Below are 60,948 nucleotides of genomic sequence, written 5' to 3' on the forward strand. Positions count from 1 at the left end.
CGGGGCTTTCTGTGTATTTAAGGTAAATTTTGTCAAACTTGTCACCAGCCCCTGAAATCCATCTCTGCGTCTCATGGCGGTGGGCTGCACAGAGCCCCGGGTCGGGGAAAGTTAAGCTGGCTGGGGGGCCATTTTCCCTTTCCCCAAAGACAAACCCAAATCTCAGCCCTGTTTTGGTGGCTTGTAACTTTGATATGGCCCCCACGGTTTAGGGCTTTGACTGATGTTCAGCAAAGCACAGAGTTCCCCCCTTAAAAGCCCTGGGTTGGAGGGGGGGGTTATAAGGGCGTGGAAATCGGGCCCTTCGGGGAATTTTGGGGATGATTTTTTTCCAATCACCCCACTCGTTTCCCCATGCCCCTTGGAGAGGTAAATCCCAGCCCTCTGATTGTGCGGTGATTCCCCTGAGTATCAGCCCCCCTGAACCGTGGGTGCGGGGAAAACCCTATTGGATCAAAAAGGGCCCTATTCCCCGGTGAGGGGACCCCCCTTTTCCCCTGGTAAAAGGCTTTTGGTCATTTTCGATTTGAAAAAGGGAAGGTTTTTCTGTCGCATGTTCCAAAACCCAAACCCAAAGGCAAAGTTGGAGGGGCAGATTAAACAAAGGGAAGTCTGGGCTGTGCATTTTTGGCAAATTTTTCAGGGGGGAATGCTTCGGGGCGGGGGTGGGTTTGGGAAAAGCGTTTTGTGTACCTGGGTTAAAAATGAAGCATCTTTTTGCCGGCCCCTTTTCCAAAAGGCGGGGTGGCCTCTTCCTCTGTCCCAAAGCCCCTTTAAAACTCGTCAAAGTAGAACTAAGATGATAATCTTTTGCATAAAGGGCCATAGTTGGCTTTGTTTCCTTTAGTGCCCTTTTAAACCGGGAATTTGAAACGGAGGTGAGGGACTTTTTCCCAAAAAAGGTGAACCCCCCCCTGTTTTCCCAAAAAGTCAGGGGTTTAAGGGTTGTTGTTCTTTAACCAAAAAAAAAGGAAAAAAACACGGTGGTCTCCCTTAACACCCAAAGCGGGGAAAACATGTGCCAAGTCGGGCTGCCCCCTGCCCACCTTTCCGGGTTTAAAATCATAAAAGAAACCCGGGGGGAACCCCCTTATTTTTTTTTTAAAGGTTTTTTGGGCCATTGGGGGGAAGGACCTCGTTGGCGCCATTTCCTTTCATGGCCCGCGCTGCGGGAAAAAATAACGGATCTTTTTCGGCTTTAGGATGATACACCCCAAAAACGGGGCGGGGCCCAAACACCCTTGCCCGGGGCCGGCAAGGGGCGGGAAAAACCCTGCAGGGTTTTCCTTAAAGCTTTTCTCCAAAAAACCCCAAAAAAGCCCTCTCTCTGTGGTCTTTTTCCCAAAAATGAGCGCCGGATTGAGACAAGAGGGTCAAAAAGCCTTTTTTCTGTTTTTGGGCAGCCGCTGTTTTCGGCGACCAAAAAGGGTAAAGGAAAAACCCAAAAACTTTTGGAGCGGGTCCGGGTAAAACCCCAGTTCCTATCTTCAAAAACTAAAAGACCCTCCATGGTGGAGCGGTCGGGGGGTTCGTCAGGAGTACAGGGGAAAATTTTTGGCCCAAGTAACCCCCAAACAAGAATCGTTGGGTCGGGGGGGGGTTAATGTTGGATGTGGTGATTTTTTAGCATTTTGTAAAATATTCTTTTTACTCTTTTGGGTTGCTGCATGGCGAAGAGGACTCTACACCGTTCCTAAGATGGCGGTTTTAAAACCCCCGGGCCCGACTGGCTTGAGCACCCCCAAGGCACACTCCCCGGAACGCCCCCATCCTAGGCGACCCTTTTGGAGAAAACGGTGTTTTTTTTCCCGGGGCCCCTTAAATTGTTCTCGGACCTTGGGGGCCCCGAAAAGATGCCCTCCCCAGTAAAGGAAAAATTTTGGGGGGCCGGTCCCGGGGGAATTGTTGGCGTTTGCTTAAGGTGGGTGATGGTAGGCTGTTCCCGGTTTTTAGGAATCTCGTCACGATTGTTGGGATTTGGGGCACTCGAGGAGGGGGGCAGAGGGAAGCTTACTTTTCTTGTCCCCGGGCTAAACGGGGGTACCACGGGTTTCCCTTTCCCCCCCGGGCTCTTTTACCCCCGCACAGGTTTTGGGTTTGAAATATGGGTGGGGTTTTGGAAATCTTAAAATCCTCGAAGAACCCCGCCCGGGGGCCAGGGACTTTGGTTTTGGCCTTCCAGTATGGCGTACCTTCTCTTAGACCCCCCCCTGGGGCCGTTGGGGGAACAACTGCGAGGAGATTTTAGCGAATGCCTGGCACTCAATCCTTCCCACATATTGGGTCACGTTGACTGCCCCCCGGGATTCTTCTTGTCCTCCTCCCCGCCCGCCCCTCTGAAGGGGGGGAACGGTTTTGGTTTTCAGGGGGGGGAAAGGGGTTAAATTTGCTGGGTGAGAGCGGTGCTTTTCACCCTCGCAAAACCTTATCTCAGGGGTGCATCTTCGCAAGATCCTTTAGAGGAAAAAACAGCAAAAAACCGAGTTTTCTTTTTAAAAAAGTTTTGCGATCATTTATGCTTTTCCCTCAGGGAAACCCCCCTTGCATTTTTCCTCAGAGGGTTGGGGTTTTTTTTATCCCGGGGGGCAGTGTTTTTTTGGGACCATCTTCCGTATTTTGTCCACATTTGGCCTTTTGCATTTTCCTGAAAATGGTTTTGTGAACAAAACAGATTTTCTTGTGGCCTCCCCCAAATTTTTTCCTTTCTCTTACGGGGAGCTTGCAGAGGGTTTAAAGCTTGGGTCGTGCGGGGCCCTTTGCCTCTGGCAGGGAAGTTTACCAGCCGGGAAGGGGGGAAGCTAACCAAAGGGCCCTGTTTGTTTTTAAACCAAAAGAAAGCCCTTTTCGGTAAGTTGTATGGGATTTTCCCAAAGGGCGGGTTTAATTCCTTGGAGGGGCCCAAAGGGTATGAAGCCGAAAGGGTTTACCGTCCCCTTTGGGCGGCCTTTTTTAAAAAGCTCGGGAAAACAGGTCGCTGGATCCCTGAGTCTCTGGGAAATCCTTTTTTGGGGAAACTTTAAAAGTTTTAAGTTTTTTGAACAAACCCTTTTTTCCGAGGGCCCTCGGGAGCCAAAATTTTTTCATCGAGCCCCTCCTCCATGTGCAGTCCGTTTGGCCCCTTTTTTTTTGGGCTGTTTTTATTCTTCTTATTTGTTCGGCGGATTTTTTTCCCAGATCCCTTATTTAGGAGGTTCAATTTTTCTCCTAAGCACGGGTCAGATCGAAAATAGCGTTCGGGAAACGATTTTTCCCGGGCCCCAATGTTCACTGGCGGCCCTGGGATGTTTGGGGCCGGGATGTCCCAGGTGGCGCGGAAAAAATTTTTGATGGGGTTCGCCAGGGTTCCCGGAAAGGTCTAGCTAGCTCCCAAAGGGGCAGGCTGTGAGCGGGGGGTTTTGGGCCGGAGAGAGGGACCTGGTTTGAAGGTCTGTTGCAGCTTTTCCCCATAAAGGGTTGAAGATTTGGGCCCGGTTGAGGGGCCCTTGATTGAAGCTTTGCTTTGGCAGTCCCCACTGGTTTGAAGGGGCTGAGGATTTTGGGTGGCATAATGTTGCGGAAGCAGCATTTTGGGGTTTTTTATTTTGAATTGAGGGGGGGGGGTGTTGAAGGGTGACTTTTGGTGGTTGAGGGTGTGGAGGCTGATACGGTGAGCATATTTCTTTTCTTTTAAAAAGAGGGCCCCCTTTGCGGTAAAAGGCTGGCTTGTGTAAACACCTATTCCCGCCCACGTTGAATCTTTAAACCGATTGGGGGACGGGGCTGTTCCCCTCACTGGAACGCCCAAGCCCATATCTTGAAAACCAAGCCACGAGAGTTTTTGGGCTTTTGCTTTTTCACTTTTTTTTCCCTTTTTCATTTTTTAAAAGCACAAGATTAGCTTAAATTCTTTGCCTGCCCCCACTTTAAGTTTTTTTCCCCTTTTGGGTGCATTTTTGGCTCTAGTTTGTGGGCTTCGGCTTTTGTTTTTGCCATGAAAGGCCATGCTAATTTTTGGGGGCGGACGTTTTGTCCCAGTTTAAGGGACTGCTTTTTGAGGGCACAGTCTCGGCTGGTTATCTCCAACCTTTTTTTACTTTTTTAAAACTTTGTGATTTTTGTGACCATTGCGTTTTAATTTCAAGAAGGAAAAGCTGTAGCGTTACCCTTTGCCCCTTTTGGGTATTGAGCTGCTGCGTGGGAAGAAATCCTTGGTCCCTTTTGCTTTGTTCCCCCGTTTTTTCACTGTCAGGGGTTTTTTTCCATTCAGCTTAAAAAACCCCCAAAGAAACTCCCCAGGACACATTTTGACCCTTTTTCCATAAATTTTTTACTGGGAATTTTGTAAAAACCCCCCAAAAAACAATAAAATGGAAGGGTCTTTTATTTAAAAAAACTCAAATGCAAAAGTTTTTTGTAAAAATAGCCCCGGTTACGTACTTTGGGCTGTAGCCTATATAAAAAAATATAGCAAAATTATGCAGAAAAACAGTTAACAGAAAGAAAAAAGCAAACCCTCCCCTAGAAAAAAACATTTTGCTTTTTACCCTGCCCCCCAATAGGGTTCCAAATAAAATGAGAAATAACCTAAGTTACCCAATAAAAATTTTTTCCCCGACTTTTCCCTTTAGCAAAAAGGGGAAAGGAAAAAAAGCAACCCCCCTTCGAGGCAAAAAAAAAGGGTTGAGCCACCATTCCTGTGTGATTCCCCGAATGGAAATTTTTAAATTTCCTTTTTCCCCAACACCCAGGGTTACTTGTGGGCTAAGGTTTAAGGGGAAACAAAAAACTCAAACTGCTGAAACAAAAATATTTTTTAAAACATTTTTGAACAGGAAAGGTTTTAATGGGGTTTAGTTTGATGGTCTTGTCATTAGTAAAAAGTAAAGGGGTATGCCCAGCAAGGGCATCCCTTAAAGGCCCTGGAGCTCGGGAAAAAACTCTAGTGAAAAGACAATTTTCCCGCACTTAAAACCTCACACCGGTCTGCCCATTTTTTTTTGGGGGGCCACTTTTAAAAAATAAAATTTCCCAAAATCCCCAAAGTGAGGCCAAAAAAAATTTCAACTTCCCTTCATTTTTAACCAAGACATTTCCCCCCAAAGGTAAAAATTCTCATAAATAAATTACACTTGGTTAGTCCCCAGTTATGACACTCGATGTTTAGGGGGTTAAAGGGCCCAAAACCCACAAATGTTCCAGGGTTATTGAACCCCAACCCAAAATTTTCCCCAATACACTCCGCACAGAAAAGTCTTTTAAAATGGAAACACATACAATGAAAAAGGGCAGCAACATGAAAATTCCCGGGCGCCCTTTGCGTACGAATAGTTTAAATTTTTAAGCACGTGTCCCTTTCCCTTTAAAAACATGGACCCCCACCCTTGGTATATGTGAAGATGAAGTGTTCCCAAAAAAATTTGGTAAAATTTTGTTGTCTTTAAACTCCCAATATTTTGGGGTTATTTCAAAATTTGGAAACGTTACGGCCCCAATGACAAAACTAAATGCAAAATTTTAAGGAAAAGCAATACTCCCTTTTAAAAACCCGAACCCCACAGTTGTTGGGGCCGGGCACAGCAAACCTTTTTGGATCTGTTTTTCAGAAAAACTTTAAAGAAAAAACGGGCCCCTTTAGTTTTTTAGACCCCCAAATCCCTTTTATCACTGCCACTTTACCATAACAAAAAAATTTTGTTTTAAATTTGTTAATTCAAAATTGAGAGTCTAACGTAATCTCATGAAAAAGGGTTTTCCCTTTAAATTTCAGTAAACCTCCCCTAAAGGTACTTTGAGTTTTTTTAGATTTATTTCCAAAAATGGGGGATGTAAAAAAAACCCCAAAAAAAGATTTTTTAAACAATAATGTTCGGAATTTTTCTTTTTTAGGTTTAAATTCAGGTTTTTGAAAGGCTGTTTGCATATGCTACAAAAAACAGAAAAAACCACTGCGCTAAACGCCGAAATCCCTTTGCAACGGCCCAGGCAGGCTGAGACCCAAAGGATCCCTTTAAAATGTAAGAAAACCACACAATTTTATTGTCCTTCCACAGCTGTGCCCGGTGCATTTTTTTAGACATTATTCAGCAAAATAAAATTCTTAAAAAATGTAAAATTTTAAAAAACCCTTAAAAAAGGGTTTAAATTGGGGACTTTTTTAATTGAAACTGTGTAAAAATTTAAAAGGGAATAGAAAAAAAGGCATAGAAAAAACCGCCCCCTGGGAGAATAAATTTGTAAAATAACCACTCATTTTGGTCAAATTTTCAACAAACACATGAATAAATACATCATCCAGACCATGTTTTTTTTAAAGGGGGCCCGATAAAAGGTCCCAAACCCTTTTTAAACTTTTAAAAGAAGTTTTTTCCCAGAAATACACAAAAGGGACCCCAAATGCAGTCTAAAAAATGTTAAATTTCATTTCTAAAACGGAATGAGCTTAAAACCCTGGAACCAACTTGTCTTTATTAAAAAAAAAACCCTTCCTAAATTAAAACCTAAGCGAGCATTAGCGGGTTTGTGCTACTTTTTTAAAATGGGCAATGAGGGGTAAGAAAGGCCCCAAAAGGAATTTTTTCTGGAAAATTAATTTTACAAGGCTGAATCTTAGCGGGGGTTTTTTGGGCTGTACTTTTTTTTTACGTCACCCTTAAAAAATTTTTAACTTTTAATACCTGGGGATACGCAGCTGTAATAAGGTTTTACCTCAACTTTAACTTGATATTGCAGTACTGCTTAAAACAACACACTGGTTAGAAAAATAGCACCAAAAAAATCCATGTCACTCACTGGCAATTGGACAGCCAAACCTTGAACAGTACCATGAGTAATGGATCTTTTACAGATTAAGCCATGTAAGCCGGTCGATCGATAAGTTTGGATTGGTGCAGTCTTGGGAGCCGGCATGAATGGAGAAAAACACAGTGCATCTGTCTGTACTATTAAGGTCCAAGAGCAGGTGATCAGTCTTCCTTGCAGAGGCAGTCTGATAGTCTGAACTTTCTGCCTGGACATCTGAGCTCAGCTGAAGTCCTTCAGGCTCCCGATGGACACCCCCCTCCCTGCTGAGATGCATGTACATTCATTTTCTACTGTCTGCTGCAGAGCTGCTAGACCTGCTGGCTCATTGTGAGATATTCATGGCTGTAGTTTGCTGTCCAACACAGGTCAGTGTTTGACCAACTCAAAGAGCACTTCACTACATACATTTCTTCTTAGGGAAGGTGATCTCATTGAAGCAGGTTGCAATTACAAATACACTCTGTAATGATGCATTAGATCGGGCATCACCAAATGGCAGACTGCAGTCTAAACCCAGGGAGTTTACTAGATTGAGCAACTGCGTTAAAGAGATTGGAGAGAGATTATGGGTTGAGACAAACTCAAACAAGTTCAATGATTAATTAAATGTGTCATCTAATAATATCCTCAATTTGAGTCTTCAGTGCACATTGGTCACATTGCATAGTGCTTACATAGAAAACAATTGGGTACAGTTGTTTTAATAATGGCTACGGGTGTTTCAACAGCACTGATTTGGAATCAAGGAATTTGATGATCCTGTTTCCAAAGGAACATCTTTAGAGCAGATACATAGGCAAAGATTTAGAAATTGTGGTGAAAAGGTAAAAGAGAGCTACCACTTTAGATTTAGATTATTCAATGTATTTAACAAAAAAAGGGCAAAATGATGAATGCTCCTGCAACATTTTGAGAAGTCTTTACGCATTAGCCTCTTAAGCGTTGCTAATACAGCAGGTTCCAGTGGATAATTCTTAGCTTTCCAGGAGTCAATTTAAATGGTTCCCACAGTAAAAGTCGGTCCAAATTTACTCCAGAAATTTGGGTGTTATGCACCACTAATCTGCTCAGCTTCATCAGTGGGTGGCAGCAGGTGCAGAGCTCAAACTAATGAATATGCAAATCAACAGCGGATGTGAAAGAACTCAAACTGGGGGGCAAAGGTCAACCAGTAACAAAATCAAAACAAAATAATAGTATACAGCCCCATACACGTTATTCTTTAATTAGTCTCGCATTGCCTGACCTTCCTCCACAGCGCTGTCAGAGGGTCTGGCTAGTCCACACAGCATTCTGGGACGGGAGAAAAACGTGGTCTGGTTTCTTGGCATTACTTTAAACCAATCACCAATCCTTGGGAAGGAACTTGTTTTGGTGGAATGTGTACATTCAAAAGTTGTTTTTGTAGTGCAACAAAAAACTCAGATTGGACAGACAGTAGGGCTGCATGATTATGGCCAAACTGATAATCACGATTATTTTGATCAATATTGTGATCATGATTAATTATCACGATTATTTGTTGATTTTAACCAAAAGACATTTTATAGTCACATAGGGTATTTATAATTGCTTTCACATCCATATTGCGCTACATTACAGGCCAAAAGTTTGAACACACCTTCTCATTCAATGCGTTTCCTTTATTTTCATGACTATTTACATTGTAGATTATCACTGAAGGCATCAAAACTATGAATGAACACATGTGGAATTATGTACTTAACAAAAAAGTGTGAAATAACTGAAAACATGACTTATATCCTAGTTTCTTCAAAGTAGCCACCCTTTGCTTTTTTGATAGATCATAATGAGTCAGCCGTCTCTCTGTGAGTAGCATATACGTCCATAGAACTCCCTCTCTCCCTCTAGCTCTTTTAAACAGATATTTTTGAAAACAAGTGAAGGAGCTTTCTCAGAGATACATTTAAAAAAAAAAGGATATACTGTATATATATATATATATATATATCCTACGCAATTTATTTCAGATAGCTAATTTTCATTTACATGGGTTGCAGCTGTATGTAGTATATACAACATACAACTTCAAAATAAGAGGAATGTAGCATAATATGGATGTGAAAGCAGTTATGAACAGCCTATGTGACAATAAAATATGTTTTCGTTAAAATCAACAAATAATCGTGATTTCAATATTGAGCAAAAATAATCGTGATTGTCCTTTTAGCCATAATCGTGCAGCCCTATCTGAAACCCAGTCTACACAACAAAGGCAATAGCATCAAACTGTGTTCAGACAGTAATTCGAGCCTGCAATGAAGACAAGTAAAAGTAGACGTTTCAAGAGACGTTAAAGTTGCAGTGTCCCAACTGTAGGACGTGACGCCAGGTAAAACTAAACGTGTTTGAGTCACACTCTAGGTAGTCTTGTTTTGCTTTCTCGGGGAAGAAACTTACTTTGGTGGAACATTTGTACGTTCAAAAGTTGTTTTAGTCGTGCAAACAGAGAACTCAGATTGGACAGAGAGTCTAGCTAGCTGTCTGGATTTACCCTGCAGAGATCTGAGGAGCAGTTAACCCTAGTCCTCAGAAGTCCACCGGAGATTTAAATTCCAACACAAAGAAAGCAAAGGTGACCAACATCTGAGAGAAAAGAGGGATTCCAACGGAATTTCCGGCAGCACCCGAGCAATCCCCGAAGTAGAACGTTGTAGATGGACTACACTCTACACTACTGTGGTTGCCTGATTATGAAAGTATGGGCTAAGTTCAGCTAACAAATGCAGCAGTTATATTGAGTTTACCAGCAGTCTTTGAAGTGGGCACTCCCAATATGTAATTTTAATCCATTTGGATGTCCACTGTTTCAAACAGTGAAAGTGTCAAAAAAAAAATTTCATTCAGGGAAAAATACTGTGCCACAGCTTAAAGGCACAATTCTGAATTACATTGTTCATACTCTTTAAAGCTTTTCTGTGGGGTTTTCCAAAAGCAGGACATTAGAATTACGTTCAGTGGGTGCCTAAAATGCAAGATGATAAATACGTTGCTTAATACAATAAAAAAAATAATATCTTATTATATTGAAAAGTATTCAAATGTATTGTTTATATTCTTTTTTCCAAGTAGGCTTAATAGCAGGCATGGTACGGTAGTACCTAAAGAGAATGTAAACAGAGACCCTCGCAAAATGTAGCTTAAAGTTAAAATGTAAATAATGTAATCAAATTAATTCACATTTAAAAACATTATGACATGTTTTAAACCAAATAGTCACAAATTTCCACCACTTAGGTTTATCACTGGTTACAGAATGAAATTGTCATGGTGTTCAAGGGTGTTTCAGAATTTAGGGGGCTAATTTATAATAATACCTCCGAAAAGGGAATAGGATTCAAATATAGGAAAACATAGCAAGAAAATTACATGCACAACTGGACGCAAATTGGATGCTCCAAAACTGTGTGTACGTTTGAAATCAGATGGTCAAATATAGAAGAAACACACGCTCACTCTAACACACGCACACAAATAATTAGTGTAGTGTAGGCACAATCACAACTAACCCACATTGACAGCTTGACTCAAACTTAAGTATGCTCAAGTGTTTTTGTGTCTGTCCTTTTGTGCGATTTCTATCTCACTGATTAAGACGGTTTATGCCTTCCCCGTCTTATGGCTATAAGGAGAATGTACAACAGAAGTCTTTCGTTGCAGTTCCGCTTCGTTAGCCACAACATCTTCCTGTTTAGATTACAAAGCTGCACGCTGGAAGAAAATTATAAGTAGTAAAGAAGCCAGTTCAGTGGATGCATCATCTTGATTATTGAAAAAAATTCAAGGGGGCTATTCCTGAGCTCTCAATCAATCAGTCTATACAGTAGACATCTCTAAGGAGGAGACAAGCAGATCTGTACCCTGATGCTGGACTGTTGTTAAGACTGGTATGGGGGGGGCGGGTGAAATGAGATGAGAGAGCTGCAAAGCGGAGTAGAGGGAGGAGAGAGGCATCCACGTACAAACAAATACCTCTTTAGAATTCTACACAGCACTCCGCTGCAGCGTGTTTGGTTTCCAGGCAGCACTGCATTATTAAGCACCCATCCTCCCTGACTCCCACCCCTAGAGCACAGTGAGTAGGGTGGGGACAGATAGAGGGGGGGAGAGAGAGAGCAAGTAGGGGTGGGGTTCAAATAAATTGAACAAAGTTATATGTAAAGGTTGCTAATTAGCACACGCTACTGTTTGATGTGAACATGTATCAGAAAATCGTAAACTGCCTCTTATTCCTTACATTTGGTGGAGGATGCGTGCCTACATGTACATTGCACAGCCCCCAATATAATAACTGTAATTTCATTACTTTGAGGATCATGCTTCTTACTCTCAACAAATCCTATGGAAAGACCAAAGCCAACAATGTGTTGACACTCAGGATAAGCCTATTAATTCCTACTCCAACATTAATCTTTATGAACAAAACACAAATCTACAGTTTTGTATTTAAGAGGGCTAAACTATTTCCTGGAACAGCTGGCCACTGTAGCTTTTAGCAAACATTACTATAATATGAGTAAGTTGTGCATTTGTTGGGCACTAGTCATCTGCTGATTAATACATATTTGATGTGTAAGTGAGGATCTAAGCAGCAGGACCATGCAACAATATAAAATAAAGCCCATTGACCATGTCTTTTCTAACGAGAAAAACCCATCTGACTGCAACAGTGTGGCTCATGTATGCAATTTAAAAAGAGTGGTTTGCCATTTTGACATGGGAGTGGTATTGATCTTTTCATCTAAGTCTTGGCAAGAATGAGCATATTTATCAAAACATAAAAATATTCTACAACAATAGAGTTGTAATATTCTACAACAATAGCGGTCTATGGTGTAGGATAATCATATCAGATGTTTGGCTACACAGGCAATACATATTAACAGGACCAACTCATTGTTGGTTTTCATAAAATGCATTGACCAGACTTATTCTTTAACTTTTAAAAACAGTATTTGAACTTTTTCTTTAAGAGATGGTAATGTCAGAGTATTGACTGACAGCAATACAATTTATTCTAAACTGAGTAACTTATTTTAAACAATCCAGAAATAGAATACCTAATCAAAGGGTTTTAAAATAGAAATGGCAGTTTTTACAGCACAGCTATTTTTTCTGGCAACACTAGAACCCTAAGATCATTATCCGATGATATCTTCGCCAGTCTGCCAAAGATGAAATTCTTACCATGACAAACAGTCTCTCTCTGTCTTTCTCTCTGTGTCTAATTAACAAACCCAGACATGTTTTGAACACCAGGAACTGGCAGTCAGAGAGAGAGAGAGAGAGAGAGAGAGAAAGAGATAAAGATTCCAATTTCCCCAGTCACTGACATCATAAGGTACACATTGAGTCTCTTCACAGATTGGCATCAAGCACGTCTTGATGCTGCAGCCGCCAGTGGGAAAATGTTAAGAGTTAACCTTTGGAGGCCCAAATGCGGTTTTGTATTTGAAGCTAGCACATTTCTCTCAGCTCTTTTAATTCCACCTTTTCCGTGGGACTTTGTTTCCTTATTCAAGGTAATGGGGTTGGAGTAATGAATTCTTGCCGAGTACAAACTATGTCCCCCTTGTGACCTCCTGTCTGTAAATGAAATAGTCAGCAGAGCACCGGGCAGGAGGTCATTGTGGTGTACAGCCTCGGCACACTGCTCTGCAGGGAACGTTCAGGGAGATTCTCCCCTCCATCATCTCTAAATGGAACTCTGCAACCTTTGTTTTTTCCTTTACCAGTTTTAGAATCCAGCTTAATTTGTTCATTTTCTTTGCAATGAAATTGTGAGGCAATCCACAAGGATGTCGATACCTCTTCTCTTTTGTCTTTTAGTCTATATGATCATGCAAAAGAAAATACAGCGCAGTGGCGTTGAGTTCAGAGAGCGCTACTTGACCAATCAAGCGGTTAAGCCAACACTATTTCCCTCTAGTGGAATTACAAGCTGCGGGCAGAGGAAAGCAGCAGCAGTGAGTGGCTGTGTGACATCACCTTGTCAAAGCCGTCAGCCTGGAATAGCCTAAGGGGAATTTACAGGGTCCTTTAACCCTTAGTAACACAGACTTCCAAACCCTTTGGATTTGGACAGAATTATTGGGGTTTAAAGTTAAATACAGTCATCATTTGTGCCTTGAAAAGAGGCTGTACAATAGAATGTCTGTATGAATGATGTTCCTACATCTGTATGCAACTCTTTCACATAGGCAGGATACAGATTAAAGGTGAATCTGGAGCCAATCCAATCCTCAGAGCACAGATTATTCATTCAGAATCCATGGCTGAATTCAAGTCTGGAACTGTGGCTCATGGCAACGAGGAGTATTTTCAGGTATTTGTTTGGTAACTGGTTACTCTTGCCCTGCCTGTTGTGAGTGTGTAGTGTGTGTCTATGTGTGATTTTTATGTGACAAATGACAGTTTTGCAACTCTGCAATGCAGTGGCTGCACCACAGCTAATGAAAACAACCGTTTTACCCACTAGTTTAATGGCAGAGACACCAAGTCCTAATGATGGTTCCCAAAATGAGAGTCAAATACGAGTAAATTAGATAGTGTGAAGTGGGTTGACAGACAGGACAGGAACAGGATAGAGGTTGAAGTATATCTTTTCTAGAAACAATGTAACTTTATGTACCTTTTCATAGATAATTAAAGGTTTTATGTTATGCATACCGTGATAAGGAAAATGCACAATCAGTCTAGAATATCTATTCTATCTATCTATCTATCTATCTATCTATCGGTCTATAAAATAAATGATGCATGTCAAACTGCATGGTCTCATTTGGCATGAATTGGTCCAAATGACTTGTAACAAACCTGAGCAAAAAGTCTAGAAAATAAGCAAAATCAGTGGTTTCCGTTCAGTTAAGTGTAACATTTTGAAAAAGATCCTTCACTTTATTTGAGTCTGCATTCATCACTATAAACTACATTTTAGTCTGTATTTTTATTAGGGATAGACCGATTATCTTCCCTGACCGATAACCAGGCAGTCTTTTGGTAGTTTGCAGATTATCTGTATTTCCTTTGCCTGATTACTGATGAAGTTAATTAATTAAAAAGAACGCTACGTTGGCTCCACTACAACTCCGTGTCTGTCCCTCTGCTTTGGTTTCACTCACCATTGAGTCGGACTTAATATCCCACACTTTCTGACTCATGCTGTGTATTATGTTGAAAGTTTTTATTTTGTTAAATGCTTTAGGCAATTATTTAATAAAGTGTTGTGATGGAGTTTGTCACATTCCAAATACTTTAATTTAGAAAGAGGATTTTCATTTTCAATGTAAATGAAAAGGTGAGATGTAGACCAATGAATTGATTCACACGCAGACTTACAAAAAATTAAAGTGAACTTCTCCACAGTAAGATTTAAGCCCTGTTTACACGTACATGGTTATTTTTAAAAACAGAGATATTTCCCCTTGTTTGTGCCCTTCGATTACACGCAAATATAGAACTCGCCACTGAAAACAAGTCTTTTCCCAAAACAAAATTGAAATCTTCGTTTGCACGTTTTACATGCAAACTGAGGCAACAGAGGAAGTGAGAAAGAGGAAAGAGAGGAAGTAATTTGTTGCTGTGGTTGTTATTTTCGGGATTCTGATTGGCTAATGTAGCTTGAGCTTCTCATTACACTGCCACCTACAGGTTTGGCGCTCTTGACGGCATATATACACGGGTATGTGTAAACGAACATTTTTGTGAAAACTGACAGGTGTGCACGATGTTTTAATGCTGTCTTTCCCATGCGGCTTGGAGACAATAGGGAGGATAAAGGAATGCTTCTTAACTATCATCGTAGCGGTTTTCTCTCATCCACTTCTCTTCTTCTCCAAATAAACTGATAACAGTTTCCCCCAATGGTGATCTTTGTTTATAGTGACGGGAAGCAACAATGTAATAGTTTTATGCTTTCTTCATGCTTTCCATCCTCTCTATTCTGTCAGCTCACTGTTGAGTTTCTTCATGTTCGTCCTTCACCTTGGCAGGAACATTGCTGTAAACCTGTTTCTTTGAAAAAGTGTCTGGTAAAATTTCAAGTCGTGTGCAGACAAAGCAAACAATTCCAGGAAATGCTGTGCTGTGTTTGCTGCCACAGCTCACTTTGTTATTGCTGGGGTTTTTCAAAAGATATTTGGCAGTCCAATCCCAATAAAATGTTTTGCTTGACCAATTGAAGAGACAGCCTAGAAGCAATGGAAGTCACTCACAGGGAATTGAAACTTTGGAAGCCATGGATTTGAAGTTATGCAAAAAGTGGAAGTCTCAGACCGAATGCCCGGTCATTAGGAATGCTTCTGAGCAGAGTAACAAGTACCAATTGTCAATTTTACAGATAAGCTTGAAAAAAAGACTTACATGGATACCTATGTTATCAGTAACCTCAGAACCAACATCCCTATGACACCTTCCATCTGAATTCCACGGGAACATTTGGCGGCGATGTGTGGTGCTGCTGTCCAACGCTGTTCTCTTTGGGAAAAAATAACAAAAATGGTGAAAAAAACGTTTTAAAGAAAATTTGGATAGTGCAAAAAGGCAGGCATGCTTTTTCAGGGAAGCATTGTAAAGATTTACAAAAAATATGTTTACAGCATTTACTATCTAACTGGGACCTTTGGGGACCGATTGGGGGTTCGCTATGGACAAACGATTCTGATTCCAACTGCGATTCTTCCTTTTGATTCCAGTTCTTAATCATTCTCAAATCCGCTTCTTTGAGAAGTGGAGCTGAAACGGGTCACATCCTCATTTCCCAAATAAGAGGAAAGTTTTATTTTGATTCAATGGTGGGTTGCAATTTTAACGGGCTTTGTCAACATAAAATAAAGCCACAATAGAGCGCTGCTTACTGTGCTCCAAGGCTGCAACACAACAAGCCTGGCCCCTCCGGAAACCAAACTTGTGCATGTTAAATTTGGAACCCAAGATCAGATTTGAAACCAAATCTTCCAAATGATCAGTTCTTGATGCTAAACCCTAGTGAAATTGTATGTAATATTTTATGTTGTGTATTTCTTTGGCAGGGTGCAAATGTTCCACCAAAGGAAGTTCCTTCCCGAGACCCTTTTGCAGAGTCACGGTCTTTGGGACCGGAGCTTAGCGCTGCCCAAGACTATTGTGATTGGTTTAAAGAAATGCAAACAACGCAGAATGTTTATTTCTCTTATTCAGGAATGTTTCTTATTCAGGGGCCAGACCATACTCTGCAGCGCTGTGGAGGTAGGTCTGGCAATACGAGACATGCAGGTAAACAATTCCTGTTATTCTTGAGTCCTGCATTTAATTAGTGGGTCACAAAAATGGTGAAATGGTCACGTAAACATTTCACAAACTGCCATGACACTGGGCTGCTCTGGGGGATACAACAATGGGGAAATTAAATGCTACACGCGGGACGGTGACAACAACTGCCAGTGCACAATCCCCAGTTTCTGGGGGACACAACAACAGGGAAATGAAACGCCACACACCGGCGACAACAACGTGACAGACCACCACGCGCGGGACGCGATCCCCGGGCGTAAGGGCACAATTGACAGTTTCTGTGAAATGCAACAACGTGGAAATGAAACGCCACAACAACACGAACTCCAACACGCAGGACGTGATCCCTGGTCTCCGGGGTGAAAGTTCTGTGCTGTTTGGAAAGGAACTGCAACACATGGGACACGATCCCGGTCTCCGGGGTGTCTGATTTGACCCATCCACCGCCCTGACCAACCTCCCTGCTGGAATTTTCAATACTACTAGCCACCATAATTGTTCTGTGATCACGAAATAGGCTTCCCATTGAAATACGTTCCTTCAAAATTTTTAATCAACACACAAAAATAACAACATTAACGTGACCTGTACACGAATCAAAAGATTAAATAACGTGACCATTGCACAAACTGCCATGAGACTGGGCTGTTAGATCAACTGGAAAATGGAACTGGACAAAACAGAAGTCTATTTCCAAACTGGTTAAAGCTTTGGTGCGTACATTTTTGATATTGTTGAACAGCCATTACATTCAAGCACAATTCAATTACATGCTGCGCCATCGGAGTGTGAATGTGTGTGAGTGTTTATCTGATGAGCAGGTGGCACCTTGTACGGCGGTGTGAATGTGTGAATGTATCCTGTAGATGTAAAAGCGCTTTGAGTAGTCGTTAAGACTAGAAAAGCGCTATATAAATACAGCACATTTACATTGTGTCATCCGGTAACTTTCCTACTTTAAATTAGCTTTAAATATAGGGCAATTATTTCTTATCTTTGGGGGACCTAATATCTAAATAATACAAAGCTTTAGATGGAGTTACAGAGGGTTCAATTAATGGCCCTGTGTTATTCAATCTTTACTATTTTTTCTATAATTAAGAGATATAAAATCAGAATTGAACCCAACCCACTGCCAAAGACTCCGCTTACTGGGTGATCTAGAGGTCGCCCCAAAGTTTCTTTGTTTTTAATTTTTCTGGAAGTCTGAAAAAGAGACAAAAATGTCAAATTTGTGTCCGTTTTTGACCCGGGAGGACATCACAAAAATGTTGATCATATGACACATTAAAAAAACAGCTCTGGACTACTAAAGCTGACCGAGCTCACACACAAACTAGACAATACACAAGTTTTAGGTTGGCCCGTCATCTTAGAATTAGTCAATTAATGGAAGGCGATGTCTGCCTTTTTAACTGGTAAAACTGGTCTGTGGCAGTCCAGGTCAGCCCCAATACTGATCTTTCAAATCAGCTTGGGACATGGCTGCTTAAAATCCAGTTCTAAGAACCTGCCGCATCATTGAGTAAAACTGACTGTGTGCCCTTATCACAATTAAGTGTAAAATTCCATTTAGCATTGCAAGAAATGTACTGAAACTCAGGACTAGCAGAGAGTAGCAGCTGGGAATTTAAAAATGGATATTTCTGTTTTTAGGTTAGGCTACATGTATCCTGCAGCCTGCCTTTTGGCGGCAACACCGTGATCGTGTCTGTTTGAGTGTGATTTGAGAATAGCTAAAAGGCATTGTTCATCACAATGCATAAAGTCTGCATGCAGTAATTTTTATTTTTTTGCTTTATAAAATGGTGGGAGTTAAACTACTGCATTAAAGCAGCTGTTAAAACGTCCAATACATGATTCAATTTAACAGTCTAACCATTATATAATACTCTGACCTATAAATATTCTGTTTTATTGTTTTTGAACAGAAGCTAAACAATGTAGATTATGTATATGATTTTTGGTGATGTACTGTACATGTTTATCCAGCTTTACATGGAAATGTCGTTTTTTTACAACAAAGACCATGCTCTGTGTTTCACTATAGTGTAGAGGTCTGAACACACACACGCACAACAAGGTATATGACTGTTTTGTTTAGAAATATGACACAAAACGAAGGAAAAAGCCCGGTTGCAGTTATTTCAGTGGGTTTTAGTATACACACAGGTCATTTTTGTCGGGTTAGCTTCAATGAGGGGTTTTCTCCGGGTGTGTGACCTGAACAGACTGTGCTCAGGGAGGCAGGAAATGTGAGTCATGCTGGCAGTATGTATGTAAACACCTTTACCCCCAAGTCATAGTGAGATGTCACCTTCGCCTTCAGAGCCACATGGACCAGCTCTTGCACAGGGTAACATACTGTTTATTCTCCACTTACTAGAGAGATGAAAGACTGGGTTTCATTTTGTTTGTGAAACTCTTCACATCTTGTAAAGCCATTTCAGGTATATTCCATTTTTTCAAAAATGTTTGAATCAGTTATTAACTACTAAAGAGTAGAGAAGAAAACTAACAAAGCTCATTTATCATTAAGCATTGTAAGCAGCATTTTGTAAGGCATATTACTTTCACTTGTTATCTCACTCATTTACTACATTCATCTGATGACTGTTGTCAGCAGTTACTTTGGCAGGTTGTAGTTTTGTATTCAAAATATATGATATAATCATATGCATTGCCATATATCAAACTACCCTATCTGGCCACTTGCAACATTAATATACTGCATATTAATACAAAATACCTTCAACTCTGGAGAAGGCCATTTAGTTGTACTTTTACTTTTGACACTGAAGTACCCTTTATTTTTACTTCACAAGAAGAATTCAAAGACTGTTCCACAACTGATCCTCAGGGCATCTTGTCCTGAATATATAATATATATACTCCGTGCACATTGAAACACACTCATCCTCTGCTCAGTCCACTTCTTAATCAACCTCAGCCCCAAGATCAATAGCCTGCGAAGGACAATCCAATCAACCACTCATAATCACAGAACAATTAAAACATAATCCATTTATCCATCACCTTTAATAAGCATATTTGATTTTTGATGTGGTTCTCAGCATCCTGGCTATCCATAATTAGAATGCCTCTTTCAAGGGCGATGTAGCATAGGTGTCGACAGCCCAAACCAAAATTCCCAAATAAAGGACGCACCTTTCCTCCTCATTATGAACTCCGCTGCATACTGTTGACCTGTGACAGAATTAGCCTCATTGAGATGCCAAGCGTTATGTCACCTTCGAGGGAGTGAGCCTGTCAACCATGTTGGGGCTATCTGCTTTGATGTACTACTAAGTGAGAGCATCCTTAATGGACCTTGGTTTTCAAATATTGAGAAAAAAAATGAAATGTTGCTGCCTTCACTGAGCAAACCAAAAAAAAAGAAGGTTGTTTCACTCTATAGAATAAGCCAAAACCACAACCTTTTCAAATGCATTAAGTGAACTGTTAAAAATCACCTTGAAGACATTCAAATGCACAGTGATGGATGGACCGTTTTTGATGGTTCGGCAAAATTGACAGCTGTGGAGATAAATATGGCCTAAAGCCTGCCAAATGCTGTCATAACTACTTGGCCTTCTACTTGTCATTTAACTGTATACAATTATGCTGCTTAGGCAGGCATTATAAAACAATTTCCATACCACTAGACCTACAATTTCAGGAGTCATTGTATAGCGATATAATAAACATCAACCTCTTTTTTGACCTGAAGTACACCTGGAGTTTAGGTACCACACAGTGAATGCATCGCTTCAAGATGAAGAATTTTCAGAAAAGCCATACAAGTTCATTATAATGCAAAGTGAAAAAGTTAATTACAGTAAATACAATCCATCCTCCTTCAGCCCAGTAAAGTGTCTTACAATTGATCAACTTGAGCCGTTTCTTTTGGAGGATTGTGCCCAACTATTTTCGGAGATTTTTAGTAAACTAATCGATTGATAAAAGATTTTTGATAATCAAATAGTACTTTAAATAATTTTTTAACTATCAATGCTAAACTTTCTTTGATTCTAGGTTTTTGTTGAGGATTTGCTGTTTTTTTGTCTTATGTAATCGTAAACTTTATTTGGATTTTTACTGTTGGTTGGACAAAATACATCACCTTTGGCTACAGATTTTTACTATTTTACTATTTTTTAGAATGAACTAGGCTATAGGCTACTATAGCCTAGTTAATTCTAGCAAAAAGACTGAAAAGCCTGATCATGAATATTATCAGGATTACTAGAACATTCTCTCACTCACACACTCACTCACACACACCTGGTCCCTCTCTCCTTGCCAAAGTGGACTCAGATGCCTGGAAGAGCTGGGAGAATTTACGGCCCCCACCTCCTGCTCAACACACAACCATACACAGGCTATTGGACGTCCAAGCAAAGACTCTGCTGCCCTAAGTTGCACCCGTAAATCCTACCTTACACCCCCTACAAGCTCAGACACACACATTTAAAAGACACATACTGTACACCTTCCAGCTGAACCATGCATGTTGGAGCAAGTTCCAGACAGAACACGCTACACTGCTGTGATAGCATGGTGTATCTAATGGTGCTAAATTAACGCCATGAAGGTCAAAGAGGAAGCATAATCCGTTTTGGATACAGAATACTTTTTTGCCACTTGAGGGGTTCTGGCTGAAATTTTCAAACATTTTCTGCCTTGATGAACCAAGTAATACCCGGTACACAAGCCTTGATCCTAACCCTAGGCTGTGTATTTCACTCAGCAAATAGCTTCTACTGTTTAGAATTATTTTTCTGTCATATGTACAATACAACTAAGCCATTTTCTAGCCACACTTTCTTAGGACAGGAGCTAGTCTTACATGTTTTAACATTTTAGGCAGCTTGGTGTTCTTACTGTACAAACCACAAACAAGATGTTAGCTTGTCACAAGGCCTAACCTCCCCATCTAGCTTTGATGTAGCAGGGGGATACCGTTCTTTTTGATTTCACATAGTGATTTTGCTAGCACACTAAAGAACTTTCCATGACATACCTACAGCTACAGATATACTGAAGCGTTCTTAGCTACAGTAAGGCCTATGCAAAAATGGGACGGAAGATAAGCATGCAAATCCTATGTAAGTATATACTTACACACTGTATGTCCATTCGTAACAAATGGATCGTAAAGAATGTGTGTGTATGACGCCTGCTGCCATTTACAGCTCAACAGCTGGCTGATGGGCAACCACGGAGCTTCATCCCTGGAGCTGCTGCTACTGGAGCTGATAAAGAGCCACAGTAGTCACTATCTGCCAACCTATCTCTTCTTCACTACATATATTCCAGTTTACAGTTCTCCCTTAGCTCTGGCATTTTTATGTCAGAGAAGAGCCAAATGCTCCAAACAAAGCTAAATATGATGAGTAAGGCTGTGTGTGTGTGTTGGAAGTAGGGAGACATGCTCGGTCTTTAATTTCATCTAGAGCTTGACATTTTGGTCCAAAACTAATGCTAATGTTATGAATTGTCTATCAAATGGCATAAACACACCAAGCTTTTGAAATAGTATAAAGCTGACAAGAAACACGCCACATTTCTTAGATAGGCGTTTTTCGGAAGCTGCTTTAGGTGGCATTTTCCCCTAGTTGTCAAGAAGGCTGCCATTGTAAAGCCCACCCGAGTCTGTATCTGGCTAATGGTTGAGCAAGCTGGAATCAATTGGATTTTTGCTGTGGTTGTGGGCCACCTCTGGGGTTAGCTTGCCCACAGGCATGGCTATGCCTCCTCAGCTGTAAGGTTGGGCACTGGGCCCTCTCCATAAAGCAGAATGGTGGAGCACAATGTTAATCTGTCCTCTCTGTTGAGTCCCAGCTGTGGCCCTGCATCCCCACAAGGCCCTTTAATGTGGACGGGGAGTCAGCTTGGACCTCTGCTATTACCACAGCCATACAAACGCAGTCAGTCACTGTTCAAAAATGATGTTTGCTCTTGCTTTAATGAATCCAATTGTATACTAAGTACTTAGGTTTCTGTAGAACTCCATAGACAGGATTTGCACAAGACTAAACCAACATTTCAAGGACTTTAAGCATCCTCTCCATACAGATGAAAAATCTAATGCACTGTCTACAAGCTGGGATTTGTATTTCAGTTCTTTCAAAGTACGTACTTTTCTTTGTATACAAATAGTGAAGGCTTCAGATACATTTACATCACACTTGAAAAATCCTTCTGAATTCATTTAGTTCTGGTCCCATGGTCTGCAGATTAGATTTTATGGTGTTTCTTGTAATGAAGTTTAGTCTGACACACAGTTTTATTCTTTGGTTTAAAAAGGTAGTCATATTTTTTAGGTCTATATGCTGAGTCAGCCATTTTAGATAGTTAGCTTTATTAGGGTTCACCATCATCTTCATCATCATCATTATCGTCAGTTGTCTGCCGCACCGGCTCAAATTCCCATGAGCTGGAATGAGCTAGAACCTGAAACTTGGGGGAATAACTGGAAATGGTGTGCATGTGCATCAATAGAAATATAAACTCAATCGGCCACATGTTCACGCTGTAATGAAGGCTTCAAAATGCAAACTTTGAAAGGCCACGCCCCCACATCGTAAGTCCGATTGAATTGAAATTTCTCACACAGGTGCAGCTTTATGTTCTCTACAAAAAGCCTTAAGGATCATAAAGGTCCGCCTAGAAAACGGTTCCGCCATTTTATTTATTTTTTATTTTTTTTAAACACAATTTGAGATCTTCTCATAGACCGTAGCTCTGATTGCCACCAGATTTTCAGTGAATCATCAATGGATCAAGCTTATTACAAGTTGTAGAAAGCATATCCATATCTCAATTACTTTTAAAATTATTGACCAATGAACTTTAAAAGGGGCGTGGCTCTGGACATAAATGAACACAAATCAGCAATCGTAAGGCCAATCATCACAAAACTCACACGGTATGTTCAGATGAGTCCCCCAAATATACCCAGACAGTTTTATATCCATACGCCACTAGGGGGCGCTAAAAGTGCAATCACATAAATCACATGTTCAATCATCACAAATCACTCAGGATATGTCCTCATAAGTACCTGAACCACACCCTGAAAGTTTCATTCAAATTGAACACCAGGGGGCGCTATAAATGCAAACAAACTGCAGGTGATATAGCACAAATCAAGCTATAAATGACTAAATGTTTGTCCAATCAACACAAAACTTCCAGGGAATGTCCACATAATGACCTCACACATACACTGCAAGTCTCATTCAAATTGACCACAAGGGGGCGCTTTAAATGCAGAATAACTGGACGTGGAGTGACACACATTGAGATTTGAGCTCGGAATCGGAGTTTGCAGCTTTCTTAGCAATTTTTTTTTGTGTTGGTCATCTTCTTTTCTCAAATTGCTGTGAGCTGGACTGAGCTACTTATAACACTGAATTGAAAATGAACGTTTTTGACAAATCAGTGGTAGGCATTTTAAACAAAATGCACTGTTTGTCCAATCGTTACAAAGCTTGCAGGATATGTTTTTAATAGCGATGTTGGAAAATGTGTGAAATTACTTTGAAGTCGCTATTGAGAAAAAAAGGTTTGAACCCGTGAATCGTTGCTTGCGGCTATATTTTCCGTTTTAAAGTGTGTATTCTACAGAGAGAGTTAAAGAAAGGTTTGTACCGCTAACATAAAAAAAAGCTGAATCTCAAAGTAATTTAAAAGTATCAAGACACATTCAAGATGACATAGCTTGACAGCTGACTTCAATAGCAGAAATTAAATCATTGTGCATGTACTCTGTTCTCTCACAGGGAGGTCATGACTGAAAGTCGGGCTTGAACCTTTGCCCTCCGTTTGAATAATTGCCACTTATTTTAGAATGCCACCCTCCTGCTCCCAAAAAGAGGTTCTTACCAGGAAGACAATGAGTAAAAGAAGAAAAAATGGTTCATGCCATATTTTGTTGTTATAATATATTTGCACAATAAATCAACCTCCCGTTTGTGGAATGCAATGTACAAAATATCAATAAAAGCAATACAGAACAAACAAATTCAAGTCCTGCACTTCATAACTATTATTTTTCTCCAAATTAACATACATACAATATTGAGTTCAGTATGCGGCCTCACTTACAGGATCCTGTGAATTTATATGTAGGGAGCCTGGGGAAAATTGCTCATTGTTATCTTTAGTGATCCATAAGGTCTCTGAGCTGCAGCATGGTCTGAGGCTTGGTTGCTAATCGTAAATTTACAGAAATCTACTTAGAGAAAGGCAAATATCAACAAGTCCTGCACTGGCTTCTCTATTTTCTCATTAGGCAGATAGACGAAGATAGCTAGCACTGGGAAAGGTGGAGGCAGGAACAGATTAGTCTCCCTTCACAAACAACCACATATCCTTGACTTTTAATTAAAAATGCCATCACAATTAGACAAGGTAGTTTAAAGGACTGCCGAAATAAAAAAAATAAAAAAAATAGAGTTCAGGCAGTGCTATAAAAGCAATCCGGAGCAGTTCCAAGAGAATAAAGCTTTTCACTTTTCTCACTGAGAATGTTTTTTTTCTTTTTCTTTTTTTAAATGGAAACTTAAAATCGGCTTATAGGTTTTTTGCAAAAGCACTGCAGAAAGAGCAAAAGAGGAGCCAGAGAGGAGAAAACAGAACTCAAAGGCATCACAGTGGTTACAAAGGACGTAGAAGATTGAGGTCAGGGGAGGAGGAAAACTATTCTGTCGCCACAATAAATGAGAACAATTAATCAACAGTTAATGTGAATAACACTATTTATCCATCTAAACAATTTGGTTTCACCAGGTCACATTACCGAAGTAATGAATCTGTGCAACGCTGACATTTGAAACACTTTAGAGAAGTGCAACAGCCTGTAGGAGCCCACATAGAGACATCAGCAAAACGTAAATAACAGCAGGGCTCTAATTGACGCATACTGTACTTTTCTGCATCCGAGTCAACCACACACATGAACGTCCTGAAATAGCAGTAGCATGTATTGTGAAAACAGAAACTAGGTCTACTAGTATGGCCTACTTAGGGTTATTTTCTGGTTGTGTGGCCTTATTTAATAGTACTATGAATATAACAGCTCAACACTGATTGCCCAAAATGAGTCATCTCGTAGGAAAATATTCCAATATTCTTGTACGTTATTAAAGGAAAAAACAGGAACAACTCAGGTTGTTGTTTCACTGCCAACCACCTGATAGTGTAAGTCTTGCTGTGGTTTTATCAGCTTTCCTTGCAAACCTTTTCGTCTTTGTCCAAACCATTTGATTAATTCTTGTTTTTTAAATGTTCTTTTTCACTAGGCTTATATCATTTTATTGCATTAAGCTCTTCCTTGTATTATTCTCAGTGAATGTGTTGTACCGGCATGTGAACAAATAGGAACACAGTCACACTCTTATCCCGGTTTTTCTGCTTTTTGCATTAGAAATAACAAATCGGTCTTGGTGATTTAGTATTCCCCTAGGTAATTGGTTTTTTTGGAGTGGTGACCATGTGGAGATGAAAAACAATCAGCACAGCTCTTAACAGATGCTGTAATTACCTTAGACTCGCACAAGCGCTTTTGCACAACAGAGTAATAGATGCACCCTCTGTGATCTACCACTTGCAGAGTAGGAAGGGCAGACTCCACTTGAGGGCTTCATCTTGACAGGCAATGTAATGCGCCATCTAACCATACTGTGAAGCTATAGCAGACACAAGGCTTGGAAACAATGAATTGGAATGCCTTTAAACTATGATATACTGAAGGCACCAAAACTATGAATGAACACATATGGAATTATGTACTTAACATAAAATAGTGAAATAACTCTTAATTAGGTCTTATATTTTAGATTCCTCAAAGTAGCCACCCTTTGCTTTTTTGATAGCGTTGCAAACCCTTGGTGTTCTCTCAATGAGCTTCATGAGGTAGTCACCTGAAATGGTTTTCACTTCAAAGGTGTGTTTTTTCAGGGTTAATTAGTGGAGTTTCTTGCCTTATTAATGGGGTTAGGACCATCAGTTGTGTGTAAAGAAGTCCGGTTGATACACAGCTGAAGACCCTATTGGACAACTGTTAGAATTCATATTATGGCAAGAACCAATCAACTAAGTAAAGAGAAACGAGTGGCCATCATTACTTTAAGAAATGAAGATCAGTTGGTCCGGAACATTGCAAAAACTTTGAATGTGTCCCCAAGTGCAGTCACAAAAACCATCAGGCACTACAACGAAACTGGCTCACATGAGGACCGCCCCAGGAATGGAAGACCAAGAGTCACCTCTGCTGCTGAGGATAAGTTCATCCTAGTCACCAGCCTCAGAAATTGCAAGTTAACAGCAGCTCAGATTAGAGACCAGATGAATACCACACAGAGCTCTAGCAGCAGACACATCTGTAGAGCAACTGTTAAGAGGAGACTGCTCGAATCAGGCCTTAATGGTCAAATAGCAGGAAACACTGCTAAGGAGAGGAAACAAGCAGAAGAGATTTGTTTGGGCCAAGAAACACAAGGAAAGGGCATTAGACCAGTGGAAATCTGTGCTTTGGTCTGATGAGTCCAAATTTGAGATCTTTGGTTCCAACCACCGGGTCTTTGTGCGACGGAGAAAAGGTGACCAAATGGATTCTACATGCCTGGTTCCCACCGTGAAGCATGGAGGAGGAGGTGCGATGGTGTGGGGGTGCTTTTCTGGCGACACTGTTGGGGACCAGCATGGCTACCACATCATCCCATCTGGTTTGTGTTTAGTTGGACCATCATTAATATTTCAACAGGACAACGACCCCAAAACACACCTCCAGGCTGTGTAAGGGCTATTTGACCAAGAAAGAGAGTGATGGAGTGCTGCGCCAGATGACCTGGCCTCCACAGTCACCGGACCTGAACCCAATCGAGATGGTTTGGGGTGAGCTGGAACGCAGAGTGAAGGCAAAAGGGCCAACAAGTGCTAAGCATCTCTGGGAACTCCTTCAAGACTGTTGGAAACCATTTCAGGTGACTACCTCTTGAAGCTTATTAAGAGAATGCCAAGAGTGTTTAAAGCAGTAATCCGAGCAAAGGGTGGCTACTTTGAAGAAACTATAAGACAAGTTTTCAGTTATTTCACAGTTTTTTGTTAAGTACATAATTCCATATGTGTTCATTCATAGTTTTGATGCCTTCAGTGAGAATAGTCATGAAAATAAAGAAAACGCAATGAATGAGAAGGTGTGTCCAAACTTTTGGCCTATACTGTATATAGAAAAAAACATTTTTTAAAACCACTATTTTTTGTTAAGGCATGCACGTTTTGTGATTTTGCTCCATAGTTAGAGAAATCAGGAATCTGCAGCAGTTACATTGTGGATAGTCTTTGCTACTTGCTGACTTTCTTGCTAGATTTAGCAACATTTCTGAGCCTCTTAGTGAGTTATAAATACATTCAGATATATTTCTATTGTACTTCATTCCCTTGCATGCAGTCCACAGATCCTATGTCTTTTTAATGAAAGGTTGAGTTTTAAGGACCTTCCAGATGGTTCCCTCTACAAGGCTAAAGTTATTTACATGTACAGTTTATGTAAATGGAGTTACCAGTGGAATAGTCGAGTCTCAAATACCATTTGAGCATGACAAAATTTAACAAATATCCCTTATTAAAGTACACATACAAAAAAAACAATTAATTGCGAGGACACACAACTAGGACACTCATGCAATAGATAGATAGATAAATTTGTTTTGTTTAAGACTGAGCAGTAATATAACCTGCAGTTTTGTAATGAAATTAAATCAAATGAAATGTTTGACGACTGCAAGTTTTCGTGGCTTGTAAACCCTTGTTGGCTTGTTGGGCACTTTGTGCGTATGACTCATTTTTTTCAATCAATTATAATACATTTCATAGACAAAACCAAAACAGTGACCTTAATGAAGTTACAATTTCTTGCAGGCCTTAGCTAGGTGTACCTAATAATCTGGCAACTGAGTGTAAGCTTCACAAAAGGTAATATTTAGTCAATTGCTCTTGTATTGTGTGGCATTATACAGTTTGTATTGTAGTGGTCTTGCTATGTGTATATTTCCATCCACAAAGTAGCCTACTTATTATGCAAACATCTCAATGTGAGGTGATGATTACAGAAAGGAGAACAATAGTATATACACAATATATGAATCTAAATTTTCAATGAAAAGTAAGAAAGTGGGCCAAAATGAATGTCTGGCTTGTGTACACTTTGAGCGAATTACTGTCAGCTAGATGATGCTATGATGTACTTCTGTGAAAACAAAAAGGTGTAACCTGTGGACAACAGCAAGCTGTTAAAATTACCTAAATTAGTACTAATAATAGAATGATTCAAACACTCTCCATCATTTGTTTTCAAACTGCAGACAATATGTTCTCTTGCTCAGCTTGATCTGCACATGGGGATTCATCATTTTGCACAGCAATGTCGATGATTAAAAGGCTAAATTGCTTAAAAGGGTCTTGAAAAAAAAGCAAAGGAGAACTTTTAAGGTAGATGTTAATGTTTGAATATCATAAGGCTAATGTGGTGCCATGCTGAGAGAACTTCTTCCTTCCCTTCAGCCGATTAGGCACTCCTGAATTCATAAGCGCAAAATGACCTCTGACTACTAGTCGTGCAAACATTTCTATGGCTTAGTCATGCAAACATTATTATACTATCTGGAGGTAGCAGTAGTTCCTCTACTCCAACCACCAACAGCAAACCACAACGTGATGTGACTCGAGACAAAGACGGTAATAGATAGGACTGCGAGCAGAAATTTTAAGCAGGGGGTTGTTTGGAATATCATGAATAATGGAAGCCAGGATTGGGCTTGCATATACAGAATATGTATATCTCATTATGGATAGACGCAACACTGATTCACTTTATTCTGGGTCTGTTTCCTTAGGGCTCCATGTTCTTTCCTATCTAACGAGTATATCAGTGCAGTAAGTACAACAGGAACAAGACTTTTCTACCAACTGAGCACCAAAAGCCCTGTAATAGCCGCAGTAAAGGCATCCTAAAGTCTTTTGCATGAATCTTAGATGATTTAATTGTCCAAGGTCGTTTGACACTATGCAAACTACGGAATCAAAAAATACTGTGTTGTGTGTATATATACATATACACACATATATACATATATATATATATATATATATATATATATATATATATATATATATATATATATATATATGGACCTGAATGAACCTTTGTCTCAAAAGAATGTAAATGGACCGTTTTTAAATAGCGCTTTTCTACTCAAAGCACTTTTACATAGTACAGGAACCATTCACACACTGTGGCCGAGGCTGCCGTACATGCAGTGACGTGCGGTGATGTCAGTAAGAGGGTAGGCACTGAGTTATGAAAGCCAGATTACCTAATTTATTGTTTAGGCTAATAATCAAAATGTTACGCACAAGCGCGGCACACACGTGCGGTCGATAGCAAGACATTTCCAATTAATCTATCAATCAAAATCAATCTAATGTAATTATATAACACTTTACAGCAACCAGCAGGCTACGGTGCTTAACAGAATGAGTATAATGACATAATCCAATAGAAAGAGAGAACATAGAAACAGTAAAATCAGAAAAGGTCTCAAAGAAACAGAAGAATGAAACTGTCCCACCACAGCTACGGATTAAAAGCCTGATTCAACAGATATGTCTTGAGTTTGGACCTAAAAAGAGCCACATCTGTAACAGTCCGAATATCAGGAGGTAACTTGTTCCAGACTCTCGGGGGACCAACCGCAAAAGCCTGACCCCCCCACCGTTTATACCTGGACCTTAGGACTTCTAAAACCAGCTGATTTGAAGACCGCAACGACAGTGTGTTCCCGCAAAGTTAAGATTTCAGACAAATACTCTGGGTGACATATTTTCTCTCTCTCTCTCACTCACTCACTCAGACACTCTCACACACACACACTCTCACACACTCTCCACACACACACACACACACACACACACACACACACACAACACACACACACACACACACACACACACACACACACACACACACACACACACACACACACACAACACACACACGTCAATGTCCAGCATCAGAATGCAAGTTATGAATCCATCTTTGTTCTAATTATTGCACAGCGACCAATTATGTTTGTCAGTCCCAGTCAGCAACAATGAAAACACACACTGCTCAACTGAATATGAAGGCAGATGGCTAGCAGCATTAGTTCAATCACACTAACTAAGCCCAAAATAGTTTCTTACTCACCAATCGGTAGATTTGTACATAAAATCCATCCGACGCTTTCTCGTGAAGACGTCGATCACAGCGTTGTAAAACTCGTCTTTACGGCGCTTTAGTTTGCAAAGTCTCTCGGGGCAGCATCGGGGCAACTCAGGGTTCAGTGTCTTGCCCAAGGACACTTCGACATGGGACTGCAGGGCCAGGGATCAAACCACCAACCTTCCGATTGACAGGCAATCGCTTTACCACTGAGCAACAGCCACCCCAAAGGAGATGGAAAAAGCTTTTCTCTAAGAACTTACAGCTGTATCCATCAAACCCGTTTTAAAGTAGGGATGCAGCGGTTAACCGATTTCCCTATTAACCACGTTTTAAAACGTCACGGTTAATTAATCGTAAAGGCTTTGCTACACCCCCGGTGTTAACTAACTAAAGGTTATGTGTAGCAGTGTGTGCAGTTCTTATTAAACCTCCTTGACAACAGACACGTGGTGAAACTTACTGCTGTAATTTTTTTACGTTACATAAAGTTAGCAAACACCAGAGAAACATAAAGCAGAGCCAGCCCCAGACCTCTGGACAGCTGCAACTTTGTTTATTAAAAATTTTGTTAAGTGTTTGTTAGCCTGTTATCGTTAGCTAACGTCAGCCTGTTAAAAGTTAGCGGTACCGTTACAGTCAGGAGCAGATGTATGCATTTACAGTGAGTGTACTGATGATACCGTTACGTTCATACGAGGAAAAACTCTGCAAATAATCATGAGACTGACATTACCACTTCACGTTAGTTATTTACTCCTCTTCATCCCCTATGATACATAAGCATGCTGCGCATCTCCCTGTGACAGGTGCATTTTGTCTAGCATCGCCGCCAACTTTTAGAAACGCCAGTTAGCAGGGCCTCTTCTAGCCCAAAAAGGGCCATCTTCTTCCTAATGACCTAAATTGGCCTTTGTTTGTGGTGTGGCTAATTCACCTCTGGTCTGACCTTCTTAGATGAATTTAAATTAAAAGGTTGATGATTGATCATAAAAAGGCAGCAATAAATAATATTGAAATGTCGAGGTCATGTAATTTCATACATTAGCAGTAGAGATGCACCGGTTGACCGGCCAATTTTCACGTCATCGGCCATGTCAGCCTGGCATTTTATTTTTTTAATGCTGGTCAAATTCAGTCAGGCGGCGCATGATTTACAATGCGCAATATCAACACCACACGTGCACAAGCAGGGTTTCTGCTATATGCATGTAGCAGCGGCACACTGCCGCGCCATCAGCCGTTTATGAAATGTCATAAAGTCGTAATTATACACTCCGCAGAGCCATCTACTCTACTGATCTCAGGCAGCCACTATCTCACTCTCCCCTCTGAGGAGGAAAAACTGGAACATGAAAACCGCACTCACGCGGGTCCCCTGAAATATAACAGCTACAGTTTATCGCAAAATAGTGTCGGACACACTGACTTTGATGAAGTTAGTGTTTATCAGACCCCAGATAAGACAAAAAGCTAATGTTAGCGAACGCTGCGGGTCCCTCTGCCTCTGGCGCCCCGCTGGCTGCTGTAGGAGATGTTGTATTAGGAAAAAAAAAATTATAAAATAGTAAATAAGGAGACGCTGTATTCCTCCGACAAACTGTATTAACTTTACTGTTTAAAACGCTTTCCAGGTTAGTGGCGATAGATACCGCTAAAACCAACATTAAAAACGTAGTAATCTTCCCTAAGCATTTTGTTTTGTTGCTAAACTGTGTGTAAAATGAGAAGTGACGTTAAATCTTCCGTTTCAGGTAACGCACCTAGGGTACCGTTTATTTGCTGGATTGTTCCGAGGTAACCCGGCGGTAGCTTACGTTAGCAGATAAGCCTGGTGGCAGCAACGGTATTGTTCATATTTATGCATAGTGATAAATAAAGCAAACTTGCCAAAAAAATTCCTCTACATGCTGTTTTCAGGTCAGATTACTGTTGACATTAAAACAGGCCTGTGTGTGTGTTTTGATAAATATCTTTATGCTGCAAGGCTATATTTTATTTGTATTTATATTTTATTTTATTCCCATTACATCTTTTCATAAAAAAGGCCTACAGAAGTTTAGTTTGCTAAATATATACTTTTTTTTTTTTCTTTTTTTTTTAGTTGTGAAAAGAAGGAAATGGTTCTTCCATAACATTGCACTTTAGATGTGTGGGAATTTCCCACACCAGGAGTAATTTATATAGTTTTATTTTATAGTGATCGATTATTCAAAAAATGTTCTATGCAAAATATAAAATTTTCTATTAAAGAAAAGATAGAAATATTTGTGTGTGCTGTGAATTGGGAAGAAAACATCTAATCGGAATCGGCTAAAATTGATATTAACTGGTCAAACTCAATGAAAATTGGAAATCGGCATAAAAATTGTAATCAGTGCATCTCTAATTAGCAGTGAAATTAATTAATGCATAACAATTGTGAAAACGTGGCTATTTTTCAGACTATAATACCAACAAGTGCTGTCAGTTAAACGCGTTATTAATGGCATTAACACCAACCCATTTTAACGGCGCCAATATTTATTGCAAGACTAAGGTTATTTTTGGCCTAGCAAACTTTGTAGTTTTTCCACATGCTGTCGCAACAACTAGTAACGATAGAAAAACTACAACATCACACCGGATCTAGCTAGACCGGAAACAAAACAACAGGCACGCCACACACACTTGTTTGGGCTTGTGAGCCGGCCAAAGAGTAGAAACGTTACATTTTGAGTGGACGGCGAGCGTGAAACGCCAAAATGGATGCCAATAAGTTTCTGAATGGAAAGTTCACATTTTAGAAGTTGCCAAATGTTCCGTTGACAAGACCAAAGTGATCTGTGTGTTTTGTCATCGTGAACTGAACTATCATCGTAGCACGTCCAGTCTGAAATACCACTTGATGGCCAAGCACACAGCTGATGCGAATTATCCGCCCCCTCCTCCTCAAAGTATTTTTTCACACTTTTATTGATGGTGTTACATTGTGTGAGAGATTATTTGCTCCAAGTGTGAATAACTGCTCCAAGTGAGAATCTTACATTTGAAATGTAACACTACAAATGAACAGAATGTTGTTTCAGTAAAAAAAAAAACATTTGCACAAAGCAAGCCGATCCACTTTTCCATGTTGATAAGAGCATTAAAATAAGAAAAAACAATGGGAGAGCAAGAAATCAAGGGACATTTAGAAGAGATAAAAACGTGTGATTAATTGTGAATAATTGCGAGTTAACTATGACATTAATGAGATTAAACACAATTAAATATTGTAATCGTTTTACAGCGCTAATATCAACTAAATGTATAATTGTTGCATCCCTTTCATCCATTTCAAAGCGACAATGGGTGAGTCACTCCTTTAGTGGTGGCACTCCTACATTCCTCTTGCTTAATACTGCAAATTCTCCTGCTGCTTTCTATATAGTCTATACTTGGTAAGGCTGCAAAATTAATCAAATCATAATCCCGATCACCATTTTGTATTCCCACGATCAAATTTGCATGATCGAGCGATTTTTTTAAATGCGTCATTTCATAGTTCAACGTTTTCGGGTTTTTGTGCAAAGCCAATATACCTCTCTGTTAACCACTGTCTGATCATGAGCCAATCAGAGTTGTTCCTTGCCCCGCGTATCTTAGTTTCTAGATTAAGACAGTCAGAGAGGACAGAGTAACGTGAGGAAAATTCAACAGATAGCAGTCGGTCATACATCGGTCTCAAGGTTTACCAGTAAACGCAACATTTTGTCCCGTCTGTGTTGTTTTTCAGACAACAGCAGTGAGCAGTGCTAGTTGGTGCTAGTTAGTGTCTGTTAGCTCACAGGACTCTAGGGCACAAGTAATATTTTCCCTCTAGGTCGCACCAGTGCACCTAATGTCCTTGCATCCGCTGCAATGTTGTTTATATGGATACATAAGCCCGGAGGCTTACTCCAACCTAAGTCAAGTTCCTCGTATGTGTCTTCATACCAGGCAAATAAAGCTAATTCTGATTCTGACATGGTTTAATTTTGCGTTACATGACCCATTTCTCCTGTAAAGCCGTGCCTGTGTTGGATCTCTCCTCTACTCTCTCCTCTTACCCTCCGCGCAGCCCCGCTACACAGCGCCGGTCCACACCTCTGATATTTGTCTACAGTTTTAATTGTTACTAAAACAGCTGTGTATATTGTTAAGCAGGAGAGGCAAACCTGTATTTCCGCTTGTAAACTATCCGCTATCGCAGCGGCCACGGCAAAGAACACAGAAGAAGTTATTGAATGCAACTAACTTCAGTTTGTAGAGTAATAGCGTGTGAGACGGAGCCTGCTCGACCTGGGCCAGAAATGTGACCCATGGCCAGAATATTATAGTTCATATAAATGCAGCGCAGTGACGATACAGACATTTCATACTCACAACGTGTGTAACTTCACTGCCCCGCCATTCGACCCGTGCTGGACCCATTCATAATGAATCTGCCGTCTTTCTGTGAGTACGTCCATCGCACTCCCTCTCTCTCCCTAGCTCTTTTAATCCGTTATTGTTGAAAACAAGTGAAGGAGCTTTCTCAGAGATACATTAAAATAAAATAAAAAATCCCAGGCTATTTATTTTAGATAGCTAATTTTTTTTTTTACATGTATTGCAGCTGTATGTCTATACAACATACAACTTTAAAATAAGAAGAATGTAGCATAATATAGATGTAAAAGCAGTTATAAATAGCCTATGTGACAATAAAATATGTTTTGGTTAAAATCAAATAATCGTGATAAGTAATCGTGATCACAATATTGATCAGACAAATCGGGATTATCATTTTGGCCATAATCATGCAGCCCTAATAATTGGGATCAAAGTACATTTCTATGTTATAGAAATAAAGGAGATTTGTAAATAGCACATATATATTTTTAAACTAATACAGAACTCTTTGCACAAAAGCTAAAGACCTAATTAGATTTTTTATATCAAAATAAAATGTATATGAATATGAAAATATGAAATATAATGGTCATACAATCACGTTTGCACTTGACTATGTGGCTATTCTGTAGATTCAGTGTTGCTGCCAACACCCTGAAACCACTAGATGCTGTTTACCAGAGTGCTTTTCGATTCAGTATTCCGGGTTGTTATTGTACCACTGTAAATATACTGTACACAGCACGTACTGTACCTCTCCCTGGTTAGCTGTAAGAAACTGTCAGAAGTTGAGGTGCTGGTGTTGTGCATCCTTTAATCACAGGCACATCATGGTGACAGAGCCTTGTGTAGTTTAATAAAGCCCCGGGAACAAAAGACATTCTCCTCTAAACTATCTTGCTCACGTAGCGTTTGCGAGCAGGGCTTAGGAGAACTGGTTATTACCATCTCATTGAAGAGGGACCCCTCAACAGCTTGTAAAGTTGCTTGGCATCATGTCCCTACTTCACTGTATGCTGACAGCCCAACCATCAAAAACAGACACCTTTTCTTTTCTAGGCTGTTTCAATTATTCACTCTGTCCTCTGAGTGTCAGTGCTGTGTGTGTCTATGCTGACACCACCTCTGCCTATCTTTTTTTTTTTTCCCCTTTCTTATTTTCTTCATTGTTCTCGTCTCACTTTCTGCCGGAGATCGGCAACTACCACACTCCAGGAAAAGAGAAAGAAAGGAAAAAATGAAAGAGGATGAAAGAGCTGTACATTAGGGTCCCAGAAAAAAGGCCCTTAAACAAATCTTATCACAGCAGAGAGCCCAAATGAGATACCTAACCGAAGGGAATAATTATCTTTCAAATGAGGCTAATCTACAGCTATCAAATAAAAACAAACTTCACTGTGAGTGTAAGGAAATGCAATTATTTAAATGGGATAGAAATGCAAATGTGGGGTCTTATGTGGAGGAAACAAGGAGCCAGGAGCTAGCGTCCTTCAAAAACCAGACTCCCTACTGGCTCATAATTTTCTGTAATGGATGTCAATGTCCTCGTGGACAAATGTGCCATATTTTAAAGCCAGTAGAATTCTGGTGAGTCAGCTGGCCTCTAATCAGGGATAATGTCTCTAATTGTGTTTATAAATGCCCTCATGCAGCACAAATACATTTTCATTAAATGTAAATCTAATAATTTATGCCAGGGTATTAGATTTATGAAATCTATATAAAATATAATTTTTCCCATTAATAAAAAAAATCTAAGGCACTGAAATGCATGAATTAATGAATTTTGAAGTGCTGTGGGCATTTAAAGAATACTGGTTGGCTTTGTAAAATAAAGCAGAAAAATAATATTATATTATATATTCTGATGTTGCCTTGAGCCTGACTGATACTGGGTTGTTATGCCAATACTGAAGAGTTTAAGAATTTGAAAATGTACATTTTTAACATGAATAATATACAAGGTAGTAACCGAGACATAGTGAGTGGAACATAGTCCTGTGACAGCTGAACAGGTCTAAGGGTCTACAGCTACGGTGGCGGCTCCATGAGGCTGTACTTGGACACTGTGATGCTTTGAGTTTAATGCTAACAAAGACAATACTTGCATGCTGATGTTTACAAGGTTTACAATGATCACCATCCTAGTTTACTGCGTTAGCATGCTTATATTTGCTAATGAGCAGTATGTACAGCTAAGGCTACTACAATTGCTTTAGTTTAGCAGGCATCAGGACACAAACCAAAGTAGGGCTGCACGATATTGGAAAAAAATGACATTTGGATATTTTGTTTTCCTGCAATATTAAAAAAAAAAAAAAAAAACATTTTTACAAGATGACATGAATCGCTCTATTTGCAAATAAACCATTCTTATTCTGATGTGATTTCGTAGGGGAGTATATCTACATGAAAAATAGAAATGAAAAAGGAACTTTTCTACTGGGAACCAGTCTTTCTTAAACTTGCTTTACTAACACAAAAGCAATTTGCGCTGTGACTGCTCTTCTGAAGTGATTTTGGAGAGGGAAATTAGGTAGAAATAAGCTGGTTGACTAGCATGACACCATATTCATATAATACTATCAATCAAGGCTCAAGTCAAGGATATTAATAATGCATGCATGCTCTAAATTTCAGGTTTTGGTTGACTAGCGGTGCCTTCTTTTGTTTGATTAATTGATTTACAATGATTGTGAATGGTGGTTTTCTGTGCATGCAGAGCCTGCATGTAACACACTAGCAACAAACTGTGTATCCAAGAACATTTACAGTTGTGTTCGAAAAAATAGCAATCCAACATCACTAACCTTATAAATCATATGTTTTTGGTAGAAGTGATCTTTCTCCATGAAAAATAATTTACTAGTAAGTGTTGTAGAGTCATAAAAAACCAACAGTCATGACATGCATGCTGCTCATTCGGTGTAATTGAATCTGTAATTGAAAGGGCCATGTTCAAAATAATAGCAGTGTTGTGTTCAATTAGTGAGGTGATTGATTCTGTGAAGAAAAAGGTGTCCATTATGGCCCATATTTAAGGAAGGAAGCAAATGTTGTGCATGCTGGTTATAGTGCATTTCACACTGAAATACTCAGCAACATGGGTCGTTCCAGACATTGCTCTGAGGAACAGCGGACTTCGATTAAAAAGTTGATTGGAGAGGGGAAAACATAAAGAAGTGCAGAAAATTATAGGCTGCCCAGCCAAAATGATTTCAAATGCTTTGAAATGGCATCTAAAGCCTGAACGACGTGGGAAAAAAAATGGTCAACTACCATTTGAAGGGCTCGAAGAATAGCCAAAATGGCAAAGGCTCAACAAATGATCAGCTCCAGGAAAATCAAAGATGACTTAAAGTTACCTGTGAGTACCGTTATGTTTAGAAGAAGGCTTTGTGAAGCAAAAACTACCCCCCCCCCACCCCCGCAAGTCCACTGCTGAAAAAGCACTGTAGTGAACAGGTTGAAATTTGGTAAAAGACACATTGATTGGCCAAGGGAGAATGCGCACGACTTCGCGACTGATGAAAGCAAATTTCTTTTTGATCATGGGGCCGCATGCGAGACATGTAAGCAGTGTCCTTTCCGGACAGTCTTTAAATTCATATGTGCACAATTATTTGGCATGCCAGGCATAGCGATTACTTCAACTGTCAGTTTTCAGCTCTGTTGCGTACTTTAACATTTTTTGTGGAGCTGGTAAGGCAAACTGGCTAAAAGATGTGAGGGAGGGCATTTTGTACCGCTTATCCTTATATCACAGCCAGGAGCCCAGGCTTGGGTCACCGTTGTGAGGTACATCATATCTTTCGTGATAAACTTGAGTCATTTCCATGTTCCATTATTAAGTACGCTCATGTGGAGTTACGCTTTCAAACATTTCGGTCAGTGATTCCTGTCGGGTGCTATTTCACTTACTTGAGACAGTGGTGTTTGGTACTTTAACCATGGAACTATCGTACATGGCTTTGTGCCGTTTTTAAAGTGGTGATACAAGGTAGTGGTGTTGCCCCGTGAGGTAGCAACGTTAGCAAGGCAGGTTAATACCTGATGCGGTGCAGATGCTTTACTCTCAGGTGTCACATGACCAGAGTGGTAGAGAATAAAGCAGCCTGACTGCAGCCTTGTGGTTAAAATCTTAAAATATTGCAAATGCAATTAATCGTTCATCCCATATAATTGATATACTTTGTACGGATCTAAACATCTAGGCCGGCAGATGTGTTGAGTGGACAAGCCAAAAATGAGCTGAGCTATTAAATCTTTGTCATGAAAGTAGTTAACCTCATGGAAAAATTCCAACAGAAAGCCTAAACAAATGAGATAGATAGAGAGATAGATAGATAGATAGATAGATAGATAGATAGATAGATAGATAGATAGATAGATAGATAGATAGATAGATAGATAGATTCTTCTGCAATGTGTTATCCATTCCATGCACACCTGGCCAAGTGCTGCATCGGCACTTTTAATTAATTTCCATTGGTTGCAAGGTTGCTCTAATTGGGTTACAAAGATCCTTGATTACCTACCCGTGCCACGCCAGGATCGCCTTACTGTACATTATTGTGTTCCAACAGCAGTGTCTGAATGACAGGAGGCAGTAGATGAGTTCAGGAGCTGGAGCACACACATCCAACGTGCTCTGTCAGCATGGTAACACATTAAGCTCACATCCCAACAACTCTGAGGATTTTCTCCTTATACGTTTGAACTCTTCCTTCTCTTTGATGAGCCACGTTGTTTCTCTCATTTGACATTCCTCACAAGCATCAACATAAATACTCAATACACATATTTCCTTTAAAGATAAAAAAAAAAAAAAGAAATCCTGAAAGTCGATCTTTAAATATAGTTTCTTGGCTCTCTTCAGTACATAAATAATTGATCACAGAAAAGCTCCAGGGGGAGTTGTGTTCATAGATATGTTGACTTTACACCAATTTGTTGATTCCTGACATATCTTCCAATCTCTGTGTTTACTAGGGTTGGCCAATAATACGGGATACCGCGGGGTCTTATAAATAGCAACGGTATCAGTTTCAATATCGCCATTAAGGAGAATACCGGCAATTTTTACATTGATCTAGTTCGTAATGAATATGCGTGAACTTTTGAATGAAAAAAAACAGAATCAGTGCAGGCAACACAGAGTAGCTGCAACAATGTTTATGAGCTTCCACTGAGCTTTTTTTGAGAGCCTTTGAGCCTCTTAACAGACATAAAATGCAATTAAAATGTCTGTGCAACATGAACAGGGCCCTTATGTGACAACAAGATGCGTCTTCAACTCAGACATTGTTTAAATTCACCTACCGGTGGCTGCTAGCTTGTAGCTGCTAGCTACTAGCTACTAGCTCCTAGCTGCCGTCCGGTTTGTGTGTTCAGCCAGGCTGGATGGCAAGTCGTGCACCAAGTGACCTGGTCTTGAAGAAGAACACGACTTCTGCAGTTTGACAGCATTTGGGGATCCCACCTAATGAGAAGGGAGAGGGGTTTCAGTATTAGTGTTTGGTATTCTGTTTCTGAACAGTGTACACAAGCCAACAGTTTGATGATGCCGTGTGAGACTTACGTCATCATTTTTAATTAGTCCCGGTAATACCATTTACTTTGATAAAATAGAGAGGAGGTTTGACCGTTTCAAAATTTTGGATACCGCCCACTCTAATCAATATAACGTTCAACATAAAAATCAATACCGTTTCTATGACTGTGAAAGCAGCACAAATCAAGAGCACATGTGCTGCTGTCAAAACTTCACAAATCATCAGTTGTGTGTTCTACAGAGAGGGGGAAAATTTGAGGTTTTCAGCAATACTGACAAAGATTTTGCTGAGCAATCCAATGAATAAATATGCCCAAAAGTTTTGACTAACATGTCTGAAAGAAGTTGCAAAGTAATGTTGTCAGGATGTTTTCCCAGAATAATGACACATTTTTATTTTTTTAAATTAGTTGGAGCTCATCAACAAAACAGCTGACAGCAGCAGGGGGGAAAGAAGGGGGGCAGATTAGGTTTGAAGCATGCTAAAATGAAAGGGAGCTGATAAATCCATTTAAGATACAGAACAGTAGAGCAACCTTGGGCATGGCTGCCCTCACTGCACATTACTATTTGAATGTTAGCGTATAAAATAGTCCCCTCCTCAGACGCCCATCTGCACAATTTTTTTTCCTTTCTCAGTTGTAAGTAAAGGATGCCTGGCTGCAATTTGTTTCTGTCAGGGTGATTAATGGCTCTCAATGATATAACTGCTTATATGGGAAGGTGCATCTCTACAGCAGCCAATCGATAAATCTGTGATCCTCCAACCACCCACCCTCATTGCGCCCATAGATTTAGAGGCCATATGAGGAGCTTTGAATCCCCATAGAGTGAGTCTTATGCAGATTAATAAACACATTCCTTAAATGTGCTTGAGCTTTGTCTAATAATACCTTAGGCACTTAACCCTCCAGGCTGACAGCCTGTGAGATATTGCTTGTGTGAAGCCTGTGGCTGTTTTTCAAACCACCTACTTGCACACTTCAAACACTTAGTTTTAAGTATATGATGTAGATAACGCAAAAAAGGCAGTGCACTGGAAGTACCCGGATGACCCCCTAAAAACGGTCAGAAAGTTCAGTGGGGAATGATGGACGCTGTCACTCCCCGATGTAAGTCGAGTGGTGATGTGGGTTGCGCATGGTCAAACATGTCATACAGAAATTTGTGAAATCCATGAAATAATGAACTTTTGTCATTACAAAAAAAAAAAAATGGGAATCATTTCAGAAACGTTGTAGCTATCTATGGATTGTTTGATTGCTAACGTTACCTCAAAACGCCATTAGCTACAGGCTGTGTTATGTTTGATTGCTAACTTGTAGCCAGCAGTAAGAACTTGGTTAAGTAGGTCAGTTTTTTCTGTATTGACATTACAGAAGACTCTAGTTAGCTTGTATGCTACTTTTCACAAAGTGACGCATGCGCAACTCACATCTTCCCTCATCACAAAGTGACACATGCGTGACTCAAATCTGCACTCAACGTACATCGGGGAGTGACAGACATGGCCTTGGATGTGCCTCACAAAGGCAAAAGACCTTTTTCATGGCAGACATGTTGACATGTCATTGTAAGAAAAGCACAGGTGTATTTAAAACCATTAATGATGGCTGCATTCCACTTAGGAGACGCCCTGGTATTGTGCATGCTGACTCACTGAAACAGCTTACTGGGACTTTTGATGGAATTGAGCCATTGTTATCTAGGTTATCAATTCCAGCTGTGCTTTTCCTACTATGTCAAGTCAAAATGTCTGCTGTGAAAAAGGTCCACTACCATATTGGCTTCATCTCATCCTTTTAATGCATATATAGACCTATATATACACACGCTCAGTACCTGTACTGTGTGTGTGTGTGTGTGTGTGTGTGTGTGTGTGTGTGTGTGTGTGTGTGTAATTCAGGCCTGTGTGTAATCACAACCGAGTGCAAATTGTTATTTCCCCTTGTGGGATTATTAAAGTATACATTAAAACAGCAACATGTTCCTCAGACCATGGACACTAGCATTTTGGTGGTTCTTTAGCATGTGAACCACACAAAAATAAAACAAGCTCAGCCACTACGTAATGCATTAACAATAAATACCAATGCAAATACTGCCCGTGGGTAGACAGCTGCAGCATATGAGCAAAAACTAGCAAATCAACAGATGCCATTTAGACATGACCACCAGGCACCAGCCCAGATATGTGGAAGAGCAGCTCCAGCAGAGGTTGCTCTCACAACGTTAGCTTTGTTAGCTTGCATTGCTAAGTACAACTGTGGCTAGCCAGGTCTTTCAACGGCATGTTTGAACAAGCGGCATACTTTACTTACTTTGTTGAAGTGAAGCAGAGTTGCTTGGCATTTCCAACGGGAAAAGTCGGCTTTACCCAAGTTGCCGACACCGTGAGAAGAGAGCTTCTCTTCCGGCTTGAAGTGCACCTTTGGCCGCCGACGGGTGCCATCACAAAAGGCCACCAAAACAGGAACAGGCGAAAACAAACACTTTTATTCCTCCACAAACCCGTACAGATGCGATATTTTCAGACTATGTACAGGCTGCAAGTTCACATTAGTGAAAGGCTACTAGCAGCAAAACAGTGGCACAGCAAAGCAAAAAAGAACTGTCCGCTGACTGGACAAAGGGTGCGTTGGATAAATGTTGCCAGATGGAAAGATTGTGGTCAGATGTCACATAGACAGTAGGCTACTATAAAATAATGCACAAATCAAATAAGGACATTTTTAGCCATCTTTTGTAAATAATTACATTTCCCTTTACTAAATCATGTTATAATAAAATAATTTTAGTTTTAGAAAAAAGGACAATATTATGAGAATAAAGTAGCCTAATAATATTTTGAGTAAAATATTGTTATATCCAGGAACATAATGCTGCATTCATGTGATGTAAAAATAATCGGAAAAGAAATGTTTCCAACTGGGAAAATCCACTTGAAAAAATACATGCATCCGGCCTGCAGCACTGGAACAATCCCATAAGTGGAACGTCAAGGATATAGACAAAGTAGGCTATATTTAACTCTAACTTTTGTGTTGTTTGTCTGTGTTACCTTATTAAGTCGGTGTTACCTTATTACTGTAGGCTATGTAGTAGCCTATTTAATTTGGAAATATGAAAGACATTATGTTATAAATACAATAACAGTATATGTCTAACAGTATTTCTCAGCTCCAAACAACTCTTTGTATTTCTCAGTATGTCTATGTTCAGAAGACTGTGTCCTCCGGTGACTTTCCCACGCAGAAGCTAAGGTGAAGATAAATACCTTTTCTAAAAAGTCCATGTTTTTTTAATCCACTATGTCCTCCTTGGCTACTAGCAACTGCGTGGAGGAGGGGAGGGTGCATGTGTGCGATCTTGTAAGGCTTGTATCATGTGGACGCGGCAACAGTTTTGTTGTCATGAGGGAAGCAGAAACTCTGCACTAGCTTTAAAGCTCGTGACATGAGCACACCGAAGTTCAAAAAACCACTTCCCAACTGGGGAAATAGGACTTTCTGAGGAGCACATGACCGTGGCAAAACAACCAAAAATTGTGTAGGCCTATATCATGACAAAAAGTCATTTGATTTTTGTTATAATAAGCCCTTTTGGGCTTTAATCGTTTTCTGATGCCAAGTTGCGTTACTACATGCCCTTTTTTATTTTTAATCTCGAGTGACTTTACATAAAACGGTGCATTCTGCTTCAATAATGGCAGCCCCAGGAAGTTCAAATGACTTGGTGAGAAGAATTTAGTGTGAAATGGGATGTGATGCTGCACAGAGGTGTTCCAGTCCCACAGGCTGTGTTGTAAAGCACGACTGGACTCCACTGACTCCTGCCCCGCCTCCCAACAACCTCCTTCTACCTCTGTCTTTCTTTCTTTCCTTCTCTCACTTCCTTTCTTTATCCCCACCTGGAGACAACCTCCATTTTCCCTTAACACATCCATTTTCCTTTGGCTGTTGCACCCTATGAATAAAACTCTGAATCATGCTGAGAATTTGCTCCTCTTAATTATTGCATCATAATAAATGAAGTCTGAGCTCTAACTCTCCAGAGTAGCTCATGCTGATCTCCACCAGAGAGGCCAGTGCCTTACCAGAGGCATTGCTGCTCACCCACATCAGTCTCATCAAGCGCTGTGGTTTCGCTTCACTTACAGCTCCCTATATAAAAGAGCTTAATAGAGACTGATTCATTGATATTCCAGCCAAACTGCCCAGGGATTTGGCACCAGCAGAGGAAAGAGACAGAGAAAACAAAGTGATCGAGAATGAGTGGGAGGGAAGAGACTGAGAAAGTTACACCGTGCCTATTTGCAGACACACACCAAGATGCCAGGCATGATCCCTTTATTCTCACGCTTGTCTCCCACATTCTTTTTCCCCTTATCTTTTTTTCTGACTCAAACATGATGAACAGGGGAGAGATGAGCAGCTGGCCTGGTCTCGGCGGGGGCAAACACATTTGACTAAATCAAATCAGGTCGGTCAAAGGGGAAGCCAGGCTGCCTCCCTGTGGTGCGGCGGATGGTATCAACACTGTCCATTTGACCAGGATGCTCCAGATGAAAATGTTGCACATCCCCCTCTTCCAAACTGAAACACTCATTCTTCTGTGCTTTGTTTTAAAACATCCACGCATTCCAAAAGGAAACCCTAATGAATCAGTTTTGATTTGATTAGATCAACTAACTACCTTTACTCTTCAAATTCTATTAGAGATGTAGTTATAATGGTCAATGTCTATTTACACAGCTGCACATGAATGCTCACCATTTTTATCAGGCAGAGGATTTTATCAAGACATGATTGTATGGCTCCTCATCTTCTTCTCTAGGGAGGAGATGACATCGTACAGGCCTTCAATTTGCACAGATCCCCCTCCTTGCTGTGTGATGTCAGCTGCCGCTCTATTTCAGAAGCTAACACTTTGATATGCAACACCTCATTGAGCCAAAGCACCAAATGAAGCCATTATACAGTGTTCAGCTCAGTAATAGATTTATTAGAGGGCTGGAGCTAACTTTTATAAAAGGTTTTCCGGGGAAGGGAATTTTTAATCTGCATGCAGCCACTCAAAAAAGGCCCATAAAATTTAGTTGCATGCGGGAATGTGAAATGACATCTGGGAGAGTCCTCTGTTCTTCAAACCCTGGGTGAGGTTGTGGTGGACCTTCTACTTCTAGATATCATGGAATCGGGCTCCATTTGTCTTATCAAAATCCCTCCCTTAATATCAACAAAAAAAAAGGCTTTACCCAAAAAATTTACCTTTTACTTTTATTTTATTTTTTTTTTTCCCCCTTTTTTCCCGGGGCAGGGAAACATCAGGTAGCCCGGTTACAATTTGACAGAGCCGAATAATTATATAATTTATATATATATACAGTCCTGACAAAAGTTTGGCTTTTTTAAAATGACCGAATGCCGCTAAATATTTTCTAAAACAAGATTATTTTCAAAAATGGTCATTTAACCCAAAAGCTTTTTTAATAATGTTTCGTGCAAAAAAAAACGTCAAAAATTTTTTAAAAAACTTGGTAAACCATTGAGTCAATTTTGCAAAGAATAGGGGGTTAAAAAAAAAAACCCCCGACACAGACCCTTTACTAAAATTTTGTTATCAAGGGTGAAGACGCCATGCGATGTGGCAGACACCTCAATGTGTCTCCGTCAGACAGAGGTTAAAAAAACATTTAAGACCCTGGAGATGTTTTGACAACCCAGGCAGCAGACCCGCAAGCAACGCCGAGAGGACTTTTTTTGGTCAAAAATCCCCAAGGCCGTCCATTTTCCAAAGCAGCAGAGTCCCCCAGACCCGGGGCCCCGAAGTCCCTGCGCAACCCAAAATTTTTGGTTCGTCCCCCAAAAGGCCTCCCTGCGAATCTGCCCAAACCCCCCTAAACAAAAGACAATTTAAAAACTGGGGGATTTGCCAGGCCCACAGCCTGCTAAAAGGATGGACGCTGGAGAAGTGGAAGAAAGTGGATTTTTCATATGAATCTTCTGTTGAATTACACCACAGTTGCCGCAAATATTGCAGGAGACCTACTGGAGCCCACATGGATCCAAGATTCACCCAGAAAACAGTGAAGTTTGGTGGCGGAAAAATCATGGTCTGGGGTAACATCCAGTATGGGGTGTGCGAGAGATCTGCAGGGTGGAAGGCAACATCAATAGTCTCAAATACCAAGAAATCTTAGCTACATCTTATATTCCCAACCATAAAAGAGGCCAAATTCTCCAGCAGGATGGTGCTCCATCACATACTTCCATCTCCACTTCAAAGTTCCTCAAGGCGAAGAAGATCAAGATGCTCCAGGATTAGCCGGCCCAGTCACCAGACATGAACATCATTGAGCATATGTGGGGTAGGATGAAAGAGGAAGCATGGAAGACCAAACCAAAGAATATTGATGAACTCTGGGAGGCATGCAAGACTGCTTTCCTAGCTACAGTGGTGTGAAAAAGTGTTTGCCCCCTTCCTCATTTCCTGTTCCTTTGCATGTGTGTCACACTTCAGTGTTTCGGAACATCAAACCAATTTAAACCAGGGGTTCTCAACCTTTTGCAAGCTGGGCCCCCCCAAAGCTGGTTCATTGTAGTTGGGGCCCTAGTGCCCAACGCCCCACACACCAGATAGATAGATAGGCTATTATTTTTAGGCCACATTATTATTATTAATATATATCAACATCAGTAGCGGTAGGTATGCCTATTATCATTACTAGGCTATTTTTATAATGGCAGTAGTACCAGACTTCTAATGTGAGCTTGCAGATATTATATTATTAGTAGTAGTATTATTATTAGTATTATTAGTATTATATATGAGTAGTATTAGGCCTATCATCATACTAGGCTATTGCTATATATTTATATGAGGTTACATGCTTTATTGTTGTTATTATGTTATTATTATTATCATTATTATTATCATCATCATCATCATCATCATCAGTAGGCCTATATCATTACTAGGCTATTGCTAATTTGGGAATTGGCACCAGACCTCTGATATTAATTTATGCTTTATTATTGTTATATCACTAGGTCTAATAGTAGGCATCATCTGTATTTTTTAAAGAAGCTTGCAGGTTGGTGATATTAATGTGAGACCTGAGCCTGCTTTGCCTTGCAAAGATCTTCAATTTTTGGATCAATGTGGGGTAAAACATAGCCTAAAATTTAAACCTCGTTTTGGGGCACGATTCCGGAAAATTTAAATTTTTTTTTTTTTTTTTAAAGTTTTTTTTGGGTTTTTTTTTTCCCCCTTTTTTAGAAAAGAGTGAAGTGATGGGGGAAAAAAGGGGGAGAGGGGAAGGGGGGGCCCGGGAGAAGGCGAGGAGCAACCCTTTGGTACATGGGCACCCGGCTCTACCCAGACTATTGGGGTTGCCGGTATTTTTTTTGAGTGAAAGATTTTGAGAATCCTGCCTCAAACAAATGTGTTGACGCGAAAGGAAGGAGAATCTTAAAGGCGATGAAACAGGGGCCCGCTTTATTCTGAATAAATAAAGCCAAAAAGGACAAAAAAGAGGGCGGGAGTTTAAAGAGTTTCCTTCATTTTAAATGTCCCCTTTTAACCCAATAAGCTGTTCCTGCATACCCATTGATAGCTTTTGCGGTCCCCCCCCCAAAAAGGGTCTAAACCCCAACGCAAAAGATCGAAAATCCTCTTTAAAGTACGTGCAAATTTTGGGAATTTGGTTTAAAATATTTTAAATCCCCAAATCGGTAGTTTTGGCCCTAGAATCCATCCCGGGGCTTTCTGGGAGAAGGCGCGATCACAGCTTTTTTAAAAATCGTTTTTACGGCGCTTTATTTGGCATCGTCTCTGACTGGCGGGGTTCCGACGGGATTTTTGGTCCGTTTCAGGGGGGAAAAAGGGTGCGAAGCGGAAAGTTCCCGGGTTTATATATAAATTGAGGGTTTTTCCTGTTTGGGGTTAAAAAGCCGGGGAGGTTTTTCAGATCCGGCCCCGGTGTGGTCCAGGCCGTCACGGGGTTAGCCCCGGCCCAAACATGCCACATCTCTTTTTAAAGGTAACTAAAATTGGGGAATTTTCTCCCAAAGATGAGTGGGCCCAAAATTCCTCCGGGGGGTGAAAAACCCTCATTGCAGGGTTATCGAAAAACGGGGGTTGAGTTGGGTGTAAGGGGGGCCCCAAACCCAGTTATTAGGTTTGGGGGGCCATCATTTTTTCAAAAGGGCCATGATTTTTTGGGGTTTTTTTTTCCCCTTTAATAAAAAAACCCCCTTTAAATTTAAAAATTGCATTGGTTTTATTGGGTTTTGGCCTAAATTTTTTTAAAAGGGGTTTATTTTCCGAAAAAAATTAAAGGTGGGACAAAATGAAAAGGAACAGGAAAGGGGGAAAGGGGTTTTTTTTTTTGACCCCAACTGATTCCTGGGGACTTAATAAATACTTTGTAGATCCTTCCCAAAACCCGCATGGAATCAGTCCTTCAAGCCAGGGAAAAGTCATACAAGTAAAAAATTTTTGAATTCACAGCCCCCTTTTAAATTTTGCGGTATTTTAGTTTGGTAGTAAATTTTTTTCAATTTCTGTATAGGCGAAAAAAAACCTTTGCCTTCCCAAAAAAAAGGGGAAACCTTCGTCTTTTTTAAATGATAAATCTTTTTTTTAGGAAATTTAATTTTTTTCAGTGCTTTGAAAATCATTGGGGGGGGTTTAGTTTTTCATAGGAGTATTTTTTTAAAACCAATGGAAATTAAAAGTCGGGTTTAAGGGGCCGGTTTTTCACAAGATGATAAGGGACAAGACTTTGGGGGGACTGTATAAATTTTAATATATTAAATATTTTAAAATTTTATTTTTGAATGCCCAAATCTAGGGGGGAAAACCCATGAAGCTACTTTGCTTGAAAAACAGGCATGTTTTATTGGATCACTTTTTAGCAGCGGCAGTCCGATAAAATAATTTTGGTCAAAAGAATTTCCATTTTAAAAAGTTTTTAAATTGTTTTCATTTAAGGAGGTCTCCCATCTCTTCACGTCCCCCCAATCCCTCTTGAAGTTCTTAAAAAAAGATGAAAATTGAGTAAAAATGGAAAAAGTTTCGGGCCGGCATATTTTGTTTACCGAAATTTGAAGATAAAGCACTCTGACCATTCAGTTCATTTATCCCAGCCCCCGGCGAAAAACATTGTTGAAAGGGGGGATAATGCTTTCCCCCAAACGCTCATGCCCGTCGCAAAATAAAAATCACGCACTCTTTTTTCATTATCTGTGTTTAGATGGGTGGGTCGGTCGGGCTGTTGTTTTTTCACTCTTTTCAAACACGGCCCCAAAACCCAAAAATTTGCCCATAACTTACAATATTGCATTTGCAAGAGAATTGCTTTTCAGAAATTTTAAAAATGTTGAACCTGGGGGGTTAAGATAAAAAGGCAATCCCCTTTTTGATTTGTAGTTGCCCCCAAAGGGTTTAAAATTTTAAAAATTTAAATTTTTGACGGGTTTTTAAAAATAAAGGGGTTAAAGGGTAAGGGGTTTTAAGGTCCCCCAAAATGTAATTTTAAAAATAGCAGAAAAAAAAAATTTGGTCTATATCTTTTACGGGGAAATAACCATTCCCCAAAATCCCTCCCCAAAAAGTGTTTGCCAAAATCAGGGTTAGAAACCCTCAAAACAAACCCAGCTATTTATAAAATTTAAAAGGAAAAAAAGCCCCTCATATCCTCAAATTTTTGTCTCATAAAAAAAGAAAAAACATTGGAAAATACCTACATTTAAAGGGAAAAATTCCTTTTCTCCCCTTTCCCAAAAACCGTCCACTTTCGGAGGGGAAGGGGGGTTTTGGGGGAAACTCCCCCACAGCTTTCCGGGAAATGGGTAAAAAAACGTGTTTTGGTTTTTTTTATTTTTTTAAACTTGCGCACCCCCAGGGAGGGAAACCCCAAAATAGAAGTGCAAGTGAAAAATCGACTGGAAGATATTTTTAACCCAAACTGTCTCAAAAAACCATGCGCCCCCTGAAAAAGCAGTTCCCAAAAAGTTTTGCATAAACCCCCCCCAGATTTTAAAAATTTCCAACACAAAGAAAGCTTTAAAAAATACAAAAATACATGAACCCGGAAAATTTTCCCTGGGGGCCCCCCCGACAAACCCTGTAAGGAAACTCCCAAGGATTTTGGCCCCCAAAAGTTATTAAACCCAAACTCAAAATTTTGTTTTGGGTCTTTTTCTGTTTTCCCTTTAAAATTTTTTTTTACCTTATGCCCCTGTAGGCTAGGAGTTTTTTTTTTAATACTTTAAAAATTTCCCCTTTTAAAAAATTAAATGGCATTTTGGATAAAAGGTTTTTCCTCCATACGTACCATTTTTCCCAACCCGGGGCAAAACCCCTTGGCCCCTCCCCCCCCAACCCCCCCAAAAAAAAAAACCATGTTAGCTATTTGTTTCCATGTTAGGGACTTTTCCGAAGCTAAATTTTTGCTGGACTTAAACCGTTTTGCTTTTTTTTTTTTCCCCATATTGCAGGGTAAATAAATTTTCCCCCTGCCCAAGTCCCGGGGGGGTTATGGTCCTACTTCTATCAAAACAGTAAAAAGGGGGAACATTTTTTAAAAACAAAATGCTTCTATTTCAAGTGTTTAAACTGCCACAATTTATTTAAAAAATAAACCCACTTTCTTTTTCAAAAATTTTTATTTATTTTTAAATTCAAAAAAAGAGGTTATCTAGCCACTTTACGGGGATGACCACACCCCCCAGAATTACAAGGACCCAAACATTTCTAGTTTCCTCCAGAGCAAGCACAGCGCGACGTGGGGGGAAAAAAATTCCTTTTGGGGGCAAAAACCCGGGGAACCCCCGGGGAAGGTTTGGGGTTGGCCCCCCGGGGGCTAAAGGGCCCGGGGTTGGGGTTAAAATGAAGAGGGGCCCCAAAAAAACCAAAATAGAAAAAAATTAGTATTTTTTAAGAAGTTTTGTGGAGTCCAGGGCTTTGCAACGCTGTGGGAAATTAAAGGCACAGGGAAAGTAGCGGGAAAGGAGCAGGAGGGACCCGGGGCCCACCGCGGGTGTACCCCATTTTGAACATGGCACAAAACGCCTTGTACGGGACATGGCATAGCTGCTCCCTTTTTCCGGAGCCTTTTGGGACCCGGGGGGAAAAATCGGGGGAAAAAAGGAAAAAAGGACCCCGGGGAAATGCTCCCCAGAGCTGGGTTTGTAAAAAACCCTTTTGGGCCCGGATGCACAAAATGAAAAGATGGAAAGTAGAGGAGGAGAGGGTCAGGGTATAAAAAATTAAGCCCCAGTGTTTTAAAAACTTTTACAAAAAAACCAAAGAGCCGGAGGTAAAAGAGCCCACCCCGGGGGCCGGGCCAGAACTCCCCCCAAAAAGGAAATGGGGGGTTTGGAGGCCAAGCCCCCCCTTTTTAGTTTTATATTTTTGATATATGAAAAGATAAATCTGAAAAATTGGACAAAATACACTCCCTAACAATTTTTCGATTTATGCCTAACTAGGGGATCAAAAAAGCCCCAAGGGGCCCAAAAAACCTAATTACAAAAACCCCCAAGAGAGACGAGGGTTTAAAGAGAACCCCAGCCGGGGTGGGCCGGGAAACCCCCAAAAAAAACCGGTCGGGCTGTATCCCAAGCCCCCCTTTAGTTTATATGATAGTTTAAATCTGAAAACAGTGAATAACACTACTCCCAAACCAATATTCGATTTATCCCCCTAACTAAAGCCCCCCCCCTTTATCAAAAAAGGGAAAGTTTAACGGCCAAAAACTCTTAAATGGGGAAAAGCGGGGGGTTTTCCCTCCCGGCCCCAAAATTTGGAACCGGGGCCAAAAGGAGAGGGGCCTGATAGCTAAACCGTTTGGGGCCAGTTCTACTTTTAGGGGGACCGGGGAAAACCCAAAAACAAAAAATTCGGGGAAAGGCGGGGGTTCCCTTCCCCGGTTTTTGGGAAATTTTTATATAGCTCTTTAAGATAAGAGGGAAAGGCTGACCATGAAGAGCTTTGTATGTGAAAAAAGAAGGTTTTAAAATTCTATTAAAAAATTTTACGGGAAAAGCCAATGAAAGAGAACTAAAACGGGAGAAACGTGACCCTTTTTTCCCGGGTTCCCCGTCAGAACACGTGCGCTTTTTGGGAAAAGCTTAGAGCTTTAGGGGTTTTTTAAAACCCCCGGGGATGTAGTAAAGGGAAGGGGCATTTAATTTCCAATCCTGGGAAAAGAACCCAAATGCAGGGAAAGGGTTTTTCTGACACTTTTTTTGGGCCCGGTTTTCCCCTGTTTTTGAAAAATATTAAACGTAGGTGAAAAAGGGCGCATTGAATTTGCAAAGGGGGAAATTTTAAAGGCCCCGGGGCCTACCCCCAAGAGGGATCCTGTGCCCCCTGTGGGTGGGTTTTGCTTGTTGGTAGCTCTGCCCCCAGGGGAAATACCAGTTCATTTTGTAGTTTTGCTTTTAAGGGGCCCCCAAACCGGGCCCGTTAAAACTTTTTGTTTATAGCATTTTCTGCCTAAGAAACCCACATCCCCTTCCTATTTTTTTAGGGGACTTTTTTTAAAAATAACAGCGGGGAACATTTGGTTTAGCAAACCCCTACCGTATTTTAGTTTAGTCCCAAACCGATTCACCCTAGCAGTTAGTTGGGTCGGCCCCTCTCCCCGATTTTCCCCCTGCTCGATGTGTGGGGATTTTTATTTAAATCCCTTTTTTGGGTGTGGCGTTAAAATTAGTTTTTTGGACGTGGGGGGGCCGGGGGTTGGGGTTTTAGGAAGGTGGGGACCCCGGCACCATGAAAACAGGTTTTTGGTTGTACTGTGCAAACCCCCCCCCCTGGTGTTGGCACGGGGGGCCTGACCCCGGATTTGTTTGGTAGCCGTTCCTTGCAAAAACCGGAGCAGCCGGGACATGGGCCCTGGGGTTACGGGGGCAAAGGAGGGGGGAAGAGAAAATTCAAAAAGCTTTCCAAAAGACGGGGGGACCGCCACCACCCTGTTGCGTTTCTAAACAGATTTTAAAAACTAAAGGCAACACACCCGCTAAAAGGAAACCAATTTGGGTTTTATCGGCGGGTCCTTTTGGAGAAACGTAATTTAAAGGAAGCCGGCCCCCCTTTATTTAAGTGCATGCCAGGGGCTAAAAGGGCAAAGTTTAAAAGTTTTATCTGAAAATTTTTGGGCCCCCCACAGCCGGTGGGACCGGAAAGTTTCGGCCCAAAGGAACGGGCCAAAAAGGCCCAAAAAGGCAGGGGGAATAAGGTCCTCCATTTTTAAAATTTAAAAAACCTTTCCAATGGGCCCAATTTAATCTCCGGGAAAAACCCCCGGGTTCCCCCCCCCGGGAAGCGGGCAAACCAAGCTTTTCGCGCTTTACCCCTGGGCCACGGTTTTAAAGAAAGGCGGGGGTTTTCCCAAACAGGGGGGGGAAGGGTTTTTCCCCTTTGTGGGGGAAAGGGGCCCCCCCCGCCCGAAAAGCAACCCAGCGGGCCCAAGGGGACCTATTGAATGTTAGCATTTCCCTTGTAGTCCCTCCCACTACATGTTTTAAAAAGGTTTATTCATGGGGTTTTCGAACTTTTGTCATCCATTGCCTTTCCCATTCCCAATCACGGACATGAAAGGCCAAACAGTGGGCCCCAATGCCGGGGTGTTTTTTGCACCTTTCCCCCCCCCCCTCCCTCTTCTCTATTCCCCCCCCAAAACCCTTTTTGAATGGTGGCATAATTCTTCCTTGGGTTGTAAACCCCGGGCCCTTTTCCGAAAGGCAGGATTTCCAAGGTGGTGGAACCGTGGAAAAGGGGGTTTCCCAAGAAAGGGGCCGGGGGGGGGGGGGTAGGGGGAAAAGGGGGGTGGGGGGAGGCGACGGGGGGATGGGAAAGCAGCCCACCGTTTAAAAAAATTTTTTTTTCGGAAAAACATGTGTGTTTTAATTTGGTTTTCCAAATAAAAACCTTTTTTGAAAAAGGGGGAACTTTTTCCCTTTTGTCATAATAAAAGATATAAACCCATGGAGGCCCCAATTTTTTAATTTCTGGGGGATAAAACTTTTTCTTATTCAAACCCCGGGAAAAATTAAAAGGCAATAAATAAAGGTTTTATTATTTTGAGTAAATGTCCCTGTATTATTAGCGCTTTTCCGTTTAAACAAACTATCAAAGCGCTTTTACACAAGGGAAACATTCACCATTCACAAAACTTTTCTTTACCATGCGCCCGGGGGGGACAAGGTCCCAAACGCCCCCCCACTTGCCATAAAAAAACCACCCCCCAATTCAATTTCCCAAGGGCCGCAGCACGGGGGTAAACGGGGGTTCTGTGTCTTCCCCCAAAACCACCGAAAAAAGACCCGGGGGGGGGATCGAACCCCCAACCTTGATTGGAAGGAAACCCGCTTCCCCCCGGAACCCACAGCCCCCTAAATTACTACCCCCCAAAAAACCTATGGTAAAAAAAAGGACAAAAATTTAAGAGTTTCTTCCCCCGGCCTTTGGGTACACCCCAAATTAGCACATTTTTTTTATTTATTTTAAATTAATGGGTCGCATTTAGGCTAATTTTCCCAAAAAAAAATTCCCCTTTTGGGAAAACAAAATGGGCAGGTGCCCCCAATTACCCCCCCTTAACCCCCGGTTAGGCCCCTTCCTGGGTCCCTTAAAACCCGACGTTTTTGGGGAAAGGAAACCCCCCAAATTATTTTCCCCCCCCGGCCTTAATAATTTACTCCCGCCCCACCCCCCTGGTTGGGAAAATAATCTTCCCCCAATTTTTCCCGCCTTGGGGTCTCAGGGTGAATTTGGGGAACCCACTTCCCCGGGGCCCCCAACCCCCAACTCGCCCCTTTGGTTTGTAAAGAACTTTGAAAAGTTTCCCCCCGGGGGGGCCAGCACCAAAACCCATTTTTAACCAAACCCTTTAGCCGGGGGGGCCCCCCGCCTGACAACAAAGGCAATTCCCTGCGAAGCATTTTAACAAAAAGCAGTACGTAGTAAGGAAGGGTCGCCCAAAACACACCCCCCCCAAAGGTGTTTTCATGGATTGGCCTTCTTTTTGGTTTAAATTTCATTTGGCCCCCCCCGTAACCCCTTTTTAATAACTACACCAATTAATAAATTTCTTAAGTTTAGGGTTTTGGGGACAATATTTTTGTTCTTTAAAAGGGAATTAATTAAACCAAAATTTCCCATCAGAAAGGTTTTTCACACAGTTATAAATGGGTTCATGTTAAAAGCCTATCTAAAAAATATTTTTCTTTTAAATCCCATGATTTATATTTAAATGGAAAGAAACAAATTTTTATAAAGAAAATCATTTTCCCTTAAAACCCAGTTGCAAACTATACGAATTTTATTTCTTTGGGTAAAGCCCTGGCCATTTAATTTCTCCAAAAAAGCTTTTGTTACACATCTTTTAAGGGTTTTGGGCGTAGTAAATAAGGCTCTCGAAAATTTTTGGTTTATTAATAGAATTTTAAAACATTTAAAAAAGTTTTGCGAAAATCTTTTGAAAATTTAAAAAAATTTTCTCTTCAAAAAAACCCTTCTACAAAACTATTATTTTAATTTTTTTGGTTTACAGTTGAAAAGAAATTTTCCACCTAACTTAATCAGTAAAGCATTTGGAATACAGTTAGAAAAGGTTTTTGGGTAAAGTAGCGCATGTAAAACTTTTACAAGATGTTTTTTAATTTCTTTAAAGGAATGCATTGATCTTTTGTGTCCCCGAGAACTCAGACGGCTAAAATTTGGGAATTATGAATGGGTTTTTAAAAAAATTTTGGGGGGGTGAGAGGGGGCCCGGAGAGTGTAAAAATTCAATCGGAGGTGTTTGGTGGGGTTGGAAAGAAATGAGGGACTGAATTAAAAAGGGCAACAGGGTTTTAAGTTGGGTTTCTAAATCTCCCTGAGCTATACTACGCAGTTTTTTTCCTGAAACACACAAAGGAATTTAGTTTTGTCAAATTCTTGTGTCAAAAAACCATTTTTATGGGTTTAACATACCCGTAAAAAATTACAAACACCCTGATTAAGAGCATCCCTCCATTCAAAACTAGCATGAGGGGAAAATTAAAAAGGGTTTTTTTGGGCGGACAAAACCAATACAATGAGTGAGTTTTTTACATCAGGACCATGGGGGGTTTTATAACTGTCTGGTAGCCAGCCCATAGACCCCTTTGGGAAACCCCGGAAATGTTGGTACACCAAAGTTTATGCAGCATACAGATGAAAAATTTTCAAGGGGGTTGGCCCAATTTGAAAATTTAGCATTCAAAAGAGCCACTCATGTTTTCGGGAAAATTGAAGTTTGTTTTTTCCTAAAACCCCCATAAACGATGATGCCCCTGGAAGGTATTTGGAAATTTTGGGCCCAAAATTTAAATTAAAAATATTTTTTTTTAAACCCTTAAAATTTAGCTCTTTTTGGAAATTCTGGAAAATCCCCCAAAAAATGAAAAAAAGAAACCTTCAAAAAACACCCTTTTTTTTCACCCCCATATTTTTTAAAAAAATTGGAATCCCAGTGAAAAAATATGGGGTTTAAAACCCTGGATGTTTAAAAGTAAAAATGCTGGGTTTCAAAATTATGAAAATTGCCTCAAACAACAATTAGCATAAAGCAGTTTCGTAAAAGGGGGGAAACCAAAATATTTTCACATTTTGGGCCAAAAACCCCCTTGGGGGTATAAATTTTTAAACCGGGTTCAACTAGTTGGGTACCAGACTATAGAGGGGGGGGGTTCAAAAGGGGCCCGGTGCACGCGGTAAGCTCTGCAGGGTGCCCAAAAAATTTTGCCCAATTTTTTCCCCAGAGGGGTGGAAATGGGTCTACATAGTTTTTGAGGAAAAACTTTCCATAAATATGATAAGCACCTAAAAAAAGGGGGCCCTCCTACCCCCCCTTTTTTCTTGACCCTTTTGGCTAACAGTTTTTAAAATTAAATTTCCCCAAAAATGCACAAAAAGTGTGTCAATAAATAAAAAAGTGGAAATGGGTTTAAAAAAGGGCTCAAAAATTAAGGGTGAGTCCAGGGTTTTTAAACAAGGGGGGGGACAGCAACCAGTTTTTTAACCAGAGTTTTTGGGGGGGCCCCTAAAATAGAGTAAAGGAGATTTCAGATTTTGCGTGCGAAGGGAGGACAGCTGGGAGACAATCTTACTTTTACCCATTTCTTGCAGTTTTGGGGAAAAGGTTACTTTTTTAAAGAAAAAAAATTTGAAAAACCATGCCCGGAGAAAACGGATTTGAAAATAAACCCTGCAAAACGGTCTTTCCCTGGGGGGAAAGCCCCCCATGCAAACAAGGGGGTCAGTCCCTTTTTTTTGCCCCAGCCACCCCCCCCCCCCCCCGGGTGACCCCAAAATTTTTAAATAGAGGCGGGCCCGCAAGGCAATTCTACAAAAAAGGGGCACACAGCCACCCACCACTGAAATTACGGATTTGACGGGGGAAAAACGGGGCCCAAAAAGCCCTTTAATTACTTCCAAGGCAAAAAATCATCTCATGCGCAAAAAACCTAGCACCCAAGCCCCCCTTTGGCCCCCCCATTCTTTCCCCCCTCTTGTCTTCCCTTTGGACTTTTAGGGGGAAAATAGCAGGAAAAGGGAAAGGGCCCCAGCGGGCACAAAAAAAGGCTTTTCTGGGGGGCTTTGACAAAAAAGGGGGGGGGTTTCCCATACTGTAATGGGGGGAAAACAGGAATGGCCGCCCCCGTTCCTCCATTTCCGGTCTCGGGGCCCGGGGAGCCTCCCCCAAGGGGATCCCTTTTTCCTTATAATACCCCATAATCAGTTTTCTTCTAACCCCCCTTTTTTTTGCTCTTTGCTCTCTTTCCCTTTTTTACTATTCCAAAAATTTAAAGAGGTGTGTTTTTGTGTGTTTTGCCCCGGGGGGAAAAGAAATGTATACAGAAAAGCTTAAGGGGGTAAGGGGGGGTTCCCGGGTTTTGGTGCCCCGCAAATGGACCTTTTTGGCATAAACGGGGATTTCCCATAAAAAAGCATGCCCTTTTTTAGGCTTTTTAAAATAGTAAGAAGGGATTTAATTAAAGGGTTATGGGGGGGCCCGGTTGAAATGGGACGGGGTTTGGTATGGAAATCCCCACTTTGGCCATGTTTTAAAAGTAGACTGTAAAAGCGAGTTTGGAGATTGTTTTCTCATAGTTTAGTCTTTGGCAGCATCTCACCACTGAAAGGAATTTCCCATTCAATCTGTGTCTCTCTGGTCTCTTTGTGTGGAAGATTAAATATGCCTAAGTAAAAACAAAGACCTGTCAAATACAATACTCAAAAGAATAGAACTTCTTTTTTTTCCTATGCATGTATGCAATGAACATGTCATAATAACTTTTATTATGAATTGTTAGTGCAACATGAATTTTCCATACCACATTAGTCAAACACAACACAGAAAACAAAGTATAAAGGTGGATTTCCTATCAGTGTTGTTCAGTAGAGAGTAGCATTTGGGTAGACCTGCCAATTCTATAAATGCATTGGGACATGCCCGTGGGCGGGGCTTTATGTCACTGAAGGCAGCCAGTTAAAATGTAACCAGTTTGCTGTGGGCCAGCTGGCTGGAGGGACACTTGACTATACATTTAGTTACATTTGTGATTGACAAAAAGTTTTCCATTTACTTATGACATACGGTACATAAAAAGGAAATACATATTGTATGTTGCATTTCACTTAATTGCCAGTTGAGGTGGTTCGGGCATCTGGTAAGGATGCCTCCTGGGCGCCTCCCTAGGGAGGTGTTCCAGGCACGTCCAGCTGGGAGGAGGCCTCGGGGAAGACCCAGGACTAGGTGGAGGGATTACATCTCCAACCTGGCCTGGGAACGCCTCGGGATCCCCCAGTCGGAGCTGGTTGATGTGGCTCGGGAAAGGGAAGTTTGGGGTCCCCTACTGGAGCTGCTGCCCCCGCGACCCGATACCGGATAAAGCGGATGAAGATGGATGGATTTCACTTAATTTCTTTGTTTAATTGTTTTTTGTTTCTGTCTTTTAAATCTTCCACATCTTTTGGGAGCACAAACACCAAGGGCCCTATTTTAACAATCTAAGCCCACAACGTGTCCAAATCCACTTTTATTAGTTAAAAGACGCACGGTTCAAAAGGGTTGTACTTAGTGTCTTCATTATCCTTGTGTTGTCTTCCCTCCGACCTGCAAATTTTTGTTTTTCTGAGTCAAAATTTCAATAAAAAACCTTATATCAACATTTTGGTCATCTTTTCGACCCTTTTGTGTCTTTCCCCCAATGTTTTTGTCACTTTTTCTTTTTTTTTTTGGGACATTTCTGTCACTTTGTTTGGCATTTATTCACATTTTAGTAACTTTAATTCACATTTGTGTTTTTGTACATTTTTCTTTTGTCACACACAAGTTATTTTATCAATTTCAGTTTTTCTACAAATGCTATAAAATTTACAAAAAAACACCCAAATTCAATGAAAGTTGTCAACTGATTATTTATTTACCTCGTGAGGAGTGTTGTTGGGAACCATCCATGTTACTTTTCAAGACAATTTTTTTGAAAGAAACCCAAATTTCTGATGAAGAAACCTTTTAAAAAGGGGTCAAATTTGACCCGAAGACTACAGGAGGGTTAAGTTATGGGTGTGTTTTTTGGGTAACATGCAATGAACCAATCAGAGTGTCATCTCCCATTCCCTTTAAAAGTCAGGCGCGTTTTTGCCTTGGCACGTTGCTATTATGATGGCGGTAATCTTTTGCATGTTTGTGTGCTGCTGCTCTTCCCTGTGTGTGTGTGTCACAAGCACGGTGTGCGCGAGCTGTGCATGAGCGTAGTCGCATTTCACTAATTTGCTGTTAAAATAACAATGAAATGCATTATTGACTTTAGACCAGGGTTTTGTTGGTCAATGGCGCAATCACTTTGCGCTGGTTCAAGAAAACAATACACCAAGAATGCACTTGAACACACCTCCCTGTAGGACCAACACGCCCATAGACGAAAGATGGCCGCAGGTGCATTTGCTATTTAAACTTGCGTCAAGCTTTGCGCTGCGCCGGGTGCAAAATAGGGCCCCAAGTGTGTTAGAGCAGATTATTTAAACTTCAATGTTTTGCTTTTAAAAACGTATGCGCCAAATAATTGCAAAACGTGAAGTTGCCTGTCCTTTTGGAGGTTAATGCAGTGAGCTTTTGAAGCCTGGCATTACAGGATAAACCAAAAGAAAAGTGTTAATAATCTAAAAGCCACATCAGCCAGCTTTTTACTTCTTCGAGTGGTTGCACAAAGGCTGTTTCCTTGACTTTTCACTAGGCCTTGAACCCAACATTATCAGTTTTAAAGTGTTGTAAGTGTTAAATCCTTATTTTCAGCCTAGTGGTCTGCATAATAAATAGTCAGCTTTAACAAAAAACAAGCTTGTTTTAGTGTCTGGTTCTATTTGTGTCTTACAGGTTGGGCTCGCTTAAAAGGTCAAGATTACTGTGGCGAATACTGGATCCATCACTGTCTCCTCAAAGCAAAGGAGAATCTACTGGTAGGTATTTGACGTAAATGGAGATAATGAATGGACAAGGATGAACACCATTGACATATTAAAACATCTGCTACAAGAAATGTATGTTTCATGTTTTTTAATGACATGCTTTCTCATACATAAACCTCGAGGTAAATGATTTTTATAAAACGTTGTA

At 40.7% G+C, this 60,948-nt stretch overlaps 3 long non-coding RNA genes across 3 annotated transcripts; 2 read left to right on the forward strand and 1 right to left on the reverse strand.

The window, feature by feature from the left end:
- Positions 1-15,298: 15,298 nt before the first annotated feature.
- On the forward strand, positions 15,299-25,991 carry LOC116694121 (uncharacterized). Its single transcript, XR_004333073.1, has 3 exons — positions 15,299-15,311; positions 16,938-16,939; positions 25,903-25,991. It is a non-coding gene; the product is annotated as an uncharacterized LOC116694121 (long non-coding RNA).
- Positions 25,992-31,468: 5,477 nt separating this feature from the next.
- On the forward strand, positions 31,469-42,974 carry LOC116694122 (uncharacterized). The gene is made up of 3 exons (XR_004333074.1): positions 31,469-31,778; positions 33,130-33,138; positions 42,965-42,974. It is a non-coding gene; the product is annotated as an uncharacterized LOC116694122 (long non-coding RNA).
- On the reverse strand, positions 41,511-54,665 carry LOC116694123 (uncharacterized). The gene is made up of 3 exons (XR_004333075.1): positions 54,654-54,665; positions 42,978-42,986; positions 41,511-41,578 (listed from the first exon to the last, which is right to left on the reverse strand). It is a non-coding gene; the product is annotated as an uncharacterized LOC116694123 (long non-coding RNA).
- Between the last annotated feature and the right edge of the window lie 6,283 nt (positions 54,666-60,948).

The sequence above is a fragment of the Etheostoma spectabile genome, chromosome 8 (assembly GCF_008692095.1).
Source record: "Etheostoma spectabile isolate EspeVRDwgs_2016 chromosome 8, UIUC_Espe_1.0, whole genome shotgun sequence".
Lineage (NCBI taxonomy): Eukaryota > Metazoa > Chordata > Actinopteri > Perciformes > Percidae > Etheostoma > Etheostoma spectabile.